We start from the raw sequence: 72,089 nt of genomic DNA, 5'->3' as shown, positions 1-72,089 counted from the left end.
CCCAGGAACTTTCTGCAAACGTATTCTTATCCTATATGAAATTTCTGAAATCTCATAAGATTTGATTTGATTCTACAATATTTTAGATATGTTTTAATATTTTTAAAATTATGTTTATTTTAAATTTGTTTTAGATACCATGAACACCATTTGCTTCAGTAGATGCTCTGGTAGCCATTTCTGCTATGGTCCCTTGATTAAGGCTGAAAAGTATAAATAGACCTCATCGTAGGACCACAATTTGGGACTGCAATTTCTGTCATCAGTTGTTGGGGTCATTATCTGAGTTGATGATTTTTATGTGGTCAATAACTGAATCATGCAATTGTTAAACAAATCCAACTTCCCCAATGGGTGTTTTTTGTTGGAAATCGGCAAAATGGTTGCAGATCATGATCCTGTGACCACAGAATGTTACAACCAATGAGTTGAAATAGTTGCCAAGCACCCAAATTGTAATCATGTGACCTTTGGAATGGTGTAGCCATCATAAGTCTGAGTACAGGTTGTAAATCATTTTTTTCCAAGGCTGTCATAACTTTGAACAATTGTTAAATGAACAATAAAAAAATCAAGGATCTATATTTTATATATACAATTTATATTTTAGAAGCCACAGCACAACTGTTTTAATTGCTTCTGCTTTTTTCAGCCATCCACAGTCTTCTGGAGTGGGCAGCTACAATAAATTTAAATAAGAATATGAACAATTAATGTCAAATAAATAGTGTTGTTATATATTTTCTGTTCCTTGGATAAATAAATAATTACCAATAGAAATCATTCCCCCCAACTATCTGATTTATCAAATAAGGTCTCTTCTTTTCATAGGAAGAATATTATGATAAACTGACTTTAGATATGACTGTTTCTAGTGTCAGCTTTATTTACTGGGTCATATAAGGTACTTTGGTTAGCATCTTCATATATGTCTTTTCATACATTCTTCTGATCTTTGAGGGACAGATTTTCTTCTATTTACAGATGGCTTTCATTCCTATTCCAAAGGCAAAGAGTCCTGTGCAGTGGACAATCTGCTTTTCTATGCTGTCTGATGTTCGTATAAAAATAGGAGAGCTGCAAAGTATGAAAGTTACCCAGGTGAGTTTATGGCCTCCATAATTCATGGAAAACTGCAGACAAACAATAAATGAACTAGAGCAAATCAGCACTATAATGCTTCAAAAATTTTTGCATAATAAATGGAAGATTTATAAAGACTGGAAGGAAGAACCAGCATGGTGGTTGGGAATGTTATGAATTCCAAAAGCGGTATGTTTACATGCTGTGATCTCATCATGGAAGGTGGTGACCAGTCAGACTCATTAATAGTGGACTTGTACACCCGTTGTTTTTTGTTAGTGGACTCAGGGAGTTCCAATTTGAGAGATCTCTGTCTGGTCTATAGGAAAATTCAAATGGTCAGGGTAGCATCCTGTGAACTCTCTCTCTCTCTCTCTCTCTCTCTCTCTCTCTCTCTCTCTCTCTCTCTCTCTCTCTCTCTCTCTCTCACACACACACACACACACACACACACACACACACACACACACACCTGTCTGTCTGGTTTAGGGGTATCAAACGGTTTCATCATATGGAAGCCGCGCCCACCCCATTGCTGCCAATGGAAAAAAAGTTGCGGTGATATGGCGAGTTTGACACTTTTGGTCTAGTTATCCACTATCTAGCTATTCCCCCCCCTTTCTCTATCTGCCCCCCTCTCTCACCTAGGAGAGACAGAAGTAGTCCTTAGCCCAAGGAAAAACTGCTTCCTGCCTGAAGCAAACCAGGCTACGCTACTATTACTACTACTATATTATAAGCATATTGAGTGGAGAACCTTTCCACAGGTGCCCTCTTGTCATTGTTGGAGGAAAAACTGACCTGCTGGGATAGCCAGGCTGGGCCAGCCCTGTAAGAGACCATGACAAGCCCTCTGGGAGGAGGTACAGCCATCTATCTGCAGATTGGGGGGTGGGGGGGGTGGGAGTGACCCATCTGCTGGACAGCCCCTAATAAAATCCCATCCTTACTGGTGCTTTACTTTACAGCTTCCACACTAACTAGCTGAAGATCAAACAGGAAGGAGGCATCTGCCTGTAGTATCTGAAGGTTCTCCAGCCTGTTTCTGAAAGAGATAGCGAAGGGAAGCATTTTGTTAATAGCTGGTACAGAATTTAACTACAGGCTCTCCACTCTGTGCGTGGAAGAAAATATCCCTAATATCCTATAGTTCGTAAGGTGCCTCCCAAAGTTGCAGCCTTAATTCATTTGAATGAATGTAAATTTACTTCTTTGTCAAATTTATATAAATGTCCTTCTCACAAACAAGTGAGTAGGTCAGTGTAACGAATTAATTAATAAATATTAAACTATTATTATTAATATTTAAAATATTAAAATTGTATTTGTTTGTCAAATGTATACAGCTGTCCATCTTACAAAGAAATGAGAGGGCAACATACAATAAAACTGAAAACAATAAATACTAAACAATTGTTATTAATATTCAAAACATTAAAATTGTTTATCTGTATAAATGATTAATATTTATTTGCTTACTAACTATCTATACTCCCCTTTTATTTGAGAGCAGAAGATAGCATATATAAGGATCTCCCCTCATTTTATCCTCATATCAACCCATAGGATTAATTGCACAAGACAGAGAGTGATCGGTAAATTGAAGTGCCCAGGAAAAGAACATTATCCAGTTTCCTATAAACACATGAAAAAACCCCACCCAAGAATATTTCAATATTCACATTCGCTTTTCTTCTCTATCATTTACTATTAACTTTTTTTTTTTAAATTATTTGCTACAGTTAAAGTTTGACAGCAACCGATGAATGTTTGGGACAAAGTGTAACATTAACTGTCTTGTAAAAATCAGATGACGCTGTAGATAGATTGTTATTGAACTGGCACAGCACAGTTCTGGATACTAGGGATGCCTTCTACTTTATTCAATAGTTTCCAGTTCAAAAATTGCTTCTAAAACTTTTAGATATTTCCAAAGAAATCATGCACATTGGTAATATCTCTTTTGTAGATAATTCTTCTCTTCTGAGATATATCTGAATCTTTAGTTAAGCATAACTAACATTTTTTTTTAAAAAAGCAAAATACCAGGAGACAATTTACAATAGACTTGCTGCATTAAGCCTACTTTCTTCAATCTGATTTTTTTTCTAAATGGACTGGATTTCAGCTTCCAAAATTTTACAGTGTTCTTTGATCCTTCAGGATTATACCAAGTTGTTGGAGGCTGAATTAGGAGAATAAACAGTGAAGGGAATGAAGTATATTTTTAAAAATAGCTAAAATATGAACAGATATAAACTAAACGTGTCAGTTTATGATGATTAGGCATGTGCTATATTTTCAAAGATAAATATTGTTGCCACCAAAAGGATTTGGACTTTTTCAGGGACATTTCCAAAGCCAAAATTCACTCCTAAATATGAGTGACAATAATTTACTTAATCATCCTAATAAACAATCAGATCTTTGCAACATATTACAGTCAGTTTTGGCTATGTGGGTACATATTTTTATTTTGATTGATGAACAGCTCACAACCAAAACAAAACTTGAATTCAGTATTAAACTACATGGTATTTCTCAGCCTAATTAGCAATAAATGTCATATCTGGAGGCAGAGCTTAGCACAAAAACCCTTCCGTTTTCAAATATTAATACTAGTACTCTGAAATGGACCCAGAAGTGGACTAAAACCCAGCGTAGTATAAAACTGTTTTACACAAATTTGCCCACCCTAGTTAGCAGGTTTATCACCTTGTTTTGAATGAACTGAAATTTTTACATTATTTCTAACACAGCCATGTCCAATAAAATTGCAATGGTCCAAATTAAAGGATATCAGAATGTTGATAATTCTAGCATTCCAGCTTTGTCCAGATTAGACCTATGGTTGATACAACAATGTAAATCAGAGATATTGCAACTAGAGGCCTCCAAAAGTCCATACCATACTTTAAAACAGGAAAAAACTTTAAATACGTGAAATCTTAAAGAACCTTAAATATGTGACCAGGAACAGCAATTGAATTATTATACAATTGAATCATTATCATTACATATAAATTAAATGACAATTAAATGTAATTAAATATAAAATAAACAAAATCAAAGGTAGCCTTTGTTCAATTTTCCACTCACTATGCTATGATGTGCAGTCCCTGATACATTGTTCAAAATTCACAAGGCTTTCAAAACAAGAAATTTGGGCCTTATCTTAAACTTTTACATGGATAGGGAGAAAAGTTTTTAAATTCAGTTTAGTCCAAGAGTAGAAAACAAAAAGAATAACTGTGGCAAAAGAAAGCCAAAGTACCAATAGTGAGAGGTATCTAGGATGCACTCCCAAAACATCTGGAGCACCACTTGATCACCTTTGCCATTGACAAAATCACTGTCAGTCAATTGCAAAAGACAGCTTTACTTTACACAGCTTATATCCTGGGATGATAACTTTAACTAATCATCAAGCAACATCTACCTATCACAGCTTCTTGGGAAGGGCTCAACAGGTTGATAAAAATGCCAATTCCAGTCTAAACATCTGGCTGACTGTGCAACCAACCAGCAAGGGGATTCAAATATGTGAACAACTGGTTCTCTGTGTGGATGCCGCTTCTGGAAGTCTATTCTGGGCCTGGGCAACAAAAAATTAGCTACTGGTTCTGCCGAAGTGCAAACCAGCTGAATCCCACCTCTGCAACCAACCATAACAGCAACAACAGCAAATACAAATCAACTACAATCTCCTGGTATCATCGAAGAATAGATTTAGAGATGGGACTCTTCCTGAGGTTGAACTGAGTGGCACACAGTTTGGCTGACTGTAAATCCAGAATACAAGTGTTCCTTGACTTGCGACCACAATTGAGCCCAAAATTTCTGTTGCTAAGTGAAACAGTTGTTAAGTGAGTGTTGCCTCATTTTAGGACCTTTCTTGCCACTGTTGTTAAGTGAATCGCTGCAGCTGTTAAGTTAGTAACCCAGTTGTTAAGTGAATTTGGCCTCCCCCATTGACTTTGCTTGTCAGAAGTTTGCAAAAGTCATAAATATGAGCTAAGTGTCTGAATTTTGATTGCATGACCATGGGATGCTACAAAGATAGTTACTTTTTCAGTGCCGTTGTAATTGCAGATGGTCATTAAACGAATGGCTGAAAGACAAGGACTACCTGCAGAGGAACTCTGTGTCCTTTTCATCCAAAGCAGAGCAGAAATACCATATTTTTCTGTTTATAAGACGCACCCATTTGTAAAATGCTCTCCATGCCGATCAGCTGTTTGGCACTCTGCTGAGTGCCGAACAGCTGAGCCAGCAAATCCGGAAGTTTGACCGGCAGAAGATCTTGCCCCCTCCTCCCTCCCATTAGTGGTAAGCCCACAGGGGTTTGACACCTGCACCAGGTGGCATGGCAACCCACACAGGCATACCCTGGGCTGCGGAGGTTACCATTATTTTTCAGTGTATAAGACGTACCTGATTTTTGAAGAGGGTGTTTGCAAGAAAAAATAGCATCTTACACCCAGAAAAATACAGTACTTAATGAGCTACTGAACATTCTGATGTCAAATATCAGGATCAGCACAAACTCAGCCTTTTCTCCAAGCTTTGAGTTAATATATAGAAGGGAAAGTGTGGTCAGGGCTTTGCTACGAAGCTGATGCTTGCCTTAAAGACTCTAGGCATGCAAACCTTTTACAAAACAAAATACTATAATAGCGGTTCTCAACCTGTGGGTCGCGACCCCATTTGGGGTCGAACGACCATTTCACGGGGGTCGCCAAACAACGCAGTCCGCCATTTTTTCCCCCTTTTCCTTAGCTGTGCTACTCCCTTTTATTCTATTGGCTTTTGAAAGCCAATAGAATAGACTCTCTTGAATAGAGTCTAATTGTATTGGCTTTCAAAAGCCAATAGGAATCGTCCAGGCTGTCTCTGCCCTGCTGAGCCTGCCAAAAGTCCGATTCTGCAAACAGTGCTGCAAGTTGTCTGCAGCGAAGGCGAGCTGTCTGGAAGTTTCCACCCCTCCCTGCTGAGCAACTACTAAAATGTAAGTAAAAGAGGGCCAGGGGTGGGAGGTAGGAGGCCGGCGGGCGCAGGGAGGGTTGCTAGCACGCATGGGGCCCAGCGGGTGCCTTACCTCCCTTGGGCTGGGCCAGCTGGTGGCCCAGCCAGTGGTCGGCCTGCTCCATCTCTGCCGCTTGCCAGCTACGCCTTGGCCGGTGCAGGGGGCAGCACCATGCATGCGCGGCGCTCCCAGGCAGGGAAAGTCCTCGACTTACGACCGGTTGGGTAGTCCTCGACTTACGACCAGTTTAGTCCTCGACTTACGACCGGTTGAGTAGTCCTTGACTTACGACCGGTTGGGAGATCACGGCATTAAAAAGGTTGAGAACCACTGTACTATAAGAAGGTAGGCCACACATGACCCTCCAAAAAAGACTTCCTTGATCAGGAGCTCTTTGAACCCCAAGAGATTGAATGAGTGAATGAATGAGTGCTATAAATGAGGACAGGCAGCTCTCTGCAGAAAATAGAAATGGAAGCGTCCCTTCAATATGGTCGAGTTAGTTAGGATCCAGTTTGAGACCCACAGAAATCTCAGAATGCGGAGTAAACTATATAGCCTTACGCAACCTTTCTGTATGCAACTGTGTAATATTTCCATCCAAGTCTCAATTTTATAAAGAAACTAAGGTAAGGGCTGGAGAAAAACCCATGAGACAAGGATTAGCTGCACGCAGAGCCACATGACAAGAGCCACGTGCTCCCAAAATGAAATAAAAAAATCTGGTTTTGGTCGTGTGGGAGGAGGTCTTACATGAAGTAGCCTTAAAAAAAAAAAAAAGAACTATTTCATAAACCTCCTAGAATGTGCATCAACTGGAAATGAAGAGGCTATTTTTAGACAATACTTATTTCATTTAGAAAGGATTGAGAGGGGATGGGGAAGAGCTGCACATGCTATTTACATTCATTCTTGATCACAGAGAGGAGATGCAGATCTACTTGGTCAATTATATGTTGCCATCTGGGTGCCTTCAGCAGTTTCTGCACTTAAACTCACTGATTGCTTCTATCCATCAAGAATGGCAAGTTTTCTCTCCAGTGAAGTTTAAGCATTCCAGCTTTGTTTGTTATGCCACCATCTCCTAAATACACGGCCATTGTTTCCGAATGGGCAACTTGTCTTGTGTTTCCGTCTCATGTCACATATAAATAATCTCACTAAATTTATCTGATGCTGAATGCTACGACTGTGTACAGGACATACTGAATGGCCTCTAAGGCCAGGAGGAACAGCCACTACCAAGACATTGATTAGATAAAAAAAATCAGTGTTTCTCAACCTTGACAATTTTAAGGCATGTAGACTTCAACTCCCAGAATTCCACAGCCAGCAATTGTCAAGGTTGAGAAACACTGAGATAAATAGTGCTTGAGCCCAGATCAAGGAAATAGCTTGAGAAAATGTTTCAGACAAGCCCAAAAGTAAAATAGGATTGGGGGGGGGGAAGGGAATCAATCAGATTTGCAAGATTCTGTACTAGAGTTGTTATAATAATATATAACCTGACCTACTAATTTCTTACTCTGGCCTACCTTGTAGGGCTGATAGTTTGCCATTTGTCCTCACATCTTGTTTATAAAATGATATGAATATATATAAAATGAATATGAAACAGGAGTTATGTTTTTCTGTTTGGCCTTAACCATAACTAGTGATAAATGAATCTGTCCATTTCAGTTTCTCATTTGCCAGTCTAGTTTAATATTAAAGTCATTTAATATTGTTCCTATATCAGTTTACAATATTTGAGAGCTGGGAGTTTAACATGTACAGAACATTACCTTCAAATGTATCTCTTTAATGAGCAGTAAATTTTCTTTTCTTTTTTTTTTATTGAAAATTTTAAAAATTTTACAAAAAAGTTTCCTTCCCCAAACCCTCCCAACCCACCCCAACCCTCCCCCAACCTTCCCAGAGCTGAATACAGGCTTAATTAAAATTTAAAAGAAAATTTTTTAAACACAAATAAACCATATACAAATTTGGTTACAATAATTAAACAAATCATAAAATACTTTAACACCAATATTTAAAAAGCAGAAAGAGAAAAAGAAAAGAAACAAGAAGAAGAAGAAGAAAGAAAAAAAAGAAATTAGAAAGAAAAAAAATATCTAAAAAATTTCTTAAACTTTGAATATAAATTATTCAAAAGCTAAATAATATTTTTTTATATCATACTTGTATTGTATAAAATTTATCCATCTTTTCCATACCAAAAGGTACTTCTCTTGCGATTGATCTTTTAAGAAAGCCGAAATCTTTGCCATTTCCGCTAAATAAGAAACTTTAAGAAACCATTCTTGCAAAGTAGGCAAAGATTCCTTCTTCCAACATTGCCCTACTAACAACCTAGCCGCTGTAATTAGATTTAACATTAATATAGTTTCTTTACTGTCACAATCGGAAACAATACCCAAGAAAAACAATTATGGAGTAAATTTTATCCTTCTTTTAAAAATTCTTTGAATATTCCACCATATCTTAATCCAAAAAGCTTTTATATTTTTTCATAACCACCAAATATGATAATAAGTAGCATCCAAGCAACCACATCTCCAACATTTAGGCTGCAAGTTTGAATACATACGAGACATTTTTTGTGGATCAAGGTGCCATCTGTAAAACATTTTATAAAAGTTTTCCCGTAAGTTTTGGGCTTGTGTAAATTTGACATTCCTCACCCAAATAATCTCCCAAGTATCTAATGGAACCAATTCATCAAAATTTTGTGCCCATTTAACCATACAATCTTTAACTAGTTCTGCTTCTGAATCCAATTCCACTAACACCCCATAAATTCTTTGAATATGGGTTCGTCTTTGATCTTTTATTTGTTTTAACAAATTCTCATCCTCTCTGAGCAAACCCACCTTGCAATCTATCTTCCACCTTTCCAATAATTGTCTATACTGAAACCATGAATAAATAATGTTTTCTTGTATTAAATCTTCCATGGATTTTAATTGCCAATTTTTACCATCCCATCTAAGTAATTGTGTATAAGAGATACTATCCATCTTAACTCCTCTCCTTATCCCTTCTATCGCATGCCATGGGATAGCCCATAATGGAATTCTAGAGTCACTTCTATAATATTTCTTCCAAACCCAAAGTAAAGAAGTTCTTAAAATATGAGACTTAAAAACCCTATCAACCTTTTTATTAAAAATTAAATAGGCATGCCATCCAAAAAGTAAATCCCATCCCTCCAGGAGGAGTACATCTACATTTGTTAAGTTAACCCAATCACTAATTAATGTTAACACCACAGCATCATAATACAATTTCAGGTTCGGTACCTTGAGTCCACCTCTCTCACGAATATCTTGTGTAATTTTAAGTTTTACTCTTGGTTTTTTCCCTGCCCAGATAAATTTATTGATACCTTTCTGCCATTCATTTAAGTTGGCCTCATTCTTTAAAATAGGTATCATTTGAAATAAAAAGAGAAACTTTGGCAAAACATTCATTTTAATCGCTGCAATTCTCCCCATTAGGGATAATTGCAGCTTCTTCCAATTTTCCAAATCCTTTTCTATTTTAACCCACAGCCTTTCATAATTATTTTTATACAATTTTGCATTGGAGGCAGATAAAATAACCCCCAGATAGTTTACCTTATTAACAACCTCAAAATCTGTCAACCTAACTAAAGTCTCCTTATTCAAATTGGTCATGTTTTTAAGCAATATTTTAGTCTTATTATTATTAATTTTAACACCCGAAACTTGTCCATACTGATATATCAATTGTAACAGCTCCATTACAGAATGAGTTGGTTGGGATAAAGTAACAACCAAATCATCTGCAAAAGCCCTTAATTTATATTCTTTTTTATTGACTTCTATTCCTTTTATTTTCTGTGATTCCCGAATTTTAATCAGCAAAATTTCCAAAGTTAAAACAAACAGCAATGGTGACAGTGGACAACCCTGTCTAGTCCCCTTCTCAATTGAAAACACCTCTGACAAACTTCCATTAACTATAAGTTGTGCCGTTTGTTTTTTGATAAATAACACGAAGAGCTTGTGAAATTTTTTCTCCAAAATTCATTTCCTCAATTAATCTTAACATAAATTGCCAATTTAACTGATCAAAAGCTTTTTCAGCATCTAAAAATATCAATCCTGCAGAAACTTGGTTGTTTTTATCCAAATATTCTATTAAATTAATAATTTGTCTAACATTATTCTTCATATACCTTCCAGTTATAAAACCCGTTTGATCCATATGTATTAATTGATTTAACACCCTCATAAGTATATTAGCTAGAATTTTCGAAAAAATCTTATAATCTACATTCAAAAGAGATATGGGTCTATAATTCTTTGGTAAAGTGAGATCTTGGTCTTCTTTTGGAATCAAAGATATGAAAGCTCTGCCCCATGACGAGGGGGTCTCTGAACCCTGTAATATATTGTTAAAAAGTTCCCTTAAAGGTTGTTTCAACTCTTCTACCAAGGTTTTATAATAAATAGATGTCAGTCCATCAGTACCCGGTGGTTTACCTAATTTTAATTCTTTAATTACTATCTCAATTTCCTTGATGGTAATCAAACCATTAATTTCTTGTTTCTGATCTTCTGTTAATTTAGGGAAGTGAGCATCTTGTATGTATTTATCTATATCTGAAGCCTGTACTTTTGTTCCCATATATAATTTTTTATAGTAATCTAAAAAAGATTTCTTAATCAGCTCCTTCTGATATACCAATTTACCATTATAATTTATTTTATCTATAGTTCTCAACCTCTGCTTCTTTCGCAATTGATAAGCCAACCATCTCCCTGGTTTATTAGCATTGCAAAATGTATTATGTTTCATGTACAATGGGTTGGTTGCAGTTTGATCAGCCATCAACATGTTAAATTGTGATTTAAACAATTTTATAGATTCTTTAATCTTCTCATCTGTAGGATTCAAAATTAAATCTTTTTCTTTTAATTTAATCTCATCTTCCAACTCCTTACGTTTCTGCACCTGCTTCTGTCTATAAACCTTACTCATTTGTATCAAGACCCCCCGCATGTAAGCTTTACCTGCATCCCAAACCATTGGCATTGAAGTTCCCTTATACATATTTAAAGCAAAATATTCCTTTAATTGCTCCTTTAATTTCTGAACATTCTTTTCTTGTCTAGATAAATTTTCATTCATCCTCCAGGATCTCCTCTCCTCTTTTTCATTAACCAATTCCATCCAGACTGGACTATGATCCGTCAGTGTTCTAGGAAAAAATCTTAGCATTCTTTACCCTAAAATATAAGTCCATTGTAATAAAAAAAAATTAATTCTTGAAAAAGATTGATGTCTGTCTGAGAAGAAGGTGAAGTCTCTCTCCTCCAAATTGTGTTCATGCCAATAGTCTCGCAACTCCCAGTCCTCTTTCAAATCAAAAAAAGCCTTAGGTAATTTAGCCTGTTTGAAAGAAGTAGAAGATCCTTTTTTATCTCTTTGTGTATCTAAAACACCATTCCAGTCTCCCATTAATATAACAGATCTATAGTCCAGCAAAATTAATTTTTGATGTAACAATTGTTCCTGTTGTTGGTTTGGTGCATACAAACCTACTATAAGTACTTTCTTGCCATACAGTCCCACTTCAATCATAACATATCTCCCTTGAGGATCAGAATCTACTAAACAAGCTGATAAATTTTGCTTAACATAAATAACTACACCCCCTTTTTTCCCAAGAGCAAAAGATGCAAAATGAGATCCCAATCGGGTATTAACTAAATATTTTTGATCCTTAGAAATAATATAAGCAGTAAATTTTCATAAATGGCTATATACGGCTGTGTATGTGTGTAACTTATTTGTAGCATCACTCCTTCCAAATCTTATCTGGCCATCATGCCATTCAAAAGGTCAACTGTGCTTCTTACTCTTAAAGAGGTCATGGAGCCTTGACTTAAACTCATCTCTTTCAGAAAAGACTTACACAAGCATGTACTATAAATCTCCTATTTATTCTTTTTCTGATGTAGCAATAGCACTAGCACTCAGACCTATATATCACTTCACAGAACTTTACAGCCCTCTCTGAGCAGTTTACAGAGTCAGCATGTGGCCCCCAACAATCTGGGTCCTCATTTTATCAACCTCGGAAGGATGGAAGGCTGAGTCAACCTTGAGCCAGTGAGGCTCGAACTGCTGAACTGCTGGCAGTCGGCAGTCAGCAGAATTAGCCTGCAGGACAGAATTCTAACCACTGTGCCATCATGGCTCAGTGTAAGGTTGAAGCCTTTTAAATAAATAATCTGCAGACTGCAGAAGCAGAGAAATAACATATTTTCTCCCACCAAGTTAAGATTTGTAATATTTCTGAAATACTGAAACAACTATGTGAGAAGGGGTTCTCCAGGGACATTGCATCACATCAAATGTAGTTATCTGTCCTTACTAGAAATGTACATTCAACATATTGCTCACAGACATGCAAATGAAAAATATTAGTTCTTTCATGTAGATACAGTGGGAACAATAGCATCAGACAAAGTTGAGATGTGGTAGCTTTCTACTGTCTTAAGATATAAACACGAATCCATTAATAGTGGAATTGAATAGCATGTTAGTGATCAGGGGAGCTGTTCTTAACATTTTGGGAGAGGCTGAGGGCTGTAATGGGGTCACAGAAAGAACTGTGTGGAATTGCATACCAGCAGTGCTAGATTTTTATGTGATTTCTAGAGTTATCGGTGAATAAGTTTAACAATAGTCCAAAGTGTGTTTTAGGGCTTAGTTTAGACTTTTTCATGCAAATCCCACCCAAAATTATCAACAAGAGTCATTTGTTGAGATGGACGGCTGTAGAAATCAAATAAATTAATAATAAATAAATACAATGATAAAAGGCTACCAATTTCTAACCTTTGTGGTTGGAGCAAGCTCTAAAGTCGACAAATATGTATGTATGTGAAGTATTGCATTTGCTCCTGAGGCCTCAAGTTGACTGCTGCTAATTTATTCAGAATAAGTGTAGTTTAGTAGACTTTTGAGTTAATTCAGAATTTAGAACTGCATGGAATACCTGCAAGATAAGTCAGTTTGGATATAAGATATCGACTGCAAAAATCCAGAAAAATCAGAAAAGGACAGCAAAAAAGGTACAGAAAACAAAGGGTATTTGGGGGGGGGGTGTTAGATTTAGTTGCAATAATATTGGTGTGGTTTATTTTTTTTATATGCAAATAGGCATCCACATCTGACCATGATGAGGGAAAAAATGGTAAGCATACTGTTACCTCATAGTGCAGGGGTTCTCAGCCTTGGCAACTTTAAGACTTGTGGACTTCAACTCCCAGAAGTTGAAGTCCACAAGTCTTAAAGTTGCCAAGGTTGAGAACCCCTGTACATAGTGGAAATGGATGGATGCTCAAGTTGGATGCAGATGTGGAGATGACAGCTTTGCATGCCCATCTGCATCTTGGCACTTAAAACTGTTGCAGCATCCCCAGGGTCATGTGATCCTAATTCAGGTGCTTGGCAACTGGCATGTATTTATGATGGTTGCAGCGTCCTGGGGTCACATGATTGCCATTTGCGATCTTCCCACCCAGCTTCCAACAAGCAAAGTCCAGAGAGGAAACCAATTCCGCTTAATAACTGCCCACCTCACTTAACAACTGCACTGATTTGCTTAACAACCATAGCAAAAACTGTCATAAAATTGGGTGCCACTCACTTAACCTTGCGTAACAATGGAAATTCTGGTCCTAATGAAGACCATAAACTGAGGAGTACCTCTAATTTATAGTTTTATGCAATCCAACCAATAAAGAGTATACAAAATCATTAGCAGATTTACAGTGCATCCATTTAATTTTTGGACCCATATCTGAACAGAATTATTTTGTCTTTCCCTTTAACTGAGAAAGGAGATAATCACAGTTAGCCAGCATTATATTAAAGTGCCAGAGTTATAAGACTAATATACTTCTAAACATGTTTCTCTTTATTAGACTTAGCACAAGGGCTTGTATGGTTCCAAGGCTCTTTAATGGAGATTAGTTTAAATGGAAAATGTGGTTTTTATTTAAGTGCCTAAAATATAACAGACACTTCTGTGCTGAGGTTCTGTAAAAACAGTTTGGTGTTACATAGAATTGATACATTTGGGGAAGGACAATAACCCTTTGAAATGCAAGACCTGGCTTATCCATATGGCAGTTATGGAATGGAAATAGTAACCTAACTCCAATGTGCATATTATTTACTGTAATATTCTCGCACAAGTAGTTGACCATGAGAGACAATGCTGCTGTAGATTCAAAGTTAATGAAATAATCACCTGTCTCTGTTATTTTTCTATTTCTTTTTCCTACTCTATTAAATTGTTGTGTCTCAAATGGCAGCTTTCAGCAAATGAAAGACACTTGCTAATTACATTCTTTCTCATCTATGAAAATCACTTTGGACAGCTTGTCAAGTACTGTTTGTTTACATGCCCCAAGCAGACAAGCTGAATACTGGCAGTCCATAGGATGCAGGAGATTCTATACTGCCTTTCCATATATATGGGATCGTATCTGTTAATTGAGATTATAATAAAACATTCCTTAGTAGTTGTGGCTCATGAAGTAGCTTGTAAACATGAAAACAAATTTGGATTTCTTAAGATGTCTTTGGAGATTCTCAATCATCCAGATCATGGTTGTTCCAAAGGTGCTTTTCCAAAGGCAGATGGACTTCCTTGTTTTTTTCCTTGAACAAGTTTGCTTCTCATCCAAGAAGCTACTTCAGTTCTGACTGAAGGACTGAAGAAGTTTCTTGGATGAGAAGCAAAATGTGTTCCAAGGGAAAAAACCAAGAAAGTCCAGCTGTCTTTTGGAAAAGCACCCTTGGAACAATTTCTTATGATGCTCAGTTTCCCACTCTCTAGAGCAGGTCTCCCCAACTTTTCATCTCATTGAGCAGTTCATGATGTTTCAGATTGTTTATTGACCCCCAAATATTTATTATATGAAAATAGTTTAATAATATACTACAAATAATGACATCAACAATAATGGAAAGGTCCCATCGACCGATGTGAGTTGATACTGACCACTTTAGAGAAACCTGTTTTAGAGGAATTGTCACTATCATGCAGTGGTGGGATTCAAATATAGGAACAACCGGTTCTGTGTATGGATGCCACTTCCAGAAGTCCATTCTGGGCCTGGGCAACAAAAAATTAGTTACCAGTTCTGCTGAAGTGGTGTGAACCGACTGAATCTCATCACTGCTATCATGGAAGACAAAAGAGGTGATCCAGTGAAAACAATAAGCAGAAAAGCTAATCATGAAGTCCTCCTATGTGGCTAGCTACACAACTGTTTCTAAGACTGGGCAGAGTTGTAGAGGGCAGAGGAAAAATCTGCTATTAAGACAATGAGTGGGTAAACATTGTGGAAAACCACACGATAAGAGAGAGTTGTAAAACAGACAGACACCTGGAATGCTGCTTGAATTTGTAGGACTTTTGGAGCTGTGGTGGGAAGCAGCAGCAATAACTTTTGTCCAACACAGAGTGATAAAATGTCAGGAAGTTGTTGCTTGTTATTGTTGCCAGGTTTAAGATATACAATAAGTGACCCAGAGACTGCATACGTAACTTTATTTACTGGCTTGGCAATCTTGAAACTACTCATGTAGGCCCTGGGTCACTTATATCTTAAACCTGGTAATAATTCTGAATATAATGTTACTTGAAAGGCTCTGATTCCAATCACACATTTCTACCTGCTGGGCTGAGCATAGCTTTAGTACTGCTCCACAACAAGCTAGGAAAGTGGAATATTCCAGCACTGGGCATGAATGACTCTTTCTTGCTGAAGATTCTTTGAGTAGAACTATTCCAGGGTGAGAAATTGGACTACCTGGGTAGCCAAAGACCAAAGTCTAGTGTAGGAATTCCTAAATTTCTTGCCATCACACCTCCCTTTAAAAGTAAAGTAAAGATTTCCCCTAGTGTTTGACTTTAGGGGGCGATGCTCATCTCTGTTTCTTAGCTGAGGGAGCCAGCATTGGCTGAAGATGCTTCTGTAGTCATATGGTGAGCATAACTATATGCCGAAGGGCATAGAATGCTGTTACCTTCCTACTGAAGGTAATTATCTATTCACATTTGCATGCTTTCTAACTGCTAGGTTGGCAGGGACTGGGGCAAGTAACAGGAACTCACCCCATAGCATGGCACTCAGATCTTGAACCCAGGCTGTTAATTTTCCAACTGACAAGCTCAGCTTTTTAATTGCTGAGCCACCATTTCCCCTACACCTCCCTTTAGGGCAGCGGTTCTCAACCTGTGGGTCGGGACCCCATTTGGGGTCGAATGGCCATTTTACGGGGGTCGCCAAACAACGCAGTCCGCCATTTTTTCCCCTTTTCCTTAGCTGTGCTACTCCCTTTTATTCTATTGGCTTTTGAAAGCCAATAGAATAGACTCTCTTGAATAGAGTCTAATTCTATTGGCTTTCAAAAGCCAATAGGAATCGTCCAGGCTGTCTCTGCCCTGCTGAGCCCACCAAAAGTCCCATTCTGCAAATGGTGCTGCAAGTTGTCTGCAGCGAAGGCGAGCTGTCTGGAAGTTTCCACCCCTCCCTGCTGAGCAACTACTAAAAATGTAAGTAAAAGAGGGCCAGGAGTAGGAGGTGGGAGGCTGGCGGGCGCAGGGAGGGTTGCTGGCATGTGTGGGGCCCGACGGGTGCCTTACCTCCCGTGGTTGGCCTGCTCCATCTCTGCCGCTTGCCAGCTACGCCTTGGCCGGCGCTCCCAGGCAGGGAAAGTCCTCGATTTACAACAAGTTGGGTAGTCCTCGACTTACAACCAGTTTAGTCCTTGACTTACAACCGGTTGAGTAGTCCTCGACTTATGACCGGTTGGGGGGTCATGGCATTAAAAAGGTTGAGAACCACTGCTTTAGGATAAATGTAATGTAAATACCTCCCTAAAATTTCAGAGACATAGAGATGAACAATGAAAACAATACAATGAAACACTGGGAAAGGTGGATTTATTGTAGCAATGTCATTAAATGATTCTTGACACTTCTGTTTGCACCTCCACAAGAGAGCTTCACCTTGTACTTTGGGGAACCATGGTTTCAAACAATATTTCTGAACCTCAGCAACTTAAAAACTGGACTGCCAGAATTTTCTAGATAACACTAGGCAATTCTGGAATTTGAAGTCCACACATCTTAAAGTTGCTGAGGCTGAGAAAATCTCAGTGTTTTTAAATTAAGGGGAAATGGGATAGAAGTGTTTTAAAAACATTGGGAATTATTTCATATCTGCTGTGAATCCCTCTTTTATTAATACTTTTATTCTGTGGTGAAACTAATATGTTCTGAATGCAAATGAACAAAGAAAGGCATCAAAGTGCACACATCTGGACTCAGCAGCAGAAAGACAGAATTGATTGATTTTAAATAAATAGCAATAGCACTTAAACTTATATAACACTCCACAGTGCTTTACAGCCCTCTCTAAATGGTTTACAGAGTCAGCATATGGCCCCCCAACAATCTGGGTCCTCATTTTACTGACCTCAGAAGAAGGAAGGCTGAGTCAACCTTGAGCTGATTAGGGTCGAACTCCTGGCATTGGGTAGAATTTAGCCTGCAATACTGCATTCTAACCACTGCACTACCATGGCTCTTAAATCTAAAAGAAAGACATGAAAAAGAAAAGAATTCAGTAACTGCATTTGGAAAGAGATCTGTGAGAGCAATAAATGGGCATTGAGGGCTATATGCATTCTTTAGGAAAAGTTCATAGGTAGGTAGAATGTTTCCTGATTTGGAAGAGTTAACAAAAACAGTGTTTTTTTATGTCTGTCATTCCCTGTTGTTCCTATCACAGTTGGAACTGACACTCATCCATGCTGAGTTGCACTATTTAAGTTTGTGCAACAAGGCAGCATACTTGCACCAATAGGCAGTGTGAAACATGTCTGTATGAAAATGAACTGAGATGAAAGTGGCAGAGAAAATAATTCAAAAAGTAATTTGATACTTTGTATGGAATAAGAAGCTAGCAGGCTGAAGCTGCTCCTGATATATTACAATTGCTCAAAAGGGCAGTTCTTGCTGTTGTAGACTCACACACACACGCACGCACACGCACGCACACACATACACACACACACAATCAGACATAAAATCACCAGGATGGGCATTGGTTCCAATAGTTCACATGCTGGATATTTGGATCAAGTTAGATTCATTTAATTGAAATTAGACTGAAGGAGTTTTGTGTTACTCTGAATTTCTAGAGTGGAATGGACAACTAGCATTTCTTGCTGGAAACATTAACTACCTTATTCCTATATCATAAATATCTGAGTGAACAAAGATGAACCTTGTTTGTAATTCTTAAAATGTTTTCCATTGGTATTCATTCTTTCTGATGCATTGGAAGTCAGTCTTATAGGACTATGTCCAATACAAAACATTAAATATCTATCCAAGAATAATATCTTATTTTGTTTAAAAAAAATGACACCAGCTAGTTCCTATAATTGAACTAAATCATCATACAGCCTTGTGAATGCAATCAAAGCATTCAGATTAATTTAGGGAAAAATAGTTCCATAAATGTAGATGTGCTTTAAATATGAAGGTTTGCTCCCTAGCTTATGAATGTTGCATTCCTATCTGATGCAATGTTTTCCCTCAATCCTGTATGATGTTTTGCACCTGAATTTTGACAGCTGTTATTAAAAAAAACTTTAAAAAGCAATGTAATTTATTGCTTAAATCCTGAGTGCAATTATTTAGCAGATTTTTAGCAGATGAGACTGTCAGTTTGTCTGGAGTCACAATGTTTTTATTTTCAAATCTTTGAAAATATTGCTCATTTACAGCCATGGAACAAACATTTCATTGGTGCAAGTTCTAAGGCAATAATATAATAATATATTCAGGTCAAGATTAAATCAACCTAATCTCATTTCTGCACTAAATAGCGCCTTCCTTCCTCCTTCCTTCCTTCCTTCCTTCCTTCCTTCCTTCCTTCCTTCCTTCATTCCTTCCTTCCCATATGTTTAGAAATGTGGTTCCAAATTTTGATACAATAGTCCCAATACATATATTTTTCTAAACAGCTTCTTGTACTATAATGGCTTTTTGGAATTTATATTTAACTATACCCACTAAAATATCTATGCAATTTCTCGACTTGTGAACTGCAGTACAAAATTTAGAGAAATGCATTGTTAGCTACATAACTATGTTCTGACTCACAAATATGTTGAGGAATTGCAAAATGGGAACCTGCATATTTAGAGTAGATTAAATTATTTTTCCCATCTCCAGCTTCAGCTAATCCAGCATGCAACTGTGGAATCTCTTGTGAATTCCTGCACTACACCAATGTTATAAACAGCCATTATAATTTTATGTCCAGTTCAAACTATTAATTATTATGGCCATACCTTAAATGATTTGGAATCAAATTATTAGCATTGATGTTAGTTCTGCACAACCTTTTAAAGTAGCAAAATAGCTAGTGGGCAGAAGAAACCAGGGCTTCTTAGTAATAAGTTCTTTATGATAGAATTGTCTACCTCTAGATATTTGTTTGCTTTTCTCTCGGTATGTTTCTCCAAATCCTCTGGAAAATATTTTGAAGGCATATTTGGGGAGAAAGGGAGATTGGAAAAAAGAAGAGGGGAAAAATCTCATTATCTTACAAGAAGTTCTTTAGCAGCAGGTCCGTGGAAGATCTGCAGACTATTTACAATGGAGACAAATCATTTGGCTATACAGTTGCCAAGATGAGTAAAGTTCAAAGACACCTACCTAATTATGGTTATTGCTCGGAAAACTTCTAGAGAACTTTATATAGTTGTTATCAGTATTTAAAACAAATAACATAAAAGCACTCATATTTTCCTCATTATCGAAGTAAAATCACGAGTGATATATAAAGAGAACAAATGTGGAGTGGCTTTTCCATTTAAAATCTCATGCGAGATATAGGTTCATGCTGAATTCCTTCTGACTTTCTGATTTGGGTTGTATTGATTAAGTGGTGGATTGAAGAGGACATAAATTATAGTACAAGGCAGTTGAGAAGTTAGAACAATGGTTCTTTTCTTACAAAATTGCTGAAGTACCCTTTCTTAACAAGTGGTACACAAAATCAAAGCAAAGATTGAAATGAGCCCTGAAAATTTCTAGCAGTTTCTGTACCTTTAAGGAAGGAAGGAAGGAAGGAAGGAAGGAAGGGAATATATTGCACGCAGTGCTTTTTTCATGGAAAAGAAGTTGACCAATTAGGCAACTATTGTAATTGTTATTACGCTGGCTTTGCTGATCAAAAAGCAGTAAAAGGACCGGAACATTTAATTGACAATAGGCAAGATTTCATTTAAAATTCACTAATCTGCATCAAATAGGTGGGTTTTGCAATGGTCTTTCAGTGAAAACCACCTTGAGTACCTAAGTCAGCCTTAAAGTAAGGGAGGAAAACAGAAAAAAGAACAATGAAACATAACTTTCTGGATTCTTCACCAAAAGAGGATAATTATTCTGAGAAAAAGCCTAGTATTTTTCCCTAGGTTGAGATCTTTTTTTCTTAAATGAGCATGTGAATTAAATATCTCCAAATAAATATTGTAAGCATCAGAACACCTATTATTATAACCTAAGCAAGTCTCTTATGAAACATCCTCAGAATTGCGCGTATATCTTTAAGTTTCTTAAAAGATTTCCCAATATCTCCTTCACTGATTGACTTGACACTGTGACTTTTCAAATGCCAATCTAAATCATGTTCTTCAGGATGGCAGGTTTGAAGTGGGGCATTGAAAAACTCTGGTTTCAGCCTCTGGTTAATGGAAGGAACAGACTTCCTTCCATAGAATAGACTGAATAGACTGTCAATTCAGTTACAGTGCTAAATTACAACTAAACCTTAAGACAAAAAGTGAGGGGGGAAGAAAGGGAGAAGGGAGAAGAAAAGTTTGCGGTGCTATCTATTTTTTAAAGTTTTTAAAAGATGATGCTTAACTGGTTCACATCAGGACAATTCCATCACTTTTTTTTAGAAGTAGGAATTGTTGCAAAGAAGCAATCAAGTCTAATATTGTCATTGCATAAAGTATCTTTGCAGAATTCATTCACAAGACTGTATACCTTCCTTGTACCCTTTAGAAAATAATGTTAGCTTAGAACAGCAAGGAGAACAAAACAAAATCATTCACTACGCAAAACATAGAATGACAACTTAGAAGCAATCTTGACAAGAGAGGTTTGTGAAGAAGAAGGGAGAGATGATGTTTGGTGATGGAAAAATATAATCAAAGGAAACCATTATCAACACATGCATCTTTGCCGTCTGAGCTCCATGTTTTCATGCTAGCAGCAGGAAATTAGTAATAATAATAATAATAGTAATAATAATAATAATAATAATAATAATAATAATAATAAAGTTGGAAGGGATCTTGGAGGTCATCAAGTCCAACCCCCTGCTGAGGCAGGAACCCTATACTATTTCGGACAAATGGCTGTCCAATCACTTCTTAAAAACTTCCAGTGTTGGAACATTCACCGCTTCTGGAAGCAAGTTGTTCCACTGGTTAATTGTTCTAACTGTCAGGAAGTCTCTCCATAGTTCTAGGTTGCTTCTCTCCTTGATCAGTTTCCATCCGTTCCTTCTTGTCCTGCCTTCAGGTGCCTTGGAGAATAGCTTGACTTTAAAGGCAGTAAAATGCACATACATGCTGGTGGCTTTTAACTCAAGAGGTGAGTAGCTGAATTGGAAGTGGCAATGGTTTCTATTCAAACTGCTTTAAAAGTAGATCAATTAGTTCTTGATGTGCCACATTTACATTCTCACTGCACAGTTGATAATAAGAGGAGTGTTCCACAAAATGAAAGATTTTGATGGGCAATTTCAGAAATAGTGTGTAATATACCACATTGGAAGGAAAAGGCTGTAGTAGAAAGTAGCCAGATGTGTTGAAAAGAGCCCAGCCTTTCACATTCTTCCAAAAATGTACAGAGGTTGAAGGACGCAGACAATGTCTAATGAGAACTATGGACCATGTTCAGTGCACACCTTTTCATAGGCTACTGGCTTCATGCAACATATCACCATTATATACCAGATAAATAAATCTTTTTCAATTGGAATTATTTTCAATTGTTCAAACTCTTTGAGTTATACACAAAGCCTTTGGGGATTGAAAGTGCAGGGCAGGCTTTGCCAACTGGATGGCCTCCAGATGCAGAAATTCATTTCCTATAATACATAGCTGGTGTGAACATGGCTGAGAATTGGGACGAGGGACCCACATTGGAGAAGACTGGCATAAGGCAAAGGTTACCTGAGGGTCTGTCTTCCCCCAGTTATTTCTAATCCTTCAATCCAGGATGGACATAATCTGGGTCCTGTCAGCTAAGAAATGTCAGCTGGCAGAGATCAGGAAGTGTGTCTTTTCTGCCTGCCCTCTGGAATATTCTCCATTTTGAGATTAGAATGGCCTTTGAGAAGGTCTTGAAGACCAGGTGATGTGCCAGGGCTTACAGTCCTCCTGAGTATGTCTAAGCACTCAATTTCCTGTCTATGTTGACATGTGTGAATTATTGTAGCTTTTGGCTACAATATATATATTGACAAAATTAAAAGAAAAGTGAACACCAGGATAAAAGTAAACAAGACTGTTTAATATAAACAAGCCTGTAGATAAAAAGTCACTAAGCTTTTGTCGGCCAAACTGCCGATGTCGTCAGAGTTGGAGTAAAAGAAGATCTGGGAGCTGGCTTATATAGCCACTTGCCTCTGCGCCCGGCTTCTCAAGTGCGTCATCAGCCCATTGATTGTGTTCGTCCGTAATGCGCTGAGTTGCTCTACACCTGGCAATCTGCCCATGGCCCCGATGGTTGTCTTCCGATCTTCAATCGCTCTTCTGGAGTGCGTGCAGGTGCCTGGGGGGTGGCTGTATATACATACATACATACACGTATGTACATACGTACATACATACATATATATATATATACATACATACATACATACACACACACACACACACACATATCTTATTTTTTCTTTTTGTATTGTGTTGTAACTGGTTAAGTGTTTTTATGAAACCAGAGTCACTGGTTTGAGGTGGGTGGCTATACAAGTTGAATAAATAGACTTCAATAAAAATTTAAGAACATATAGCAATTTTTTAAAAATTAGTAGTTTTACATATCTGGAATTATACCTGAAAACAGAGCTGAATTCGGAAAGCTTCTCTAGGCATTCAGATTATAGAAATGTTTTGGTTTAATTGCCATAGTGTGATATTATAACATAGAATATGTTAATATTTTTCAAATAACTGAACTCAGTAATCACATCAGAACTATATTAATGTAGAAAATGTTGGAGGATAGCCATTTCTGCCTTACACTGAAGATATGCAGTCTTTGTAGCATCAACCAAGACTTTTATTGGAGTCAGTGAATGTGTTGTTGCCTAAAGATTAATGATACATTTACCTTTTTTTATATGGTTAATCCTTCCTCAAAATAAACCTATAAAAAGACTGAAACAAAGGCTAATGAGGATGCATGATTTGCCCAAGGTATCAACACAGGCAAATTAAGTAAGTAACAACTACCACATCTGCTTTGGTCTGCAGTGTTGGGGTTCCATGATTTATTCCTCTTTATGCAGTATGTTAGAAAACCAGGAGGAGTTATCTCCATAAAAACAAGGCCAAACACATGTTAATCTATAAGTACATGTTTTAAAGACTTTGGCAAACTTCCCAGTTTCCTTGGGATTTCAGAAACATTCAAACATTTGGATACAGCCTGGTGGTTCACAGTTGTGAACCTACATAACATTTGATATGCTTTGTTGATTTTTTATAGGCCTCTGAAGGCCTATGACTAGGCCGAGATAACACGAACACATAGAATGAATTTATTAGTGTTGCTTTGCAAGGGTTTGTCAGGCAGTTATAATATTGACAATAATCAAAGAAATTTCGGAGATGTTTCCCTTTGGCACTTCATTCTAGTAGCTATATTCAATCTCAGTCCTCATGTTCAGACCTTGATTCATGAAACCAGCACATCCGCATTGCTTCAGATTTGTTTCAAATAAATTGTTTGCTCTGTTGATAACATTGTAGGGCACCTTGTGTGTCTGATTAAGGCCACGAGATAAATGGTTCATCCTTTTACTTAACCTAACAGTGATTTCCAGAGTAAATTAACCCAGAACTCTGAGATTACAAAGAGTAATGGAGAAGTGAATATGGGTGGGCATGGATGGCATTGTTATAATTAGAACATTATAAATCATAGACTTGATCCTCAAATCATAAAAGAGACAACTGGGGTTAAGTTGAAGTGATCATACCATTCCTACTCATGTCAAAGTCTACAAGAGAGCATTCGGCCACATTTCAATCAAGCTTATTAAATTGGCCCAGTCTCGATTCATTTTTTATTAGTTTATCAGAATGTAAAATACAAAGGAAAATGAAACTAATGAGAAAATAGGGGAGCAAAAAGAGAAGAGGAGAAAGTGTAGGATAAGAAAAGAGGGAGGGGGGAAAGCATTGACTCTGACTCTTTTTAGCACAGTAGAAAATAATAACATTACAGCCTCAACTTTTTCTTTTACACAGTAATATATACTAGCCATTTCTAAAACAACAAACCCATCTATATGAGTATGGCTGAAAATCATCCTGATTTTCAGATTTATGCTATCCGGATAGGGACTCCTAAGTGCAGGCAGAAACACTTGATAAGTGCAGCAGCAGCAACACTTTAAGAGCACAGAGTGTTTTGCTCCCAGTCCTATTCCTGGTTGGCTTTTCTTCGGCCAACTTTAATATCCAATAGCAAGGGATGCATATAATGCAATGTAACGCCAAGATCAAGGATCAAGAATGACATGTAGAGGTACTTCTGAATAGTTTATTGTTGTTCACCTATAGACAGAAATCTTGCCAGAGTAAAGCAACTAGTTGCAAAGCTATTGGTATACTCTGTAAACTGCTAGGAAAGGGCCGTCTTTGCCTTCTTCCTGTCTACCAAACATTCCAAGCTTTGCTGCCTCTTTGGAGTCCTTCTGGGACTCCAGACTACATTCCGCCACAGATAACTACATTCTATTTCACCTTTATTCTGAACCCACCTTCTGTTTTCTGAAAAAAAGGGAGGGGAGTGTCTAACTGATATGATTTTTTTTTTGTAAAACAGAGAACAATATTAGTAATGCTCTCCCCCCTCCCCCCAAGGTTGGCTTCCTGGTTGAAATTCAAGTTATAAATTCAACCAGAGGCAAGTGAAGAAATGATGCTATTTACAGTCTTCAGAAACTGAAATATTGAGACCTAACTCAGTTTTGTGGACAGTAAAAGCAACACTGGCTGATAACTGCCCTTAGGGTATTCTTTAGATATTTTTATAGCTGATGTCCTCTGAAAGCAGTGCTTTTTTTCTAAAAAAAAAAAAAAAAAAAGTGCTGGAACTCACACACATCATAGAACCCGCCTTGCCTACCCTATAAGGTTTCATCCAAAAAAGGTGCCGGAACTCCATTCTGGGCGTTCTATGAGAAAAAAAGCCCTGTCTGAAAGTAATGTGTAATGTGTAGAGTGTAGAGAGAAGACTGATGGGAGAGGGAAGATCTATTGTCAAGACAATGAATTAGACCAAAGTGGAGGGGGGGATTATGAAAATGCCTCAAATAGCTACCCTCCCAATTCACATGCATATAATAGAGGGAGATGCAGAAGCACAATTACAGCATTCTGGTAATGTATCCAATCTAAATAAAAATAGTTTTTAGACTTTCATGGAGTCTATTTCTTGTTTTTTTCTGCCCCACAAGGCTGACAAAGCAGGATAAAAAGGTGATAGATTGATACATATGTAAATGTGTAAATCCATCCAAGTGATGCCATTGCACTTTTCAGAAAGCATGTTGAAAGCTTTTGTGAACAGTGTTACGCTGAACATTGCTCTGCAGGTCAAAAGCCTCTCAGGCAGCAGCTCTGGGAAAAACCCCAATGGGGATCCCCAGGAATTGGGACCAGCCTTGAGTGAATGAGAACAGAAAAAAAAGAAAAGACTGAACAGTCATAGCAGACCCCAAACTATGATCTCCCTCATGTATTCACTGAAATTTCAATCTGACTAGGGGGTCTGTTTAACACAAAGCAGGTTAAGAGAACTTGAGGGATAGATGTGCACTGGGAAAATGGCACAGGAGGGAAGGATTAAGATTCTGAAGGTTTAAGATTCTTTGTTTTTAGGGCAATATCTCTCAATTCTCAAAGCGGATCCATATAGTTGTTACTCAGAGAAACTAAAATTTCAGGGAAAGCTCATTAAGGAACTCTCTGAGGATATGACCACTCTCAGAACTTCAGGCTTCCTTCTGATCTGCTTCCTAAATTTAAGCAAGTTGCTCTGAAGAAGTCTTTCAAGGGCAGAACAGAGGCCTGACTCATTCATAACCATAGTAGGAAAGACAATAGTGCCAGAAGAAGTGGGGGGGGGGAAATCTTCAAGTGAAGATGTAGTAACTCTGATTGGCAGCTAGACCCCAAAGCAACTGTTTTAATTTCCAGGCAGGGTGTTGTATGCACATGCAGGAAGCCCCGGCTTGCAAAATGAAGACGTTCGTCTGTGAGATTTTTTTTCTCCAATTTTCCTTGCTCCAATACAATTGTCTTTTCTTTTTATATCTTGCGTGCGTCGTTGCTGGCGTTGCCTTTGTAGTGGTGCAGCCTCGTCTTTCCTACAGGAGCAATGTTGCCAGGGAGAGGCACCCGGCACCTTATGGTAATTAAAACCTTTATAGAGCATGCATATTTTAATTATGACTTGTTTTAATGTTGAAAGTATTGACTCAGGCTGCCCACATGAGACACAGCCACACATTCCATCCGGGCCAGCAATGACGGCCAGTGCATTCCTCAAGAGTCCCAAATATTAAACAGACATGCACTCGTGTTGAGCCCTGTCTGGTCTAAATATATATAAACCAGGAAGTATAATGGGGCGGGTGGGGGGTGTCAGAGAGGTGGGAATCAACTTCCATATGTTGGAAAGTTAACCCAAAGCTTTAGATTAAGTGGCAAAACAGTGGCTGCAACAGAGAGAAAAACATCTGATGGTTGTAGACTTTGACTAGAAAATAATATGCCTTTGTTAAGGGACAAACAGGAATAGGTTTTTCACTAGCATGGCCTTCAGTTCTGTTACTCAGAGGGATTCAAATGCTCTCAAGTTTCAGCCTGCACAAAGGCAACTTTCTAAGCTCTGCAGAGTTTTCATCAGTGGCAAGGATGTTCAAAAAAACCCAGAAATGCCCTAGAGAAAACAAAAGGTATAGACAGGGTGGAAATATCTCAGCTTGAAAAGTAACCTGATAGGGGCAAACCTAGACGAAATAATAGCAAGATTTCAAAGAATGGAAAAGTTCCCTGCCTCTGCCATAATCCATTCCTCTCTTTCATAGGTTACTGTTGGATAATGCCACTCAGAGTCAATAGTGGTCGGGTATCTGCAGGGTATGGTTAAAAAAAATCAAGACGGTAACTACAATGATATAATTATTCATTCCTTCATCTCAGCTGACACCTTGGTTTTATTTTATTTTTTTACCAAATCCCCTGGACATCCCAGACTCCAAAAATTCTCCATGGAGAATGGACAAATGAACCCAATGGCCAATTATAATTTCTTTCCACCGTACATCTTTGTTCGGTCGTCTTCTGACCATTTCTATAAACCAGGAAAGGCAAAGGCCAAGCAAACCTATTTGCAACCTCACCTAATTTCACACTGGCCCTTCTTATGAAATCAAGTGATGTCTTCATCAGCTGCTGATAGAAAATTAAGTGAGAGGTGTTGCTTGCACCACCCCTTTGCTGGCATGGAAGAGTTTTAGCTGCTGTGTTCAAAAGAATTCTGCACCCTACTTAAATTGTATTTATAGGGATATAGCTGCAGTATACATTATAACAAACATTTCGGTACCACAGGTAGTCTTCGACTTATGACCACAGCTGAGCCCAAAATTTCCATTGCTAAGCAAGACAGTTGTTAAGTGATTTTTGCCCCATTTATGACCTTTTTTGCCACAGTTGTTAAGTGAATCACTGCAATTGTTCAGTTAGTAACATGGTTGTTAAGTGAATTGGGCTTCCCCATTGACTTTGCTTGTCAGAAGGTCAGACACCGCAACTTTCACCTATATGAACCAGTTGCCAAGCATCTGAATTTTGATCACCTGACCGTGGGGATGCTGCAATGGTTTAAGTGTGAAAACCGGTCGTAAGTCACTATTTCCAATGCCGTTGTAACTTTGAATGGTCACTAAATGAATTGTTGTAAATCGAGGACTACCCGTAGCCAGAGTATACATTATAATGAACATTTCAAAACTACCAGATAATTGAAAAACATTGTGTGGTGCTTAGGAATCCCTCTTATTACTAACCATTTCTCCTGATGTATAGGCAGTCCCATTCAATGCACAATTCTCCTTAATAGCCCCTTATTGCTCTGGAAATTTCCACTCAAACTTAGGGTAAACAAAGGAACAGAAGACTGACAAAAAAAGACAGGGTTTGGGTTTTTTTCCCCCTAAATAAATGTCTTTGTCTCTTAGCAACAATTCAATGGGCAATACCAAACTAGCCTTGACTGCAAATATTTGTATTCTGAATGTATTTTTTAAAAAATCTTCCTCCTTCTTGCTGTTGTTGCAATCCTAGCCTGAATGTCTCCTGTGACTTCTGTGCAAGTTTCAGCACACATCTGATGGGGTGGGCATAGCAGCAAGCAAATGGACTGCTTGTCACCTGATTCTTGAGATGCCAGCAACGAGCTAAGCAGATTCCTGGAATGAGAATGCTGCTCCAAATTGGGGTAAATGTTTAACTGGGATTTGTGAATGCTGTGGCTTTCGAACTGGTTTATTCTTAACCCAGTCTCCGCTTTCTTTATGGTCACTTTCATGATTGCGGGCATGAAGGAGTGAAGGAAGCACAGTAAGTAGCTCTATATTCCATGTTGTTGAGACTATTACATCTATAAATTGGATGGAAGACCAATGTGTTTTTCTTTTTCTGTTGATATTCTGTATAAAAACAGAGACACAACTAGGGGATCAATTGAGTGTTAACATTATCCCGGGAGTAAGAAGAAGATAAATGGCTTAGCCGAAAAGAAATACAGAAGGAGAACTCACAGTTGCCTGACAGTAAAACCTGAAGTTATTATTTAGCTTTCTTAGCCTCTGTAGTTTTAGCCAATTGGGCCCTATGTACAAAAGCAGTTATAGGTTCAGAGTGTGTGGGGAAGAAAGAGAGTAGCCCTGAAAAACCTGATTGTAAAGAATGTGTTTCGCCCCTCGAAATCAGTATTCTCAGACTGCCTCATCTGAGAACTATTGGTATATGAAAGCCACATGAGTTTTAAAAGATTCATAATCAGGAGCACACAGGAAATCTAATCTAATAAAAGAGAAGCAATCACATTGAATTTGATTTGATGCTAAAACAGGAGTTTTGAGTGAAGGAAGGAGGGAGGGAGGGAGGGAGGGATCTTAATGGCACCCTAACATTTTCCATATGTGTTCCTCTATAGGTATTTTTCTAAGGACGAAAAATGTTCCATTGCTCGTGAACTCTCTCATTCTTTCTTTGGTTGGGTCGAATAATAAATACAGCCCCTCCAGGAAAGACTCTAGAGAAACATTCTCCCCAGGGTTATGCTTATTTGGAGAATAAGGAGGAGGATATCTGAGGAGAAATGGCCCCAGAAGATAGGTATTCACAAAGAGGTCAAGGTAAAGGTCAATGATGATTAAGAACGCTGAAGGAAAACTCCACCAGTAGCAATAATGGTTAGTAATACAGTAGAATTAATATGGAATTACAGTAAATAAGAATTGCTAGAAAATTCTTCATCTATTATATGAATAGTGTCTTTGTGTATAGTGCCATTGCGTTGTATCTTTGCTCTGACATGATACTACTGCATGCTTTCCGTAGCAGTATTTTTATTTGAGTAATACTGTGAAGCACATAAGTATGTTCTATTTTCATTTGGAGAGGCTGACCCACAGGTTCTGTTCAATTATATGACTTAGTCATAGGGTGACTTTTCAAGCACAAATGGCAAATAATTACTGAGAACAACATTTATAGAGCTTGTACTCTTCAAGCAAAGGTTGATCTAAAGCTTTCAGCAGTTTTTCCTCCTGGTTGGGCCTGCTGGGAGTTGTAGTTCAGCAACAACTAGAAAGCCCACAGCTTTTTCGGTATTGCATTAAAATATATTTTCAGGGATCTCCTTCATAACATGTTCAGAATGATGACCCTTCCCCGGGCAAAGTACATTAGAGCAGTGTCTGAGAATTTTCAGAATTTTCAGAATTTACCTATCTTGATCCAAAGAATGGCCAAGCTGAAGAAGTTTCTTGGATGAGAAGCAAAACGTCTTCAAGGAAAAACAAAGAAAGTCCAGTTGCTTTATGAAAAAGCACCTTCGGGGCAACCATGTCCTGGATGACTGAGAATCTCCATAGACATTCTATCCTATCTTGACTTTTTGATTTCCTACCTTCTATAGAAGTCTTTCTGCAGTTACTTGCTTATCTAGGAATTCTAACAAGTCTGCTTCAAAATATCTGAGTACTTTTTAAGCTTCTTGGTTTTCTTTCACTGTGCATGCTGAGTTCTTATAGCCTACTTTGTTGGGCTTCATCATTGCCAGAACCCACAGACCATGTTCCTCATGTTGCACATTGCTGAACTAGTCAACTTCAATGGAGGAGGAGCTAGGCATGGCATGCTGCCAATTACATCATCATTTGCGGCAGATGATGATGTAATCTCTTGTGCACCATGCAGCACTCAGCTTTTGTGCATCAGAATAACATCTGCCTCCACCTTTTCCACCCTGACAGATGGGACACAGCTGGTCATGGTCAATGGACATTTCCTTGCCCTTGCTGGTCTTCGGATTGAAATTTCTGAGAAATTTCCAAGGAAGGCTTTTTCAGGAGACCATTTGAAAATAAACGAATTAGGGATATTAAGACTCCTAAGTGAGATGGAAGGATTTCTAGACAGGCTTCCTAGACAGATTTCTAAGCAGCCTTCTCTTTTGAAATGGCTTTTATTCTTAAATTGCTGCACATGTCAGAATGAGACAAAGTATAATAAAACAGTCAGATTTTCCCACTTAAAAGTCATGGCTACCATAATTATGGGAAATTTGAAAAGCCATTGCTTCTTCAAATAAGGGTAAGGCTTTGTTATTATTCACTCTTGTTTGTCCTCTCCTAAATACCATCGGGGCAGGCAAGGAGAGAAGATCTTTGTAGGCTATAGCTCATTTTCACAGTAACAAAAAAGATCCAATAAAACTCTGAGACAGGTTGTAGACATGATCTAGGTGTCCATTCCTTTGGGGAGCTAGTCTGAAGCAAAGCATGATGGAGAAGGGATTATTTTCAATTGTTTTCAGTGCATCCCCCCCCCCCTTTAAGTCTTATTTTCTTCTCTACTCATATTTCTGGTCACAGCTTTCTACGTGCCTGAGGCAGAAGCACTTGGTGCGTACTTATGAGCATTTCTGAGAGCAGGAATTCAATCTCAGCAAGACTGAGCAGAACAGGTTTTATAACTGGAACAGAAAGGAAATACGTTCCTACGTTCTAGGAATAGGCAAAGCTTAGGACTTAGCCAATCACATCCTACCAGAAGAGTAAAGAAAGGGTATGTTCCACGCATGTGTGAAGAAGAAGAAGAAGAAGAAGAAGAAGAAGAAGAAGAAGAAGAAGAAGAAGAAGAAGAAGAAGAAGAAGAAGAAGAAGAAGAAGAAGAAGAAGAAGAAGAAGAAGAGCAGAATGAAGTGACCTCAGAGCAGCCATCCCTTAGGCAAAGAGTAGGCAGAGTGATGGATAAAGAAAGGCACAGATGCTTAATTTATGGCCCTTTATGGTTAGTCATAAGGTGATGAAGTATCAACACCATTGAAACTGTAACACTAATAACATGGTCCATACAGAATTATGAGCAGAGATGTAGACCGTATTGGTAAGGGGTCACCCATACAGTATAAGTGCTTGATCTTGCTACACTAATTCTTTCTTTAAATTTTAATATTGTCCTTTTTCCTATCAGTGACCCAGTTTATACATATAGGAAAATAAGGTAACAGTTAAATCAGGAGTAGATATCCTGAAAACCCCCCAAACCCTCATGTTATCCTCAGACCTTTTCTTAGTGACCCCATGTCCCATCCAGCCATTTTTTGTTAGAAATAATAGCATTTTATCCTGATACTTAAAAAGAAAAAAAAAGACATCGGTCCTAAGGTAAGCTTCCTATACAAGTAATCTTTGATTTATGAGCACAACTGAACTCAACATTTCCATTGCTAAGCAAGACAATTGTTAAATGAGTTTCCCCCCATTTTACGACCTTTCTTGCCATAGTTGTTAAATGAATCACTGCAGTTGTCAAGATAGTAACATGGTTGTTAAGGGAATTTGGCTTCCACATTGACTTTGCTTGTGATCACATGACTCCCAGGCACTGCAACTGACATAAATACAAGCCAGTTGCCAAGAGTCTGAATTTTGATCACATGACCATGGGGATGCTGCAATGGTCCTAAGTGTGAAAAACAGTCACAAGTCACTTTTTTCAGTGCCGTTGTAACTTTGAATAACCACTAAAAGAATGGTTGTAAGGAGAAAAAAACAACAACAGAAAATCTTGGCTTAGTTCACTTTGCAGCATCTATCTTCTGTGGGTCTTGCTTTCCTCCAGATGGGAAATGTGATTGCTTCTATAGCTATCAAAACTTGCCATTTTCAATTGCGGAAGCATCTTGTGGCTATAAAGGTGGGCTACTGGTGAAATAACTATGGCCTTAGCACTGTTTACAGTCAAAAGAACCCCACACTTTGTACTCAAAAAAATAGCACAGGGAGCTCAGTCTATGAAAGAGCAATAAGAGGGATACCTGACATTCCATCAGCATGGAATGGTGCCAACCACATAATTGCCTCAAGATCCTAGGACTTCTCCCAGCCACATGGATAGACAAGGCCTGTGTCAGACTGCAAACTGAGATCATATTGCTCTTATGTTCCCTGCAGGGCCTAGCTGCTTTTAAGGCGAGCATACACATTAACCACTACCAGTAACATCGGAGCTGTGAGCACCAACTTGCTGAAGGAGGCCAAGGTTATGTCTAGCCTAGCCTTCCTTAACCTTTTGCCCTGCAGCTGCATTGGATTACTTTGTCCAGATTCTCAGCCACAGCAGCCAAAGTGGCTGGGAATTCTGAGCGCTGAGTCCAAGACATCTGGATGGCGCCAGATTGGAGAGAGCTATTCTAGTACAAAACACTCTCCCCACCACTGGTTATCCAGATGCTTCAGTTACACTAGAATTGAATCTACTGATTTCACAACACCAGGGAGAGAATCAACTCTTTTTTTTTTTGAAAGCAGCAAGAATAATTCAAGTCCTCACTTCCTCGCATTCTATACAAAGAGAAATAATTTTGTCAAATAATAGGAAAACAAGGTAGTGCCTCTTTGTCTCTTTCCTAATTATTCCTTTTAAATAATGTTTTGTCCCAGACAGTGAATAGTAACTATATTTGTAAATGGATTTTACTAGGATTATTGCAAAACACAGCTTCAAGCTTTGGAAAATTAACATCACCACTCATTTATTTGAACCCTCATCTCTGTAAGCAAACACAGATTTCCATTGGGACAGACTACTGTAGTGGCTTTTTAATAATATGTATTTGATATCCATTAGATGTTTTTGCAAGCCATTCAAACATGTCCTCCTGTTTGTTAAAATCCCTCAAATCATACTATCCACAAAAATGAGATTTTGAAAAATGAATCCCATCAGTTAGGGATGACTTAGTAAGTCCTTAACTTGGAAAGCCTTGCAATGTGTCAAACTAGATCTTCCAGAATTAGAATCAGAAGGCTGCCAAGACTGGGGAAGACTGGTGTAAACAATGAGCTAATCAAGACCCCAGAAATGGGACTCCCCATTAGCCTCTTTGCCTGGGTATATTTAGCTGTTTGAATGCTTGTGATTTGACAAGCAGGTGCAGCCTTATCTAACAAATGGCTGGTAAGATGATCTCACCAGTTAAGCCATATAAGGCCAGGCACAAAATGTCTTCCTCATATTGAGCAACACTGAGAAAATGGACAGAAATGCTTTATTTCAGAAACAGAGTTCATAACTCTGAAACACTGAAGGTAGTCCTCTGCATTTCATTTTAAATTTAGTGGTAGTCATGTATTATTTTTTGAAACTAACTTGATAAAATGACTATAAAATGAGATGACTGCCCTTTGGATTGGATATTCCCTTATATGGAAGACAAAAACTTGGCAAAATCTTCAGCCTGAAAGATTCATTTAATGTATAATATAATAGAGTATGCCAAAATTTGAACCTCTAAAGCTGTTTGGAAGTATTTAGTGCTTTAAACAAGCTTGCCTGGAAAGTACACAGCCATGTTAATTTAGCAGAAGCAACTTTGATTTTGATACTCTGGATTTCATGGAGGATCATATAACCTGGACAAAACAGATTATTTTGTCCAGCTGATGAAAAGGTGTCCTATTAATAGCAACCATTTACCTATAAAAATTTGTGCCCCATGAAAAATATATCCCTTGTGCACACATACTCGCAAAATGGGGAGACTCCAAGCCTTCAAATAAGTAAACATGGCTATATATATATATATATATATATATATATATATATATAATATATATATATATATATATATATATATATAATATATATATATATATATATATATATATATATATATATTATAATATATATATATATATGATTAAAAAGGTTAAAAATGTGAATCCTAGGGATATTCATAATAAAATATAAAAATGAACACTAGGGTAATAAAAACTAAAGAAGTTTTTAATGAGTTAAAACTATAAAAGTTTTAAAAAGCGCCAAGCTTTCGCCGTCACCTGCCGGCATCCTCAGGGCTGGCGTGCCAGAGAATGAGAAGGTCTTTTTATAGGCGTGCCGAGGTTTGCACTCGGCTCCTTGATCTTGTTATGGGGCCTGATTGGTTCAGCCGTGTGTAGTTGGCCTGCGCTTTTTTTCTCTTCTTAGTTGTATTTTTATCCTCGTCCGTCTCCAGTTCTCCCAACCTCAGATTAGCTGAATGGCAATTCCAGTTATTTCGGTTGCTTTCATGTTCCGATCTCCCCTCAGGCTTGGGTGGTGGTGGACGTTCCAAGTTCCTTTCTCCGCCCCGTTCTGTCCGGTTGCTACTTTTAGAGTCCCATATATTTCCGGTCTCAATGCTTTCGTTTTTTAATATGTTTATCATCCTGGTAATCCCGTAAATTGTTACGAGTCTGGTATAGCGTGGGGGGGTATTCCGCATGGTGGAGGGGTCGTCTCTTGTTCGTTGTCATGCCCAGCTGTCTCGCACGTGTCTTACTCCGAGTGCTCAATCCTGGGGGTGTGTGCACAGTCATCGGGGCGCGTCCCTCCTGGTTACCGTGTTCTTCCTTAGTTCTCCCCTTTTTTACCTTGTTGGAAGCGCTCGCGTATGTTCTATGGGAGTCCTCAGGATCGTCAGGTAGGGGGTATGATAGCTCGATCTCTCGCCCCCTGCCGCTCTCCGACTTTCCTTCCTCCTCTCCAACGGTATGTAGGGGTTCATCATCAACCACCTCCCGTGGTTTGTCCTCATAGGAGCTGATCGTTCCAGCTACATGGGGAGGTTTTCTCCTCCTTTCCCGACCAGCTGTGGTGTTTCTTTTGGTGTGTAGGCAGGCCATGCGGAGGAATCACCAAACGCAATGGCCTGCCTACACACCAAAAGAAACACCACAGCTGGTCGGGAAAGGAGGAGAAAACCTCCCCATGTAGCTGGAATGATCAGCTCCTATGAGGACAAACCACGGGAGGTGGTTGATGATGAACCCCTACATACCGTTGGAGAGGAGGAAGGAAAGTCGGAGAGCGGCAGGGGGCGAGAGATCGAGCTATCATACCCCCTACCTGACGATCCTGAGGACTCCCATAGAACATACGCGAGCGCTTCCAACAAGGTAAAAAAGGGGAGAACTAAGGAAGAACACGGTAACCAGGAGGGACGCGCCCCGATGACTGTGCACACACCCCCAGGATTGAGCACTCGGAGTAAGACACGTGCGAGACAGCTGGGCATGACAACGAACAAGAGACGACCCCTCCACCATGCGGAATACCCCCCCACGCTATACCAGACTCGTAACAATTTACGGGATTACCAGGATGATAAACATATTAAAACCGAAAGCATTGAGACCGGAAATATATGGACTCTAAAAGTAGCAACCGGACAGAACGGGGCGGAGAAAGGAACTTGGAACGTCCACCACCACCCAAGCCTGAGGGGAGATCGGAACATGAAAGCAACCGAAATAACTGGAATTGCCATTCAGCTAATCTGAGGTTGGGAGAACTGGAGACGGACGAGGATAAAATACAACTAAGAAGAGAAAAAAAGCGCAGGCCAACTACACACGGCTGAACCAATCAGGCCCCATAACAAGATCAAGGAGCCGAGTGCAAACCTCGGCACGCCTATAAAAAGACCTTCTCATTCTCTGGCACGCCAGCCCTGAGGATGCCGGCAGGTGACGGCGAAAGCTTGGCGCTTTTTAAAACTTTTATAGTTTTAACTCATTAAAAAACTTCTTTAGTTTTTATTACCCTAGTGTTCATTTTTATATTTTTTTATATATATATATATATATATATATATATATATATATATATATATATATATATATATATAATCATTGATAGAAAAATCCTTCTTGACATCATATATGGCACTGCAAATTTTTCTCATTCATTCTTTGATAATATTTGCCCATCTTTCAACACATCCTTTAAAATATCTTTCAGACAAACTTGTCAAACATGTTCCATGATATCTGGTGACAAGGCTGTCAAAAATAGAAGAGGAAAATGAAACATAGATTAGATCTACAGTATCTAACTGCCCTGTGTCAGTCAGTAATGCACTGTTCTGTCCTGTGTGTATCTCCCTTGAAATTATAGCTGAATACCAAGTCATACCAGCATAGCATATACTTTTGAACTGGTGATGCTTATATTGGCTGATAACTTCTCAGCTACTCCCACTGTTTTTATCAGCTGCATTTTATTTAATCATGTAAGAAATCCAAAAGGCTTATATTTAGACAGATTCTGGGCCTGAGGGTAACATAGTAGTGAGAGTAATTAATAGTAGTAGAGTGTAGATTGTATCTGAAAGCTACAGAGGCTATTTATGGATTGAGATGTAGCAGATTGACTGGAGTATGATCTGTGGAGACATTAGCTACCTTGACAGGCTAAAGCATCTTTTACTACCTGTGGCAGATATACTATTAGAACCTCTCCATCGACAGATAAAACTTGTTTGGATGTTGAACAATGCATGTGGGAGAGCTTCTGAACACTGGAAACTTCACCTAGTGCAGAATACAAATCGATCATAGGAGATTAAGACCAGATTCAGAGAAGACCAGAGGAGGGAAAGCTTGCTGAGTTTCAAGCAGCTAGAAAAATTGCTACTCTTCTCTGAATCTGGTCTTAATGCAAATGGGATCCTGAAAGAATTCTGCATCCCTGTAAACTGGCCCAAATAGTGTTTGCTTTAGTAGCCTGCCTGACCTTCCCAACAAACCCCAGAAATTAGGCAGAATCCTTATCTTGGGAATTCCCTTTCAGAGAAGCTTGCATGATACAATGTTTTTTTTTTAAAAAAAATGACCATGGGAAAATATTTCTTTTTGCTCCTCTTCCCTTTCTTCTACTTTGTCTTCTGTGCAATCCTGTATACATACATCTAAGGTTACATCTTGCAACTCATGGGCATGTTTGAGCAGACATGTAGACATTGATATTGCTGGTATTTTTGCTTCCCTCGGCTTTGGTTTGTCCCTTTTATGGTAGCTTGGGATTTATCTATTAATTCATCTCAATTTTCTTTTTCTGTGACTGGATCAAATTGTCCCATGTCATCTATCAGTACTTGATTTGGAAATGTATGATGATGGTGCTCCAGAGATGAAAACCAGATTTAGTTGAGGAATCACCAATTGGTGATGGGGTGGGGTGGGATGAGGTGAGGGCATCAGTTTGGTACTTAAGATATTTCTTGAAATGGCCAAGAGATTGTTGCTTTGTCTGACTCATGTGAGTTATAATGTACTAGACTATCCCTTACAGGAAAATATATTCAGTAAATAGAGGTGTCAAATTTTTATGTGACACAAATATGGAATGTAGTAGGAGAATTAGAGAATGCATTCTCCATTTCCATTTATTGTACTTTGTAGTTTCATTGCTCAGCTATCTCTCAGTACTTTGCTGACCTTGCTTGATGTCAAAAAGTTCTCAAATGGCACACCACTGGGACATATGGAGGCTGCAAGCTAGATTGGCAAAAATAAAAAAAAACCAGGACAATGAGAAAACACTTCTGTATGGTTGATGAAAAAAATTCGACACAACAGTGGTGTTTGAACTTAATTTGAAGGTGCTCAAAGCTTTTGAGTCTTACTGTCTACTTCTGTCCGATTGGTAAACTCAGTTTGAATATTGAATCATGCAGAAAAGATGACAGATTTTGGTGCTTTGATGCCATACATGCATGTACAAAACCCTGTAGAAAGGCAGTTTTCTTCATGTCATACATGTGATTATAGCCTTATTATTGTTACTGATGCTGCTGTTTATCAAGGTACACCTGCAGAAGTTGATTTATAAAATAATATTGTCCAAATATTTTGAGACTCACTGTGCTGCATTTTACATACCAGTCTCTTCAAAACATTGAAGAAGTTGCTTTTTCATTTTCTAAAGAGAACTTTAGATGTATATTATTATGCATGCATTTGCATTCTGTTTATCTTAATCTGTGATGTGCTGTTGTGGTGCTGAAAGGATAGCGCCTATTCTTAAAACAGTTGTCAGGGCTTTAAAAAAAACAAAACCGATGCCCCCAAAACTCTGTTGAGCCCAGGAGGAATTCAGTTCTCATTTATTTGTTGAAATATACTGAATCTGTATTATAACTTCAGAAAACGATACAGATGGTTCTCTGCCAAGGTGATTTTCTTTGCACTGTTTTATTATGTAATGCAATTGCATTTATAAGAAAGATTAAATTTAATAAGGTCCAAATTCCCATTTCTTCAATAAAAGATGTACTTAACTTGCTATGACATTTTGAGAACATTTTTAAAAACTGTCTCTCCCATATCAAAAATCATCTTCCACTGATATATTAGCTTTCAATGGGCGGGGATGTTTTCTCTAGGCTATGATCAATTCTTGATTCAAAAATGCAATTCTAATGTATATTTTTAATATTACTTGGAGAAAATGCGTATAATGTAAATGCAATTTTTGGGTCATTTTGAATATAACAGAAATATGTCATAGTTAAAATGAAAACAAAGCCCTTAAATTTTATAGTGCAAGAATAGTTCTATAAGTAGCTCTGTAAACTCTGTATTATTTGCTAACAATGATATACATCTGTTGAGTTTTGAGCAGTGTAGTTTAAGCCTAGGTTGCATTGTTAAATTTTACTAAACCGTTACAGATAGTCCTCAACTTAGACCACAAATGAGCCCAAAATTTCTGTTACTGAGCAAGACAGTTAAATGAATTTTGCTCCATTTTACAATCTTTCTTGCCATAGTTGTTAAGTGAATCATTGCAGCTGTTAGGTTAGTAACACAGATGTTGAGTAAATCTGGCTTCCCCATTGACTTTGCTTCTCAGAGGTTCACAGAAGGTAATGACATAATCTCGGGACACTGCAACTGTCGTAAATATGAGCCAGTTGCCAAGCATCTGAATTTTGACCATGTAACCACAGGGATGCTCCAATGGTCGTAAGTGTGAAATCCAGTCATAAGTCACTTTTTTCAGTGCTGTTGTAACTTCTAATAGTCACTAAACAAATGGTTGTGAATTGAGGACTACCTGTACAATCAAAATTAGAGTTCTTGACCAACAGAAGCTGCAACTCATAAAAAGGTCATGTGACCAAACACAACTGTAAGGTCAAAAAGACTGTAAAGAGCACATTTAAAAGAGAAAATAAACAATATTCTACCTAATATCCATCCAAGACCCCAGTAATAGCCAGTAGGATTCTTGTGGCTCAAATTACTTTGTTTCCAATGCTGTAGAAGAAAACTCATATAAAACTAGTTCTATTCCTCAAAACATTGGAAATGTTTTGTCCAGTTCCTCTATAATAGCTTTTGACAGTGTTTTGGAATAATTGTATTACATTTATGCTTTTATGATTTTATCTATCACCTTAACCATTGATGCATTAATACAGTGATTTTTGTCATTCTTATTTTTCCAGCATTAATTTTTGTAGTTAATAGATTGCTAAACAGTTTGTGCAGAATGAATGTCATCAGCTACACGTAGCACAAACACTATTTTATGTCAAGTTGACATGAAGTTTCAAAAATTAGAGTTCACAATTAAATATTTCTCCCACCATTTTCCTATTTGTACATGTGAAATGTTGACTAATTGATCATAAAATTGAACAAATGTAAAAACCAATATGGAATATTTGTATGTGGCTTTTGCAATCTAATTATTTTTGTTTGTCATATGATTTATAAACTATGTTAGGATAAAACCTTCCAAGCTGGTTTGTCATATAGTTTAAAGTTTTCATTAAGCAGAGGGGATTAGATTAAAACTAATGGTAGCTAACTGAGCACCATCAACCCATGATTTTATAAACCTACTGAGGAAGAGAGAATTTTCAGGGCTCCATGTTGTCTTTAGCCTGATCTTCTACTCTTAACTTGAAGAGATAATTGTTTTCTTCCTATTTCTCAACTGCTTACCTGCCCTTTTGCCTATTACCTGTCACTTTAGAATTTATTGAATCTAGATCACTTACTTCTACATTTCTTGTGAATCTGTTTTTATTGGCAATTATATGGACAATATTTTCATCTGGGTAGTTTTATGGTAAAGTTTATGAAGAGCTATGCAAATATCTTATTCTGGTTTCCCCTGGATGAAAGAAGAAAGGGATGGGAAAACCTCAAGAAGTAGAAACATAATGTTTCCTGAAAATGAATGTTTTTTTTCCTTACTCTGCTGCTTTTGAAAAAGTTGAAACTCAAGATCTGGAGTACAGGATAGCCCTTGACTTATTACCACAATTGGGGTGAGAATTTCAGTTGCTGGTCACTTAGCAAGTCATTACATGACAGAACCCAATTTTGCAATCATTTTTACCACATCCGTTCAGTGAATCATGAGATTAAGTGAATCCAGCTTCACCAATTGACTTTGCTTGTCAGAAGCTAAATGGGAAATTGCAAATCATAATCATGTGGCCACAAGACACGGCAGCCACTGTAAATGTGAGCCAGTTGCCAAGCACCTGAACTGTGATCATGTGACTGCAAAGGGTTGTGACTTCAAGGATGGCCAATAAGTTACTTTTTTTTGAGGCCATTGTAACTTTGGACTACTTTTAAATGAACAGTCATAAATTGAGGATTATTTGTAAAATTCAAAACATACAAATTATTGATAATTTATCTGGGATTCATATCTCTAGTTGGTATTTCAACCAATATTTTTCCCAATGTACATAAATATGTACAATATTTAGCAGCTGCTAGCTGCAATTATTTTATTATACAGTAAATATTAATAAGATTTTTAAGGAACCTGTTTTCCAGTTACTAGGAAGAAACTATGTAATTCATTAAAACTGCAATCATGTCATCACTTGTATGAATATAAGACCATTGTAGAACTGTGGAATAACAAATTAAAAAAAAATGTGGATTGCAAAAACCTAGTAAACCAGGAGATGATGACAAAAATTTAGCACTTCTTATCTCTTTGATGCTATCTGGCAGTTGCCTGGATTTTGGCAGCTGGATATTGTATCTCTGATAATTCTGCAATTAGTTTTCATCACATTCATGGGCTTTGTTTCCAGGAAAGTGTTTATAGGATTGAAGTTTTTCAAAAAAGGCAACTAACATTTAAAATTCCAGGAAGGTGTCCGGAGATCAGATTTTTCAAATCTTCCCATTGAAAACTTCTCTTCTGTTGAAAAGATTTTTCCAAACACTCTTTCTCTGTGAGGCTATAATGGTATGTGAGAAAGACCTTGAGAAATGAGGTGAAGAGAGGCTGTCTAGTCAGATAAGAGAGGGCATAGTCTACACTTTTAAAATGAGTGGAGAGAGACTCAGAAGACACCCCCTCTGACTTCTCAGACTGTAAAACAGAGTGGGAGAATTGTATTTTCAGACCTGCATGATTCTGTTAATGTTTCCTTAAAATAAAGTAGAATTAGCTCATCTGATCTTGTTTCCTCTCTGGTCTACCTGGGAAAGCTGATAGTGGAAAGATCCAGAACATGGCTTTCTTTGTCATTATTTCATGGAGGTTCCAGTTTTTACAAAGTCCTTTTCTATCATTCACCATTGCTCAGAAGAAAGAAGACATTTCTCTATACCAGGGGTCCTCAACCTTGGCCACTTTAAGACTTGTGGACTTCAACTCCCAGAATTCCTCAGCCAGCAAAGCTGACAAGTCTTAAAGTGGCCAAGGTTGAGGACCCCTGGTCTATACTGAAGTTGTTCTTTTCCATCCTCTAGAACCAAGGGAGGGAAAATTAAATAAAAAAATAGACTTTATGGTCAAATTTTTTTCAGGTGAAAGAAAAATGGGTAAAGACACTGGAAAACAACTCTTCTACCATAGTTAATAGTGCATGGAACCTTAAAGTGACATAGATCTGACACTTGGGTGGCCTCAGTTTTGCACATTTAGGGCAGGCTTTGGTGTCATTTGCATAGTGTGGAAAGAAAAACGCAGTATAGAATTAGGAGTATTCTTCATCATGAATTTAAATCTAGGTATAAATGAGGACAGCATGTGAAGCATATTTGACTGCTAGTATGGAATAGTAATTTTAGCATGAATTATTTGGGAGTATTTCCAGGCATGGAGCATTTGCTTTTCTATTTAAAAGCAGGAACGCCTAATGTATTTTATTGCAAAATATAGGAAAAACAGATAAGCTCTCTCCTACGAAAGAAACCATATTGTCTTGCTACATTCAGCTTCCTTTATCAGAAAACATGCCTTTTCTTCCTATAACTGAAATGGCTGCTGCTTCCAATATTTGATTGCAAATGAAAACTTCCATTTGACTGTAATTGTTATCATTTGAAAAGAAGATGCTTAGGGCATATTCACACTCATTTTGAGCAGTTCCTACTGCAGGCTGATGTTGACTGAATTCTATCTTTCAAAAATTCTGCCCAAGTTGGGGTGAACATCATCTGGAAATCACTGTTTTCATAGTAGAGCAGAAAAACTCACGCAGAGATTGCATTTGTAGTAGGCTGGAAGTAAATAGAGGAAGTCATCCATTCCTGTCCTCCAGAATATGGTGGCCTTTACTTCATAGAACATACAATCATAGGACTGGAAGGGACCTTGGAGGTCTTCTAGCCCAACCCTCCCCCATTCATGGAAAGAGACCTTATAACATCCCAGTCATATAGTTGTCCAGTTTATTTTTGAAAATGTCCACAATTCCAGGAGGCAAACTATTCCATTGATCAATTATTCTCACTGTAATTTCTCCTTACTTTTAGGTGGGAGCTGTCTTCTAGCAGAGCAACCTGACAGTATGAATGGAGAACTTAAAAAAAAAAAAAAAAGCCCCGTCCTGACTTAACATTCTGTTCTCCGAATGAAGAACTTTTTCCAATCTGAGTCTCCTGATTTGCACTAAACATAACTAACCAAAATTCCTTGTATATAGCTTATTTCTAGACAGATCTGTTTGTAGTAGTTCAGCTTCCCAATTGTTCTGTGGTGCAATATATATAGGGGCTGGCCATTTTGAGGTTTAATTATGCTTCATTTGATTGCACAGACATTTAGGCTGCAAAAATGGAAAATTGTGGAAAATTAGAGAACAATGCTGCCTGCAGGTTTAAATCTGTCCGCTCATGAGAGCTCTAGCATGTACTTCAATATGCTTAATTGTGTGGCAATATGTCATGAATTAACATAACGGATAAGACAAAAACTTGGAGGAGGGACAACCATCAATCACCAGTTCCATACATTAGGCATTTTAGTGTGAAGTAACTATATGTATCTGTTGCCCTGCACATAATCTTGTCCTATATTGAATTTTGACAGAAAAAAAATTCACTCCAGAATCCATAGGAACTAAGCTAGTCTAAACTAGTTTCCTGATTATATCTTCATTTCAAAAACTCAACAGTTCATTCAGCAGTTAGAAGAATAATGTGTTCAGTCATCTCATGATTTATGTGATCTGTGCAAATATGTAGGCAAGAACAGGTAAATAACTTCAGTTCTTTTCACTTTTGGGCAATCCTGCAATTTCATTCTGATCTTTTCTCTGCAATGCAAGCCAGTTTTTCAGAAAACTAGTGACCTAATTGTCCATTCGTTATTTCCTGATAAGTTGCAAAGCACAATAAAATGGATGAAAACAAATTCAGTCTGTTTCTTTTAGACTTTAGGAATCTTAAAATGGCAAGGTACACAATTCCTTCTGTGTTCTGTGAGAGAATATGAGCAATTGTTCTTTCTTCATTTTATCCATAAAAGCATATTCATAAATGCTGAATGAAGGTTGTCTTCCATTTTATTTATTTAGGTTTAGTAAAGTTGTGTGATTGCAAAAGTAATCATCAGTGATGGAATCAAACCTTTTAAGCAACTTCTGGAATGCAAATCTACAGGTGGAACATTCGTTCCAAAGTATTTTGAACTACTGTGAAAAATATCCTCACCATGGTAACGACTTGTTATTTTAAACAACTCCAATGACTGGAGTAATACAATATCAATAGTGGTGTCAAATGTTATTGAATATTAAATGAGATGTCCCCTGAAATTATATATAATCAGTAATTGGTTCTGAGGATGATTTAAAATCAGGTCACTGAACCCATTATGAACAACAAAAATGTCCCTTTTTAGGTAACAGATTTTGATGTGATGTGAGAGCCAGTTTCTACAGTTTACTAGAAATCAGTTTTATTGCAAGCTTATGAGGTAGAGTAGGGACAGTTTTGGGAATTTAGGCACACTACTACAATGAGAATAATAATTATAAGCAGAACCAGCTAGATCAGATCTACAATCTTGGAAGATGATATAAAATGTTCTCTACTGATACCTGAGCATTATTTTGCCTTTGGCCAATGACTGGTTCTGTCCACTTTAATGGGAGTCAAATTAAGGAAAGCAATTGATGGATTTCCTTGCCTTTATCTCTCCTTCAGCCAGTGGTAAATTAATTATCAATCATTTACTTTAATGTGGTCCAGGCAAAATAGGGGTTAGAGTAAGTGGGTGCTTGTAGTCAAAAGGTTGCAGGGACCTTGCTCTGTATGTGGCACCTGTGTATGTGGCACCTGTGAGTTGGCTGTTTCTGAAGAAGGGCCTAGCACTCTTCTGAAAGAGCATTAAAGCCATCTTTAAAAGTAACTGAGTTGATACATAGCTAGCAAAGAGGAAGGGCCTAAAATGGTACAGGAGGGAATAAATAATCAATCACTATTAATATCGACAAGTGTTGCAAGGGAATAGCAATGCCAGCATCAAGTCTATGTCTGTCCTGTTGCCAGAAGCAAACAGAGGCAACCTGCAGACAACTATGGAGCTTCAATGAAGTAAGCATCCCTCCTCCGCCAAAATTATAAAAACAAGTAAACATTACAGCCATATCAAACCCTTCTTGGCAGAATAGTGGAAAATCTTTAATATACCCAATACAGTTAGAAGAGGATATACCTCTCTTTCTTGGTTTAAATGAACCTTGGGGGCACAGGATTTTTCTGAAACCAAGTCTAGCGCTCTTCTTCCTAGAAAACATTTCCCCCTACCATGGAGAATTTAGATACTCACAACACTGATTAACACTCAAGTATCATAGAAAAATGCTCTCCTTCAACAATTTAAGAAAGGTGACAAGATATGTCAATTAGTACACTTCTGATCAGAAATATCACTGACAGATAAAGCCTTTCTTTAAAACTAGGCTATCATGCTTATCACAATTTTTTGTGTCCTCAAAGAATGCATTTGTCTTCTTGATGGACAACAAGATCTCCATGCAATAATGCTTCATCCCTGCCCATTATTAAGCAAAACAACAACAACAACCCTGAGGTTGAGCATGTTTTGTGTTTCTTTGTTTTGTTTTTGAATGGGAAATGGGCTTTGAGGTTACTGAAGTCTTCATAAACAATTCAGGGCGTGCGTGGAGAAAATGTCCTCAGAAGGGTGTTAGGTGGGTAAGAACAAAGAGAAACAAAATTCTGATTTAAAAAGCATAGTAGTTAGGCCCAGATTAACAGCAATATCATGGTGTGGTTTTATTTCACTTGTTGACATTTGTGCTTCAAGCTTTCGGATTGGCCTGCAATGAAGTAGAGAGATGGCAGAGTTCTTCAGGAATGTTTGCTAACAATGTGTTGCAAGATAACTTCACCCATTTACTATTTGCCTGGGAGTGAAGATTCCTTGTTTCTGCTTTCCTCAGGATGCGGTGTGACGTCACTGCTCCCAGCTTGTTTATCCCTTCTTATAGCATTACTGGCTTCCTTCCAAATTGTTTTATGTTATCTGTGCTTCCTGCGCTGAGTCAAACTACAGTAAACATGACAGCTACCCTGTTATGCTGAGAGATGCAAGTGCCACAAACCCTTGTAATTTTGTGCTTCATCCTTCCATGTGAGGGAACCCTTGGAGTTTCTGCGGTCCTTCATGTTTAGAATCTTCCAGTGATGTTCCATTCAGATAACTCCATTTGGCACTTCAAACTACTATATAACCCACATACCGATTCCCCTGTCTCTAATGTTAATCTAAATGTTAGATACAAAAAGGATCAATAAGAATGATTCATTTAATTCCTAAATTAGTGATTTGATCTTTTTCAAAGTGTTCCTTTTTTCTCGGGTGTAGAATTTGATAAGAAGAGAAAATCATGCTTGATCAATCTTCTCTTTAATTTCTGACAATCTAGATCAGAAATTTCCCCACATAGGGAGATAACAGAAAATCATTTATTTTTGGTTCCCTCTTACCAAGACAACTACGTTGTCTCAGTTTCTGGTAACCTTTCACTGGAATGCTAAAACAATGTCAGTATATGAATATTTATGAGGCCAAAATCTGGAATTCTTCATTTTAAATCAAGTTATGGGCCATCTTCCTTGAATGTTATTGCATACCTGACAGAAGAAAAGGAAGGCTGAAGGAATAGTTGGTGGGCTATTATGAAACATCCTCTTCCATTGTTATACATTAAACAAATAAATAAACAATCCTCTTCCATTCTACATATGTACTACCAAATGGGTTACGGCATTCTAGCAACACCCTTAGTTATGGAATTTAAAGATCTTCAAAACTGGAAGGTGTCTGATAAATAAATAAATAAATAAAAAACCTTGTTGAAACTGAACAGGCTGACACTGATTAGTTCTCTTTCTCTTTCCCTCCTTCCCTCCCTCCCTCCCTCCCTCCATACATACATACATATATATGGTACATACATTCAGTACATACACACATTCCTGTTTATACAATGGAGAGTTAAACTTTATTTTGAAACGTTCAAACTGGATGAAACTGCATTTAGTTCAGCAGGATCTCTTCCAGCAATTCTTTAAAAAAAAAAACAACCTGTAATAAACTCGGTAGAGATTATTACACATTAGACTGTAATACATTAACTTCTCAAGGGTCAGTTGTATCTATAGACAAGGCTAAGAAAGTTTTGTTTTCTCAAAACATTTTTCAGGAATTACTCAATGGCAATAAACAGATTCCAAGGCTACTTTAAGTTGATTTTATTGCCCCTGTTATTATTTCTACTGTTTCATTTAGCTATCCCATTTAATGCCTTTATGATAAGATCTACCCATTCATATCATTATGTTTGCCTTTGGGGAATAAAAAGAATCTCTGATTGACATGAAAACAATATAAAGCAAAACTGTTTCAAACCAGAATTAATGAGGGGTGGAACAGCTGATTTGGTAGCCTAATAACCCATTTGCTTGCTACAAAACCAGTGACTATGTAACACACACAGAATACTGTTTGCATTAATTTTCCCACCTGTTGTTTGTGATAATTTAGACCAGGGGTAGGAACCTCAGCTCTTTTATGACTCATGGACTTCAACTCCCAGAATTCCTGAGTCAGCACAGCTGACTCAGGAATTCTGGGAGTTGAAGTCCATGAGTCATAAAAGAGCTGAGGTTGCCTACCCCTGATTTAGACTAAGAGATTCTGGAAGGTCACTAGATGAACCATATAACTTAGTAGAGAACTAAACCCACTGTTCCCCACTTAATAGCCATCTCTTACACCGAACTGGTGTCAAAACAATTATTCATGATGAAGATGTGAGGCAATACTGAGAATTAATGTTGAAGATTGTTGTAGTTCTCCTGGAGAAAATAAAGAAATAGGTAAGAGCCCAAGAATTACTATTTTCTCTGGGGGGAAGAAAAGGAAGGAAGGAAGGAAGGAAGGAAGGAAGGAAGGAAGGAAGGAAGGAAGGAAGGAAGGAAGGAAGGAAGGAAGGAAGGAAAGAAGGAAGGAATTTTTGAAAGCTATCCTGTTTTAAAAAAAAGAGGTTACCCACAAAAGTTCAGTATATTACTTGTAATTGTACAGCATATTGACTGTAGACATAACACTACTGACATCACTCTCCACGGAAAATATTATGAGCACACCATACATGAACAAATAGAGAATAGAATGCAATATTTCAATATGAAACCTTGAAAGCATTTGGCTTGTGTGTTTGCAAATGAAGAACGACAACTGGTTCAGAATTTGGACACAGCTTCAGCTTCACGGTGTTTGATGAAAAACATTTAATGGCATTTCAGACTATGATATAATTGTATATATTTCAAACTTGAGATTCTAATATGTGAATTGATGTAAAAGGATTATTTTGCCATTGGAGATTAAAAGTTAGAACTTTGAATGAAATTTGTGTTTTACTTATCACATGAAACTATTTTATATGCTGCTCAATGTTCAGCTGTAAAATATAAATAACCTGGCTTATCAAAATGGTATCATCTCAGGTCAGTAAAGTATTTTGGTATCTTAAGTTTGAGGCATGTATTGCAGCATAAACTTTCATAAATTAAAAAAGTGAAATGATCTGAGATCACGATAGTCTTTCTTGCAATGACAAAAACACTATAAGACCTCTTTGTATTTTCTTGTAAATTTCGTTCCACTTTATTTCTGTACACTTTTCCACAATCCCCAGCAGGAAGATGACTAAAATGTTGCAATATCATTTACTGAGAACTTACTTTCTAGGAAACATGTATGATAAGATTAGGCATCTGAATCTGACTGGTGGGTCAGATTAACTTGCCCATGTGCTTCAGATAGCTGGAGGTCCAAAGCCTGATGGAGTAGAAATTTTATTCTCTGATGCCTTTGATTTCTTTGTGTACATTTCTTTCTGTACTTTTCTCCTCCTCTCAGTTCTTACGGTAATAAATGCTTAATTCTCAGAGTGATGGAGAGAAGAACAAATTGCATTATGTTTCATTGCCCTGAGATTTATTGTTATCTGCCACTTGGTAATGTATAGCTATATTAATAAATAAGTACCATCTTGATGAGTTTGCCCCAGGTCATTTCTATCCAGGTTTGTGTTTGTTGTGTCAGTACAGAAGAAAGAAGTAGTGTGCTTTTCTAAAATTTTTGTATTATGCTAAGCTTGAAAAAAGTTTATGTTATAACTGGATCACTCTTTAAGCCATCCAATATTATTATTAAATTAGGTTTCATTTGCTAAAGTGATTGTCCTGTTATTAACATGGCAACCCTATGCCTGTTTGTTCAAGAAAAGTTCACTAATGTTTGACTGGGTTCATTCACCAATTTGTTTGGTAAAATTAAAAGATGTGGTAGGATTTACTGAAGCCCGTGATAAGGACTCGTGGTATTTTTCTGAATAAGGAAACATATGGCTAGTCCTTGACTTACAATAACTGAGCCCAAAATTTCTGTTGCTCAGCAAGTCAGTCGTCAAGTGAGTTTTGCCCCATTTTACAACCTTTTTTTACCAGTTATTAAATGAATCACTGAAGTTTAGTGAATAATGTGGCCATTAAGTGTATCTGGTACCCCCATTGACTTTGCTTGACCATATGACCCCAGGATAATGCAACTGTCATAAATACATGTCAGTTGCCAAGTGCCCAAATTTTGATCACGTGACCCTGGGAATGTTGCAATGGATATAAGTGTGAAAACCAGTCGTAAATCACATTTTCCAGTGCTGCTGTAACTTGGAGCAGTCACTAAACAAATAGTTATAAGTCAAGGAGTAATAGAGTTTAGTGAAAGGGTTTCCTCTAAAGTTGAAAGAATGAAAATAAAATAAAGGAACATTTGCATTAACTTCTATTGGGATTTAGAAAGATTAAAGCAGCATTTGATGGAGAGTCAGATGGGTGATCTCAGTTCAGGTCAAGCAGTTGAGGCTTCCCTCACTGTGAAAGCCTCTCTTTAAAATGTACCCTACATCCTTGGCTGGAAAAAAAAAACAACAATCCAAAAACAAACTTAATTCTGGGTCTTGGGAGAATGTGTTGCGTGCACAGTGTTAAAAGTACCAAAGCAAAACACTGGGTTCATTGTGAAACCTTTGGGTGAGCAGTAGCAAGACATCCAGGAAGAGGAGTCAGGGGAACAACACTGAAAGGATTGTTGTTGTTAGATAGAAGGCTGTAAATCATTAGAATACTAATTGGACTGCTTTACATTTCTGCCAAGATATTTCAGGAACTTGTACGAAAAAGATGACCCAGCTAGAAGGGGCACAAGAAGGAAGGCCAGCCAGCTAAGAGGAATGCTTCCCTCTCAGCCACCAATAAAAGAGGATGCAGTACATAACACTGTAAAGCAGTGCCATAAACCCACACTTACCACTTAATGTGGTTCATAATAATTGAAAAGCAATCTGGGAAGGTATAATTGACCTACTTAAAATAAATTGTTCAGTAAATATACCAATTACTTAGCATGAATGGGAGTAATATGTACTCCATTTGACTACAACTACACCTTTGTTTGCTGAATCTGCTTTATTTTCAGCAACCCCCCCAGCCCCCCCCAACAAAATTGCTGTGTCTGAGACCTTGACCTCCTGCCATTTTTCTCTGATTGTTTAGCCCAGAGATTCCCTTCTTTCATTTGCCTACAGGCAATCTCTGTTAAAAGCGAGACCTTTTCCCTTGGAGCATCATGCTAAAGTTACTTTTTATTTCTCACTCTGCCAAGAGGCTGCTTTAAATGCAGCTAAATTATATAGAGAATGATTTTGCTTTAAAAGAAAGTCTGCATAAATCCCTTACTCAGAACATCACATTTTTCTTCACTGTTAACCTTGCCGTGTGACCTTTGAAATCTAGAGCATCATATTTTTTTACATAAAATCTTTGCAGTATTGTGGTCAAGTAAGGACTTGATGCGGTGACATCCAGAACTCACAGCCCAGTTTCTAATGATGGTTTGAGGAGACTTAAACATCTGTGCAGGGATTGGTAAGCTCTGGGGCAGTAGCTAATAGCTCAGGGTCAATCCCCCAGCTTTGCTGAGCACACACTGGCCCATCTGAGATGAAGGACGATTCTACAAAACAACTCCTCTATCAAGGAAAAGTGCCAAAGAATTGGTGCTTTTGAATTGTGTTTTTGGAGAAGACTCTTGGGAGTCCCTTGGAATGCAAGGAGATCAAATCAGTCACTTCCAAAGGAAATCAACCCTGACTGTTCTTTAGAAGGGCAGACACTGAAGCTGAAGCTCAAATACTTTGGTCACCAAACAAGAAGAGAAGACTTAGAACAGAAAATAGCTGGAAGGGACCATGGAGGTTTTCTAGTCCAGCCCCCTGCTCAAGCAGGATAACTTATACCAGACAAGTGACTGTCTAGTCTCTTCTTAAAAACCTCCAGTGATGAAGACCCATGATTTCTGAAGGCAAGCTGTACCACTAGTTAATTGTTCTCATTGCTAGGAAGTTTCTCTTTAATTCCAGGTTGCTTCTCTCTTTGATCAGTTTCCAAGCATTGTTTCTTGTCCTGCCTTCTGGTGCTTTGGAGAATAATTTCTCTTCTTCTTTGTGGCAGCCCCTCAAATACTGGAATACTGTTAATATATCACCCCTATTTCTTCTTTTATTTAACCAATCCCAATTCCTGCAGCCATTCTTCATATGTTTTAGTCTCCAGGCCTTTGATCATTTCTTAGTTGCTTTTCTCTGAATTTTTTCCAAAGTCTCAACATCTTTTTTGTAGTATGGTGACTAAAATTGGTTGTAGTATTCCAGGTGTGGTCTTACTAGGGTTTTATAAAGTGGTACTAATACTTTGTGTGATCTTGATTCTATGCCTCTGTTTATACAACCCAGGATTGTATTAGCTTTTCTGGCTGTTGCTGCACACTGCTGGCTCATATTCAAGTGATCATCCACTAGGATTCCAGGGTCCCTCACACAGCCAGGTCTCGCCTAATCTGTACTTATACCTTTGATTTTTTCCTGCCTAAATGTAAAACTCGTACTTTTCTCCACATTAAAATTCATTTTGTTGGATAGGGAACATTGCTCAAGTTTGTCAAGATCTTTTTGGATCCTGAGCTTATCTGGGGTGTTGGCTATTCCTGCCAGTTTAGTGTCATCTGCAAATTTGATGAATTCCCCTTCTATTCCCTCATCTAAGTCATTTATGAAGATATTGAAGAGTACCGGGCTTAAGATGGAGCCTTGTGGTACCCCACTGCTTACTTCTCTCCATGGATGTGGTACCATTGAGGACTACTCGTTGAGTATGGTTTGTCAGCCAGCTACAAATCCATCTGGTGGTGATGTTGTTTATTCCACCTCTTTCTAGCTTCCCAAGATGTAAATTGTGGTCTACTTTGTCAAGTGCCTTACTGAAATCTAAGTATACTATGTCAACGGCATTTCACTGATCTATTAATTTAGTCACTTTATCAAAGAATGAAATAAGATTTCCTTAAATAAATAAGAGTTGGACATGAATTAGTGACTGAACAACAACAAACCTCTTTTATTAGATTACTATATTCTAAATATTAGATTACTATATTCTTCTTTTCTACCCCAAAATGATGCTTCATTTGTTAGGTTGTCCAAAGATAGTCTTTTATTAGAGAATTAAGACCAGGATACACAAGTGACCCAGTCTCAGTATTGTGGGGTTCCTTACAGGGATCTCTGTGGAAATTAAAAAAGAAAACAATTATACAAAGACTCTTTCAAGACACCAAACTGCTGTTTGAGGCAGTTGTTTCACTCTACCTAATGAAGAGGCTGGCTCTTTGTGGACCTTATGGAGATAAGGCTATTTCTGAACCTGTTTCCCTCTCTTTGTAATGAGCCCTCTTGGGCAGCCCAACTGTGTCTTAAATGAAAAAGGGCTTTGGGGTGCTGCCATGCCACAACTCTGCTTGTACTCAGACCTAGAGGATATCCCTGAGACAGATGTCCTTGGAAGAATATTTCCAGCTGGAAAAAGGGATGATAAGATTAGAATGCTGTATATATTACCCAAATGAAGACAATTCTTCCTGTTTTTCATTGACACCTTTATTCTTGTCCAATCTCATCAAAATCAAACATTTTAGAAGGGGCAATTTCCCTTCTCCAAGTCTATTTCTTCTGCTTCAGCTCAGCCCTGAGCCAGTCCCAATCTCTCTCTTATAGTGTAAAAATAAATTTTGAACTCAAGGACGCTTTTAATTAGAAGCAGGGGAACTGCCGAGACTCTCCATTGAGAATCACATGAAGAATGGGAGCCTCACAAAAAATACACACAGATTATTTTAATTGTCTGCCTCCAAAAAGGCTGGCATGCTGTGTATTTTTAGCACACTGCATTTTTATATCCTTTTCAAATACTTGCAAGTCACATTCTCTTCTCCAACTGATGCTTGAAGTGTTGCCCAAATACACAATTACAAAGTCAATTAAAACTCAGTCCCTCTTTTATTATTTTTTTTTAAAAAAGTATACATAGGTTTTAAAAGTAATTCTAAAATACTAGCAAAAATTAAAACAGACCCAACTGACCAGAACATGAGAACCAAATTTAGGGGGAGGGAGGGGACAGGAAAATAATCCATTTAAAAAAAATGTTGGAAGGATTGAGGAAAGCCACAACAGCGATTTAGAACGTAGCTGATTTTCAGCAAGCAACTTTCTTCCTGATTCCCCTCACTCTCTTTCTATTATGCTCCCCCCCTTTTTTTTGGAAATATCCAATACTTAATGCGGAAGCACAGAGCTGAATGTCTGCCAGAGGTATTGTGAAGCGCTAGTTTGTCCTAAATGCTCAATGAGCTGTGGGAGCCAAGGTTGCTTAGCACCCCATACAATCAAGATCTCAAGGAAGAAAGGCTAGCTGTCCTGTAGCTTTTGGAGATAGGGTGCATACGTAAATAAGGAAATGAAGAAGGACACAAGTTGGTTCCACTTCAGTGAACCTCAGTGGTCGTAGTAGCAAGCAGCTTGTGCTGATGGTGCATCTCCCTCCTTGGCCAACAACCTAACTGGTGAGTGAACTAGGGACCTATATGATAATAGATGTGTTGAAAAAAACTGGGCTTCGTAGAGGTGGGATAAACAAATGTTATATTCTTTTCTCAATTTTGCACAGAGAAAGCAGGTAAATTGCCCCTATGGGAGGATGGTCCAATACCACTGCATAACAAACTAATGAGGATGATAAAAAAAAAGGAGAGTAGGACCTTCTACTATAAAACAACTAAAGCCATCCCCTTTAGATTCAAAATTATGGCAAGATCCTACTGTAGTTTCACTGACAAAACTGCAAATAACAGAGAAGAATCCATGGAGTAGAAATGTTGTGTCATGTCCAAAGAGTGAAGTTTTCCATTAGTACCTGATAAAGAGCAGTTCTTTAGTGTACTAAACAACCTTGAGCTTTCTTTGGGGCATGTTGCTCTTCAGTAGTTCAAGAGGTGACACTTGCCCAGAAATCAAATCAAACTGATCTTTATTGGACTCATTTACCAGAATAAATCTGCCCTGAAAAAAACAGTTCCAAACAGAATCTTGGTTGTTTACCCTTGTTGCTATTTTTTGACCTAAGGGTTTCTGGAAGAGGTAAAGGCATTGGTAATAAATAGAGTAATTTGTATAATCAGAATCTCATTAGTGATTTTCTCCGAGTTTACTTTAATGAAATTGTATCCCAAGAAACATAGAGCATGGAATACTTGGAACTGAAAAACTAAGGGGGAAAAGCAAACAATCAGTCAGCAAGGAGGAAAAAAAAGGAACATTAATTTAAAAGTTGCTGTGGAAGAACAGGGAACTGTAATAGAAAAAGTGATGAGTTTATTATTGAGAAAGTATAAATGTGCAGTAGCAGTAAGGAGGTCAAATCTTGGACCTACAGAGAGTAAAATTTAGAGAAACTGCTCTTCTCCTGTTTTGTAAAACACCATCATTATGGATACATTCCCATATTTTTCTCCCTCTTTCAACCTTACACTATGGATTTCTTATCATTCTGCAAGCCAGCTTATTAATTGCTGATTTCCATTGGTTCCATCAACCATTCTACTCTTGGTCCTCCAAAACTATCAACAGGAATCTTGATCTTTCTTGTTTAGTTGTCTCTTCCTCCTCCCCCACATCTCTTCATCCGCCTGCCGGAGATTCTCCTGTGATCTGACCCATGATGAAATAATTCTCTAGCTCTAGTCTAGATCTTTACTGGAAGACTTTCTTCTGTGTCCTACCTTAGTATCTCCTTTAGGTGAATCTTTTAGCTGTCAGACTCAGAGATAGTCTTTGGTTAATTTTGACAGTTTCAATAAATACCAAGTAGCTTATATTACTAGATCCTCATGAGTACTTTTCTCTGAGGCTCTTTAATGCTACCCTTACTATTTCAGGAAACAGATATTGATTCAGTGCCCAGCAATAGTATTTTCAATTAATCTCTGGGCAAACATTCTTATTCTTTCCTTCCTTCTGCTATGGTTTTCCCGCAGATTCAGATGCCTACAGATAAACAAGCATTTTGCCCCAAGACCATAACCGCAAACAACTTGAATTCTAGACAACTAGAAAAAAGAAATGTTTATATGGGAGCCCTGAGAGGAAGTAATTGAAGCTGGAATTTCCAAAACACACAACTGGTGACTATTGACATTTTAGTAATAAGATGTGGAAAATAGGATTCATATTAATTCCAGCTTTAGATTCCACTAGCTTATGCATCTCCGAGAAATTCTGTGAACGTTAACCTGAACCAAATACCTAAATTACATGCTCATGCAAAAGAGGGAAAAAAGGAAAACAAAACTTAAATGGTTACATAAATTTTAATGAAGAGTTTTCTAGGATCAAGAAAAACCTGGGTGTATATGTGACACTAATACTTTCCAGAGATCTTTCTGGATCCTTAGGGTAGCTATCAAACCAGAAACTATATATTAAGTGCATAAGTTAGAGAAAAGTTATGTTTGAATATATGAGACACTGACGCAGGCAAAGTCTTTCTGTTTACCTGTTTAGATAAGTAAATATTGATTTATCATTGAAGTTTGCTGCCACTACAAATTTTTCTATTTATGATATACAAACTTCTTAGATGATCATTAGGCATCCCACACTGGGGTTAAAAAAACATATGGTCAGACTAAAATTTTATATTCATTCTAGCCATATCAGACTGCACTACGTTTCTCTCAAAGGATTACCCAACAAGGCTCAGAATTGGGTAACAGGAAGTATACAGGAAAGTTTCAGGAGAAAGTATCTTGCTTAGGTTCCAGCCTAAAAGGCTTTTTGGAAATAAGAATAGCACACCTTTTATTAGTATTATTTTATAATAATGATTTGTGTTCCAGTTTTCAAGAGTAACAGTCCACCCAAAGCAGCTTTTGAGTTGCAAGCAAATTCACCCTTTCTGACTGCCTATTGACAGCATGGGCCTATCATCACTTCCTGAGTGCAAGAACAGAAGACGTAAGTCTTCTTTCTATTTGCAGTTGTCCCTTGCCTTCCCACATGGTGTTGGGTGGTAAAGGCTTTGTCAGACATGCTATCTTGATAGGACTTTGGAACCAAAGCCTGACAATGTCATTCAGAAGAATGTACAGGCAGGCCTTCCATATGTAACAGGCCTAGATGGCTACATTTCAAGTAAGTAATGACAAGTAAGTCCATAGTCAGAGGGAAGAGGTCAAAATTTAATGAGTGAACTTTGGTATTGTGGGAAAGTTTTCCTGCATTCTGCTAAAAAATAATTTTTTTTAAAAAAAATGTACAGCTTATCTCTTCTAGTTTGTAAGAGGAAGTGCTTTTCACCTGTATCCAAATCTAAGAAAACAAGCTTCAATTCATTCAAATTCAAAACCATAATTTTCACAAAATGTGTAGTTCAGCTATCAATATTGTGATCAATGCATAGCCAGATAATTGGACAGCAAATAACATTAATTTCTAAATATGGAAACTTATTCCTTAATTTCTTTGTTTTTGTAAAGGACCCAGGAAGAAAAAATAGGGTGGTGAAGGAAAAATATTTAAACATTACATTTAACAACAATGATTTCTGAGTTTCTTGAAGAAAAGAATAATCTTAATGATGTCATACTGTTTAGACTAAAGGCATCCCATAGTTCTAATAATGCAAGTGGTTTTTCAAATTGAACCTGACTTCCAGTCCTAACCAGGCTGTAGGTTCACTTACTTCATAGGGCTCTACTACTGAAAATATATTTTGTAGTCAGCTTTGTAGGCCTTCACTATCCTTTTCCTTCTCCCCCCCCCTCGCCCCATATATTATTAACTATCTATGAAAGAATATAAAAATAAGTGGTACAAATGGAAGAATAAGCTACAGGTAGTGAAATACTGGTGGATAAAAAAACAATCTGAAATATCATAATATATTCCAATGCATCATTAGAAGCTTCTGATATTATAAGGTATTTTACATCAGTTTTTCTTATCCTGGTTGAACTTTAAGCAAAAAAATTCTTGGTTAACCCAGTTCAAATTGCTAGAAATATTGTAAGTAGTTAAAAAAAATACAGTAAATTAATACCATGAATGGTACTTCAAACTAAGATAGGAACTCTAAAATTCAGTTTTGGATGCGACACAATTCTATAAATACACTAATAGTGCGAGAATGATTTCCATTTAGAATGAAATCCTATTTATTTTTTGCATGCAAAGTTATTCTGTGGGAGGTATAATTTAATGAGTCATTCTTCTGAAGAGGGAATCAGAGATCTGCCTGTAACTGCCTGTGATCAATTAATTACAGTAGTGGCCAAAATTGTGGAAACCTTTGGGGAGAAGTGTACAGTAGAAATGCTACCTTTGGTTAAGTTTCCACCAATTTTTCTTCTAATTTCTTTATAACTGTAGCCTTGTTCACTTAATAATACTATTTTACATCGCTTTCTGGGCAACCAGTCAACTCACTAAATGAAAGAACAAAAAAAAAACCAACCAACTTGATAGCGATCACATCACACACTGACAAATGTCCTCCTCTCAGCTTCAATATATGACATCAATAACTGAATCCTACTGTGATCTGATTGGCTCATTGCCAAAACAAGATGACATCTGATTGGCTCTCTAAACCAGTGGTTCTCAACCTTTCTAATGCCGTGACCCCATAATACAGTTCCCCATGTTGTGGTGACCCCCAACCACTTATACATCACCGGGTGCCAGGAGCATGGCTAAAGAAAAGGGGCGGAAAATGGCGGACAGCCTTGTTTGGCAACCCCCGTGAAATGGTCATTCGACCCCAAATGGGGTCCCGACCCACAGGTTGAGAACCACTGCTCTAAACACTCACGCTCATTGGCTACAATCAGATGAAGGAAAGCTACCTGATATCAACCTAAGCAAGTTGTGCTTCCTTTTTCTGGTTATTTGGCTGTAACTTTTCATAGAATACAGTACAGATAATTGAACAAACTATGTTGCGTTACATTCTTGATTAAATTATCTTTCTATTAATATATAATTTTATGGTACTACTCCAAAAAGAAGTGGTGTTATTAGCCATCAAACCTCAAAAACACACATTTCCCAAAAGGTTTCCATAATTTTGGCCACTACTGTATAAGCACCACCACAATCGGACCAGCTAGCCATCTTCCAGGTTACCCGCTGTGTTTCAAAGATATTACTTTAATGGGAAGTAGGAGTCAGTACTTGAATCTAATCTCTGGATAAATATCTTTACCTACTAGTTAAAACTACACCAACCCTACTGGATTGACCTATCTAATATTGGCAGAAAACTACAAAAATTCTTGTGAAATAGCAGTATAAAGAAACTGAACATCTATGGTTTCTTCACTAATGCCCTCTTAACCTTAAGAGTCAGATCAAACTAGATCAATACTAAGGCAAAGGATCTTAGATATAGAAAACCAAACAGAAAATGCTGCCTTCTCTCATTATATAATTGCAAATAGCCAAATTTAATGCTGAAATCATTTTCATGTTTTTTTATCATATCACAGTTCCCCAATTCAGGGAAATTCAGAATCTATAGCAGTGATAGCAAACCTTTCAGAGACCAAGTGCTCAAACAGCAACCCAAAACCCACTTATGTATTGTCGGGTGCTGGGTGGGCATGGCTCATTGGGTGGGTGTGGCCCATTGGGTGGGCGTGGCTTCGGTGGTAATGGCAGACTGGATGGGGCTAAAAAATTCAATCAATCAATTCCAACTTTGTGAGATCTTTTTTTTCCTGTGAGAAGTTGAAATTGATTGATTGATTGAACCTTTTTTTTTTTTTGCACACGGCGGCGGAGGCCTAAAGCGAAAACCCAGCTGAAGGCCTAGGACTGGGGCGATGGTGCGCATGCCCACAGAGAGGGCTCTGCGTGCCACCTGTGCCATAAGTTCGCCACCACAGATCTATAGCTTGGTTTAATGCTGTCCCCACAACTGTCCTAAGAGGGAAATGCAAAAAAAAAACAAAAAACAAACAAAAAAAAAACAACAAAAAACCCCATATGAAACCCTATATTGCCCCTGTGATATGAGTGCCATAGAAACCATGTTCTTCATTATTGTCAGTTCTATAGAGATTTTCACTACTAGCTGATTATTCCTTTTTTATTTAAATTTCCAGGGCACTCTGATGATTTTTATTTGCACTACCTGTCGAATATTTAAGGTGAGTTTTTTTTCTAAAATAACAAAAATTTGCTACGTTATTTGTAAGCTTTGCTCACAAATGACTACCAATAGTTCTTCTTGTTAGGGGATAGTTTTATGCTGTTCACTTTATTGAATGAAGTTTTATTAGTCAGTGTCTGAACAAATAGCAATAGCACTTAGACTTATATACCGCTTCATAACACTTTACAGCCCTCTTTAAGCAGTTTACAGAGTCATCATATGGCCCCCAACAATCTGGGTCCTCATTTTACCAACCTCAGAAGGATGGAAGGCTGAGTTAACCTCAAGCTGGTCAGGATTGAAGTCCTTTCTAATAAAAGGTGTATAAAATCTTTGCAGCCATTAACATATAATAAATCTCCACTTTTATTATTAAATCCAATCAGATAATACTGAATTAGATAAGGTATGAACACTGTCAGTCCAATCAGGTGAAAGCAATGACCCTAAGTGGCCTTGAATCTGTTCTCTGAAGAAACTTTTCAAAACACGCCTTCTTATCAAATCTCTATGGCCAAATACCACCTGCTGTTCTGGCTGTTCCTGCTATAGGATCTGGTTTCGGCTGGGTGGATTAAATGTCATTTGCAAGATGTTCCACTATGGGTGACAACACCTTTGCATGATATTCAAGACTGTAGAACAGCCTTTCGTGCAGAGCTGTTTATGTCTGTCTCTCAATTTTTTAATAATTTCATATTGACACAGGAAGGCATTGCTTTTCATTGAGGCTGTGATCCAGGTGTCATTTTGCTCCTACCAAATATGAATACCAACTATCAGTGTTTCTAAAATGTCACTAGTGTACATTGATCTCTTTTTCAAGCAGGGAAAATTAGACGAAGGCTTTGCGATGAAAGGAGGAAAAAGAGGTTTTCTAATAAAACTTTTTTCTGAGATCTCCTGCCTACTATTGTGACTGTTATTTTATATAATCAAAATATATTCTCATTTCCTCCTCTCTATCCATGTGTGTATCTTATACTGGAATTCCCCACTAAGGTGCTCACATGGATAGAAAGGAAAAAGTATAAGGTAGGCATTTGTGAGCACATGATGAGAGAAAGGGAAAATCACCTGCATTTTCTAAATATTTGTCAGTGCGACAGTAACACATTTGTATCTGCCCTCGTATCTTTAATCTAATACTATGTTGGTATTTGATTAGAGAGTACTTGGATATATACATATTAAAATGGCATAAGATAAAGAAAGGCTGTTTACGTTTTCCTAAAATTTGTCAAATATTGTAAACTGAGGGGATTCAGATGCCGGCCCAGATTTCCCAGGAAAAAGGACTTAGGATCAAAGCAGAAAACTCAATGAAAATAGCTACTCATGTTCTAATTGCAGTGAAAAGGGCACTGTTCTAATTATTAGGAAAGAGCCTGTATAGTGTTATCATGAGATTCCATGATATAACCACAGAAAGTATATTATAGGCACTGGAAACAAAGTAATATGAAGCTGAGAAAGATAATATGCTGAAAAAGTTGGATCTCTTTCTCCAAATGAAAATTATGCCAAACTAGGAATGTTTTCATTCATAAAAAAGGATAACTATAGGGTAAAAGAGAAGCTTTTATATGTTGGCATAGTGTATCCTTAAAAAGCATTTAATTTTTCCCCACAATATTAGAGGTTTGGATTTTCCAGGAATACACAAAATCAAATTTGTATGTAGTCTACAAAGACATTTGGAGCAAGGTTTATTATAAAAAAGAAAAAAGGGGAAACAAAGTAGGGGGGGGGGAGAAAAAGAGAAGGGTGTTGAAATATTTGGAGCCACCATGTTTTTAAGTGGTGACAATGCTGTAACCGGAAGATTGTTTCCATTCATAGCTGGAATGAAAGTCAGATGGTTCAAATGGTTATTATTTGATTGGTTTATTCATGGTTTCTCTGGATGCAGCTTTCAAACTGTATGAGCATCAGTGTCCATAAGGAAAAATTTCCAAAACTGAATGTAATGCTATATTCTAAGACAATTAACCGCAGAAGGAAACAGTGGACTTCCAGGAAGGAAAATTAAGATTAAGCATGAAGAGAAACTTTGTTGATAAAAAGCTTGGCCAGAGCAACCTTAACAGGGGAAGTTGTGAAGATGGAACACATCTGCAAAAGAATCTTTAGATAAGGGTGGAGACTGCATTCCTTTAAGGGTAATATTTCAAGGACATTTGCTAGTGACGAACCTGGCAAAATTCTTTTTCCCTTCTTTAAGATGATGATCATCATACCCTCTTTTCCATTTTCTTTCTTCAGATAGCTTTTATGAAAGATGGTTAAGAATTATCTAAAGTTAAGATAATTAATTTGCAATTCATTTTCCTAACTCTATTATCTATGGCTGACTAGGACCCACTTCTGCCATTATCTTCATAGATTAGTTATCTATTAGGTGATACAACTGTGTGAAGAATCTCCTATGTATGGGTAAATATACAATGTACATAGTATGTACATAATGAGTGGATTTATGGAGCAAATATCATGAGCTCTTTTTTAAACTATATATTCACTGAACTGGGAATTAACTGAAAAACTTCATAGCATATTTGCTCTTTTAAGGAGTTTACAGCAAGAATCAAATTAAAGATAATTTACTAAACAATGCAGGAAGGAAAAAAAATCACAAGGAAAACCCTTCAATTCTTAAACCCCCACTTTCCTGAATAAATGCTACCAAATGTTCACCCATCGAAAGAAAAATTAAAAATTGACATCCACTATTTTAAGGCTGTCTCTGCACTAATCAAATGATGTTTTCTAACAACTACTAAGGACATAAATGGGATGAGTAGGATCAAAAGTTTCAAAATTCTTAATTTATTAAAAGAAGAGAGGGTAGGATAGCATATACTCTTAAAAGAATTAAAATACTCTTACTGGTATCTAAGCAAACCACCTGAAAAAAAATCCCCATTAATGAAGGATCACATGCAAAAATTCTACACTAGCTTCAAAGTACTCCTGGGGGTATAGGGAATAGAGATGATAATGGAGTACTCAGAGTATAAAACTTCAGTACATATATAGATGTTTTTAAAACTCTTTGAATTGGTGCATTTAGTCTCACAATTATATTAATCAAAAATTGCATGCAAGTATTTATTAGGGTTTTGGCAGTGAAAATTCTATTTTCCTGTAAAAATAGAGTCACACTCTTCATACTCTGAAAATTATTGGGAAAAAGTGCTTCAGGACTTGTGCAAGCACAGCATTTCTGTTATTCATTAAAGCAACCTGTCTTTTTATGATCTTACATGTGAAAAATAGTTGTGTCTGCTTTAAGAGTCATATTAACTTCAGTGAGTCAACTCCTTAAAGCAAGCAATGGCTTTTTAAAGGTTTTTCAGAGCCTGTATGAGGCTCTTCAAAGAGTATGAGACTCATCTTGAAGCTGACTGGACATAAGGTAGCAATGACTACTTTCAGTGTACACTACATCTTACTTGCAATCTATCCTGCATTCAACAAAACAAAACAGAGAGACAAGGATTTATAATCTTCTTCAGAAGGCACTTTGAGGATAAAAATCACTTGTCTTTATGCCAACTGCCATATGTTTTGAGAAAGATCGCTCTGATGTGTCTCATTTGGTGCAATTACCTAAGAACACTTTTCATTTGTGAGGTCTGAGAATGTAAGAAGGATGATTGGGACTGCCTAGCTTATTGTATGTTGTCTTGATCCCAGCCGGTCTTATGTTAGCTGGGTAGATTCAAAAAAAAAATGACTATATAATTACTGATATTCATTCACTGATATTCCCAGCCTTAAATAAAACTATGGAATGTCTACAACTGAAGAAACATTCCTAGATTTAGACAGTCAATTCTTACACTTGATCTTAGTCAAAAGGTCAAGAAGCCACACAGATATTGTTCAAATAGAAATATCCCTAGTCAAACCTGATTCAGCTGCACATGTTCTTGAAGGAGACTTATTATCTCAGTCGAGATTGTAGCCTCATTTAGGTGCACTGCCAGTCATATTCATCCTGACAGATAACCATTTGTTGGACAGAGACAAATTGATCCTTTTTTAATCTCTTGGTAACTTTTGGTACTATTGATCATAATATATTCCTGGCCCACTTTTGTGAGTTTGAATTGGGGACATTGGGTTACACTGATTCTGCTTCCATTGATAGGCAGCCTCAGAGATTAGCACCAAATGATTGTGTTCTGGTCCTTGGTGCTATGTTGTATGGAGAGGTTAATATTGTTTCATATATTGTATAAAAACAGGACATCATATGTGTTATGTTGACAGCAGAGTTGGACCAGAAGACAGATTAAGTGCCATTACATAGGGAAATAGGAAATATTTATTAGATTTATTTCCTGTTTCCATCCAAAATACTACTTAGTAGGTAACTGTTCCTTGATCTAACTTTTGACTGACCAGAACTATCTATGTGTACTTGGCTTGAAGTTCAATTTATCAGCAATCTTGTGAATCCTAGGTCTCAATTCATCTGACCCTTGAGTTTTAAACTCATTTAGAGCAAATAGGTATTTCATAAACATGTTCCATACTGGTTAATATCAAGCTTCTTGTGCTTTCCTCAACCCTTTGAAGAAGAAAGTTGTCAGTAAGGCAAGTTAGGAATTTCCTATTTAGCAGAGTTTATCTCTCACAGATGGTAAAGTAATTAAAGTCGCCCATCAGTGATACATCATGTTCTTTGAAAGATCTTCAGTTTACTTTTGGAAAATATTGTTCACATTTATTCCATGGTTGAGCAAACAATAGTTTGCATTCCCTCCTTTACTAGTTTTTATTATTGTGAACCACCCAGTGCTTGTATGGGCAGCCATACAAAACTTAAACTGACTTGGATACTCTCTACAGCATCATTAAGTTTGTTCCTTTGGATTTTTGAGCTGGCGTGGAGAGTTTTAGTGAGGAGTATATCATCTTTTCCCCTCCTGTTACTTCTGCTCCTTTTGAACAAAATGAATTCTTCAATTAATATTCTCTATTCAAAGGAGCTACTCCAACAAGTTTCTCACATCTTATGAAAGAATATTTCCCTTTCTCTATTAACAGTCCAAACTCAACTTGTATTTGTCTCATAATCTGAGCATTATAGCATGGACAACAAAGGCCACAAACTTTATAAGGCACATTTTTTACTTTTTCACTGAGTAGTTAATAGACCCCATTACTGTAATACCTTTCTTCTTAGATAGAATAGAAAACCAGAGCATTTGCTATGATCAACCTGCACTTCCTTGTACTAATAATAGCTGCATAGAAAATAGCCTTTTTTCATTGAAGGCCAAACTTTATACAGGATTACATCGTGAGTCTGAATTTAAAAAGTGTGTTAAAATATTTATTATTATGGATTTTCAAAACCTGGCTTATGTATTCTTTTTATTTATACTTGTTAATCATTCTTTTTAGATATCATAGGCTAATCAGGTACTATACTTTAGTAGTGATCTTAAATTGAGTTATAGTGAGTTATATTATTCATGCTTATAATAATAAATACTGTATTATTTTGTATCCTACCAAGTTATAGGCCTGTGACAAATAAAACTACTACTATTTTAATTGCCTATCATCAGCTGGTAGAGGTGAATCAAAGCAGTTATCTATGGGGCTCAGCAATCTATTTTTTGCTGCTCATACCTTAAAATTATTTTTCCTCTCTCTCATTAGGGTACATGTGAAAGAGAGGGAAAGATGTTCTATCATCTTTCACATGCTGAGTTCATTTTGGAGAGAGATGTGAGTGGCCACCATAGTACTCAAGTAGTACTTGAGTTACCACCGTCATGGAGTCTATCCATCATGATCATAACTCACAATGGTCATAAATGCAGCCCAATTACAGAGTGACCAAAATATGGTCACAAGACCAGCCAGCAGAACTTTGAATCTGGGTTGTAAGTTCCCCTCAGGTAGGTCTACTGGAATTCTGAACAGTCACTAGGGGACCAGTCATAAATTGAGGACTATATCCCGTAAGCCAAGTTGAAATCTATGATTTGGGTGGCTGAAACGATGAGTGGCTTCCAAGTTAAAGAATTTTATTCTCAGTACCATATTTCATTTTCAAGAACTCTGTGAGTGCTGTAGGTAAGGTGATTTCTATAAAGAAGATAGGTGCTGAAGAACTGGCTAAAGGCAGCCCTCATTGTAATAGAAGAAATGGATCTCTTGCTATTTGCCAGAGTTTGGCCTCTCTGAGAATACAGCTCCTAGCTGTTTTCGTCTGAATCCACACTTGTGAGAAATGTTGCATTCTAGTTACTAAGAAGATATACAAATCACATTTGTATTTATACGTGATAGCTCTTGAAAATGCAATGAATGAAAGTGGGAAGGGGTGCTTAAAGCCACAGCTACATCAAGTCTATGAATATTTCCAATAACTGCATTCCAGAAGTATTTTTGGAACCAAGAAAGTTATGTTGTTGTTGTTTTAATGAAGGCCACATTCTGAGGATATGCCACCATATGTCACATTCGTTTTTGTCCCGGAAAAGAAAAGGAAAGTATGCTAGGTTTTTAAGTGTTTTGGAAAAGTGTATTCACACAGCTGACATTATTGTTCAAATGGCTAAGGAATTCTTGATCTTTAACGCATCCAGAATGAGATGGACTACACTTCATGGGGCAGATATTTCACAATGAAAAATTGGAGTGTGGGGGAGCATTAATTGTTTTACTAACCTTTTTGGTAACTCTAAATTTGTAATCTCTGCTTGTAAAAATTATGTATGCAGGAAGCATAACACAGAGGGGGGTTGGGGTGGGGTGAGGTGAGAAAGAGAAAAATTACGAATGTGTCACTGAAGTAGGAAACTTTATGACTGACAAATGATTTGAGTTCAAGTTTCCATCATTCTCACCACATGAATTCTTAGGACAGATAGATTACTTTTTAGTAGCAACACAGATAGATTACTTTTTAATAGCAAAAGAAAGTTAAGTAAAGTAAAAGTACAGGTAAAGTAAAGGCAAAGTAAGGTAAAGTAAAGTTAAAGTAGTAAAGACTAAAGTAAAGTAAGGTAAGGAAAAAGTAAAAATAGCACCCAAACAGATGATACTAAAAAGATACAGGGCTGAAGTTACAGAACTGATTATACTACTTCAGACTATAAGTTATATAATTAGGTAGCAAGCAACAAAATTCCCTACAAATATAAACTTAATGTCGAAGCGAAAACAACATGAAAATGATGCACAAACAGCCTCTTAAACATTTTCTATTATATTTGTGAACAAAGAAATTGGGGAAATTATATTAACTTAATTTGTTTTTGCTATGTGTTTTAGCAACCAGATTACACTTAGTATATTGGGGTGAAATACAATGGCTGACTCCCATCTTTTTAAGTATCAAGGATACTTTTTATTGTAATCTAGAGGTTAGGATTTAAAATAAACCCAAGAGTTCCTAATGTGAGTTTTCTATTACCAAAGCCAGGGATCAAATGAAACCATAAATTAATTTTGGGTGAACGGCCACATAAGAAAAAATATTCTCTAAAATATGCATATGTGCATTGGTTTTAAATTTTAAACAATAGGTATTTCTGCTTTGTATATATTTGAGGGAAATCCAATACTTTTATGAGAGATTTGGACTAAGTTTTTCATTGGAGATACCAAAAACATGAGATGCTGACAGAGGTAAAATACATCTCAGTAGGTGGCAGCAAAAGTATGAACTTTTCTAGGTTTAGAAGGGAAGCTAGGTTAGACCTGCTTTATATCTATTTATTTTACAATATTTGCAAACCTCCCAACCAACCAAGAATCTGGGAGATAAACAACAAACCATGGATAAAACACCACCAGAATTGTAAAAATCATGACGTTCACACATATAGAAGGTGGGTACCTACAAATAATTTGGTCTAGAGGTATATAGAAATAATAGTTTTTTCACTACTTTGCAAAAGGCAAGGAGATAGGGAAAGCCAGTTCCATCACCTAGAGGCTACAATGGAAAATGGTTTGCTGCCTGGACCACTCTCCACATACTTCTCACTGAGAGGGATCTTTGGAGATTAACACCTGAAATCTCTAGGAAATAGTAGGACTATCAACTAGACTGGGGAATTGGAAACACATCCCAGTAAAGTCCATACAGTTGCTAGGGGAATTACCTGATTGTGTCCACAGGATTGTTGTCAAGCTTAGGCTGAAGGATACTTTGACCATGAGCATTGACTTAGCATCTCAGTCAGTTCAGATATCAGGTTAAAGATAACATAAAATAAGATCAAGAGGGGCAGCAAATGAATAAATCACTATCACTGGAAAAGGGCATTCAATTGAACACTATATATTGAGTTAAGAGTGCAGAGTAAAAATAATTATTTATTGTTTCAATCTCCCACTTAAGTTAGTAAAGATTCCACACATGGCTTCAAAAATGTAGCTGGGGCCCAACTGAAAATCTCAAGCCTTTGCTCTTTGTTTTTCTTTCCCCTCAGGTTATAAATGAAAAGAGAGGGACAGATCAACAGATGAATGACATAATTCAACGTATCTCCTAAACTTATTACAAAATACCAACTCGAAGCATGGCGGAGCACACCGATAAACTTATCAGCATGGAAGCAAATAAACTCAAACACTCACAGAGTTACCAGGAAACTACATCAGTGGGGATTAAAAGAATGCAAAAGCGATTCCTTCAGAAAGATGGAAGTTGCAATGTTTACTTCAAACATATTTTCGGGGAGTGGGAAAGCTACGTGACTGATATTTTCACCACCCTAGTAGATATCAAGTGGCGCCATATGTTTGTGATCTTTTCCTTATCTTACATTCTATCCTGGTTATTGTTTGGCTTAGTTTTTTGGCTCATTGCACTCCAGCATGGAGACTTATTGCCAGAAGAAGAAGTCACCCCCTGTGTAGACAATGTCAATAGTTTCACAGGGGCGTTCTTATTCTCTTTGGAAACCCAAACCACCATAGGCTATGGATTTCGCTGTGTGACCAATGAGTGTTCTGCAGCAATCCTGACAGTTGTTCTACAATCTGTGTTAGGCTGCATCATTGACACGTTCATTATTGGAGCTGCCTTAGCAAAAATGGCCACTGCCCGAAAGCGAGCTCAGACTATCCGCTTTAGCTACTATGCAACAGTTGGCTTACGAGATGGTAAACTCTGTCTGATGTGGCGGATAGGTGATTTTCGACCTAATCATATGGTAGAGGGTACCGTAAGAGCTCAGCTCTTGAGGTATGTGGAAGACAGGGTGAACAGGATGATATTGGAGTACAAAGACTTAAAATTGCTAAATGATCAGATCATTCTTGCTACCCCAGTGACCATTGTCCATGAAATTAACCAGGATAGTCCACTGTATGATCTTGACAGGAAAACTCTGGCTAAGGACAATTTTGAGATCCTGGTTACGTTTGTTTACACTGGAGATTCAACAGGAACATCACATCAGTCAAGGAGTTCCTATGTGCCTAGAGAAATCCTTTGGGGACACAGATTCAATGATGTGCTGCAGCTGAAGAAAAAATACTACAAAGTAAACTGCCTGCAATTTGAAGAAACCACTGAGGTTTACGCTCCTTATTGTAGCGCCAAGCATTTGGATAAAAAGGAACAAGAATACACAAGTTGTGATAAGACAACAAATGGAGAACCAGAAATCTCCTCCTCCTCCTCCTCCTCCTCCTCCTCCTCTTCCTGCTCCTCGGGAATCAGAATCAGATCATTTAGTGCTGATGCTTTAATTATTCATTCTGAAGTTTCTGGAGAGTCAATCAAAATTTCCAGTCCAGTAAATACAATGGAGCTGCCATATGACAGAGCTCTGGCAACATTAAGCAGAATTTCAATGGAATCCCAGATTTAGCAATCAATGACTTTTGCAGAACTATATAACTAACTATAATAGCTATCACGTTCACTTAAATACTAGTGGTCCTGATCCTCAAATGAAAGAAGAGATTTACTGACAAAATGTTAAGATTGCATTCTGACATTCCTTTTAATATATAACTAGCTGTTAACAGTTATCTTTTTCACAAATTATTACATTCTGCATAGTGACACTGAAAGTTGTTTATTGAAAATTCAAACTTATCACTGAATTCACAAAGAGATAATTATTTGAAAAAAATTATCACATATTATTCTACAATTTAGATATCTTTTGGAATTGATCTAAGTTTATATAATTTTGGAGATTGACAAGATGGTTATTTGTATCTTGTAGCAAAATTAATCCTAACCTTTGTTTCTTTGTAAATTGTTAGACTTTCTTCAATGTATACATTTTCTTTTCTTGTTTAAAATTACAGATTAAAAAAATGACTTTTTTGGAAATGAAAATACTAAGGATACGTGTAAACCATGAGGAGAAAATACTGATTTCACAGAAAAATGAAAAACAAGTAATTAATTTTGCCAAAAGCACCTTATATATTGCACTTTACATTAATAACTTAACTGTTACTGATCTGATATGGGGATATAAGATCAAATGTAATCAAGTCTACATTTGTAGTATTTTCAAACAGCAGTTTTTAAGTCATTCAATATTTCTGTAGAAAATATTAAAAATTGGTTCTGCCTATCTGAATTTTATATGGTACATTAATGCTAAACATGATTTTTAAAATTAATATATAAATATTTTTTCCTCAGTAGTTGAGACCATCTATTATTTTACTTTTCATTTTCAAGTACTTAACTAGATCAGGCATTTTGTTTTCTTTTTCTATTTTGCAACCTCAGCAAATGATCTATAAACCAGACCAACCAGTTCCTTTAAGTATAGGTTGATGGCTCTTAATTTCCATTACAACTATCCTTAAACTTGCTCTTGAAAACCTGGCTTGTGACAAGACCCCATTGGCTAATCAGTTTGCTGAAGAACTAAAACATACTTACTGAGCTACAACTGTGTATTTTTCAATTAGTAGGTCACAGATTTTTCTGGGCAAACATCAGATGTGGTGTTGGAGACACATGAGAATAATTGTTTATGACTACCTTTCCCTTAAAAGTGTTTAAATGTGAGTGGAAAACTGAAAATGTGGGCCACTGATATCCTTTGCAGTAGTTACGGATTTTGTTCTTTTTTAACTGAAAGTAGCAACTATTGTAAAATGAGAAAAAAAATCAGCACTAATTTATTCTTAGAAGATCAGTTTCACTGAACCTATTGATGCAATAGAGCTTTTGAATAAAATAGACATATTAAGGGTTGGTTGTACCTATTTTATTACCTCTTAGTTACAAAAAAAAAAAAAAACAAAAGAAAAACCTGAAACATTATTAATCTATAATAAGCCAGCATGATCTCAGGGGATTGTATAAAAATGGGACTTGGGGGATATACAGTAAGTGGTTCATGGTTTGCTTTTACCTGATTTAAACAGAGGGAAAATGCAGTATGTACGCAATGTCTAAAAAAATACTTGGGAAGAGCATTATCTATAGTAAGTAATAGAAAAATCTAAATTAAGAGGTGTCTTTAGTGTCCCTACATAAAGAGCTTCATGCTTCTTTAATGTAGAAAAATACCCAAACCAACATC

At 37.3% G+C, this 72,089-nt stretch overlaps 1 protein-coding gene across 5 annotated transcripts; it reads left to right on the top strand.

The window, feature by feature from the left end:
* Positions 1–28,934: 28,934 nt before the first annotated feature.
* On the top strand, positions 28,935–71,815 carry KCNJ16 (potassium inwardly rectifying channel subfamily J member 16). Of its 5 annotated transcripts, none has more exons than XM_039325501.1 (3): positions 28,935–29,125; positions 60,494–60,538; positions 69,012–71,815. In XM_039325501.1, exon 3 carries the CDS (start codon positions 69,102–69,104, stop codon positions 70,398–70,400), a length of 1,299 nt encoding a protein of 432 aa, XP_039181435.1. In that variant the 5' UTR covers positions 28,935–29,125; positions 60,494–60,538; positions 69,012–69,101; the 3' UTR covers positions 70,401–71,815. The 5 variants fall into 5 exon arrangements, with proteins under 5 accessions (XP_039181435.1, XP_039181438.1, XP_039181436.1 ...); XM_039325502.1 differs by lacking the exon at positions 28,935–29,125 and adding an exon at positions 29,964–29,982; XM_039325500.1 differs by lacking the exon at positions 28,935–29,125 and adding an exon at positions 54,714–54,895.
* The last annotated feature ends 274 nt before the right edge of the window (positions 71,816–72,089 follow it).

This window comes from Crotalus tigris, unplaced genomic scaffold (assembly GCF_016545835.1).
Source record: "Crotalus tigris isolate CLP2741 ecotype Arizona unplaced genomic scaffold, ASM1654583v1 scf7180000024337.5909745, whole genome shotgun sequence".
Lineage (NCBI taxonomy): Eukaryota > Metazoa > Chordata > Lepidosauria > Squamata > Viperidae > Crotalus > Crotalus tigris.
This window is presented reverse-complemented; position numbering and strand designations above follow the sequence as displayed.

Excerpts from the sequence above, each read along its gene's own strand:
- KCNJ16 (XM_039325504.1), top strand. The coding sequence starts at position 69,102 with ATGGCGGAGCACACCGATAAACTTATCAGCATGGAAGCAAATAAACTC.